Source organism: Xenopus laevis, chromosome 3L, assembly GCF_017654675.1.
Source record: "Xenopus laevis strain J_2021 chromosome 3L, Xenopus_laevis_v10.1, whole genome shotgun sequence".
Lineage (NCBI taxonomy): Eukaryota > Metazoa > Chordata > Amphibia > Anura > Pipidae > Xenopus > Xenopus laevis.
The window spans coordinates 52544491-52616579 of NC_054375.1; the positions used below are offsets into that span (position 1 = coordinate 52544491).

General features: G+C 36.2%; 1 protein-coding gene across 2 annotated transcripts; it reads left to right on the forward strand.

Annotated features, from left to right (window-relative positions):
• Positions 1 to 6813: 6813 nt before the first annotated feature.
• On the forward strand, positions 6814 to 60443 carry hrh2.L (histamine receptor H2 L homeolog). Of its 2 annotated transcripts, XR_005966273.1 has the most exons (4): positions 6814 to 7079; positions 34571 to 36207; positions 52618 to 52776; positions 58512 to 60443. XR_005966273.1 is itself a non-coding variant. In XM_041586222.1 (3 exons), exons 2-3 carry the CDS (start codon positions 35087 to 35089, stop codon positions 58555 to 58557), a joined length of 1167 nt encoding a protein of 388 aa, XP_041442156.1. In that variant the 5' UTR covers positions 6815 to 7079; positions 34571 to 35086; the 3' UTR covers positions 58558 to 60443. The 2 variants fall into 2 exon arrangements, 1 of the variants encoding a protein (XP_041442156.1); XM_041586222.1 differs by lacking the exon at positions 52618 to 52776 and having other exon boundaries at positions 6815 to 7079.
• The last annotated feature ends 11646 nt before the right edge of the window (positions 60444 to 72089 follow it).

Consider the following 72089-nt stretch of genomic DNA (forward strand, 5'->3'; position numbering starts at 1 on the left):
TTTGTTGTCCTAATGGGGCCACCACAGGTGTATGCTTGGATCCCATTAGGTGGAGACACTGCCAGAGAAGCATTCCCAGTACCCTTTCACCTCGCAAAGGGGACTCAGGACTCCAGTTGGTAAGCAGGCACGACCTTGGCACCGGGGGATTGGCCAAGTGGGCGTTACAATAGCTTACCTTAAAATACAACTTAACAAATTGTAGCAATAATAACATAATGACAACTAAGAACATTTAGATAAAATCAAGAGCATTATATCCTGGGCATTTGTATGACGCCAACTCGAAAAAGTTCTCAATTTTTATTTCAGTGGTGTCAGGAAACTTGTATGTTCTTGACATGGTCTGGCCCAGTAGTTGTGTGCTGCCCTTTCTCTATTCTTGACTGACATTCAGGATCTTTGCTTGTTTGCCAAATTGTGTATATCCTATGACCTGGCTTTGCTCGTGCCAAGTAGTATTTGGACCATAGGCAATACTCCTTATCCAGGCACTGCTACTCATGCTATCTCCCCCTGTCCCACCTGCTACTGACACTCTCACACAATTCCTGCACACTTGTGCTACTACACTCACAACTACCCCCTCCCCTCTTGCACCCTAAACTGCTGTCTGTGCTGCCTACCCCTGGTTCAGGTCCTCTTGCTTTGCTTGTGCTTACCTTTCTTTCCTGTTTTATGTGCACATCATTATTGGGACACCCACTCTTATCAAGCGTATGCAAATTAACTTGAAGAGACATGCAACCATAGTGATTCAGGCTTATTTGTCCCAAGAGTGGCAGACTTAGAAGAAACCACCAAACTGAGGAACTATGAGAGCTTCAGAGGAGGTTATCTTGCTAATATTTGGGTTTATTTTAAAAAAACAAGTTTAATTGGAAAAATGTTTCAGTTATATAGGCTGATAATATTCAGACATCAGTCTGAACGTGAACCTCCCTTTTAATATCTTAACAACTGAGGGGGCACATTTACTAAGCTCGAGTGAAGGATTCGAAGTAAAAAAACTTTGAATTTCAAAGTATTTTTTTGGGTACTTCGACCATCGAATAGGCTACTACGACCTTCGATTCGAACTAAAGATAGTTCGACTATTTGACCATTCGATAGTCGAAGTAATGTCTCTTTAAAAAATACCTTGACTACATACTTTGGTAGTTTAAACTTACCGAGGTTCAATGTTAGCCTATGGGGACCTTCCCCAGCAATTTTCTAAGTTTTTTTTTTGATCGAATAAAAATCGTTCGATGGATCGATTAAAATCCTTCGAAGGATTTTATCGTTCGATCTAACTATTTTTATTCAATCGATTGATCGATCAAAGTATTTGCGCTAAAATCCTTCGAATTCGATATTTGAATTCGAAGGATTTTACTTCGAGGGTCGAATTCGAGGGTTTATTAACCCTCGAAATTCGACCCTTGATAAATCGGCCCCTCAGTTTACAATTTACCTGCTGTTTCATTTTCAGCTCTCTGTCCACTGACTAGCTTTCTACAAGTTACTATTTACCTGTCAGGGACAAATTAGAACACAGAATCGGGGGAATGTAATTAAAGTCGCAAAGACCAAAACAATTCACACCAATAAGACTAAAAATCCACATCTCGCAATGCAATATTGTCCCTTAAACAGTTATTGCATTGTGAATTTTAATTATGCATTGAGAATTTTAATTCAAGAAGTGCTTGAAGGTGTCGTAATCTTTAAGAGCAAACATAACGACTTTTTCAGTAAGAAGTTTTATTACATTGACTGTGCATTGGAGCAAACTATAAGATTCGCAAACGGTCTTCCACTTTCGGAAGTGGTCACTAAACAGTTTCCGGGTTAGCAAAAGCTATATTAAATTTGCGCAAAGCAAAATTTATTCGTGCAAAGGCATAACTTTTCACATTGCGAATAGTTTTTCCGTCACCGACTTTTATTACAGTCCCCCGATTGTGACTTACCTTGCGGGGTCTCTCTTTGGCTGTAGATGTTTTTTGTTTGCTGATCCTATAAAGAGAATAAAGATATTCTTTCTCCAGGAGACTTAAAGGCTGATTTATTGTTAATCAGGGATTGGTATCAGGTAAAATTAGGTAGATCAGGTAAAAGTTACAAAATTACAAACAGATTATCTTTGTACTTGCCAAATTTTTCTTTGTTGATTCAAGATAGTTGTGAGCAAGCAAACATGCCAGCTCAAGATTACCCTTGTTTTTACTCCAACCGCGGGATACGTTTATTATGACATAGTCACACAGTAGTTTGGATTTGTTTTAGAAAATCTTAATTTATTTGGGCACTGCAATCATTATATTCATGTTGGCACAATACATTATTAATACAGTTTAGGGGAACTTGCGGTTTTTCAAAGAAACTGTAAATGCAGAATAGATTGACTTATTTCCAACAGGCTTCTTACCAGGCTGACAGATGCAAATGATCTATATTTGTGCATGCAGTTTAAGTGGTTCTGTAACATTTATCTTTTTTTTGTAACAAATACACAATCTCTCTATGCTAATTGTGAAGCAGCATCCATTTTCAAAGAATGGAAGGCAAAGTAGGATTGATTTAAACATTATTTCAGTACCTGGAGTAGATGGAATAGTCAGATGTTATCGACATCATATAAAAATGCATAGAATTTTGATTTTGTTAGTGTTATTCCTATGTTTGAAATCTAACTGGTCTGGACATTTAACTGTTTCTAGTGCCATGCTGTAAAGTTTTCACGTTTCTAAGTAAATGTGATGAACATCAGTCCATGGTTAGACATCTAGGGCATTGGTGTCCAACTGCCTGCCCGTGCCCCCCCTTGTGTGGCCCCCACATGAAAGTCTGCCTGTTGTGCTTGCTTACCTTGTGTAAGCTTTAAAATGTATCAGTACTGACATTAACTGGCCCATGCATTTTTTACACCTAGAATTCAGACAGTAAGCTTCACACTTGTAATATCCCTTGCATTAATCATACCTGTGACACCAGACTGAAAGTGCCTACATTTTTCATCTGTTCTCATAAAAACTGCTGAAGGGGCACCAGCATTGTGTAACTGTATGTAGCATGGTATTAAAAGTTCATCTTAGATTGGTCCTTATAAGTTTTCTTGTCTCCTGCTGTTTTCTGCCATACTCTGCCTGCCCTATGCTCACTGTGTGTGCCATACTCTGCCTGCCCTATGTTCCTTGTGTGTGATATACTCTGTCTGCCCTATGTTCCTTTTGTGTGCCATACTCTGCCTGCCTTATGCTCCCTGTGTGTGCCAGGCTCTGCCTGCCCTATGATACCTGTGTGTGCCTCATACTCTGCCTGTCCTATGCTCCATGTGTGTGACATACTCTATGTCTTAATATAACTTAATAAACATGTTTCTTGGCAGTCAGCTTGTATACATGAACAGGGACCTCACTCCCTCCTGAAGGGGGCAGCATATTCCTGGCCTCCAGCAAAGCCATTTCCATTTGGAACCCCAGCTCCACAAGTAAGTGTATCTGGTTCTATAAGCAACCTCTCTCTAAGTTTAGCATTTGTAGTTTTTTCAATAAGTTGGTCTCTAATCATTTCATCATGCAAGGAACCAAATTTGCAGGGGACTTCTAGCCGCCTCAGCTCTGCAATATAGTGACATATAAGTTCCCCTTCAGCCTGACAGTGCCTGTGAAACTGAACTCTGGCCACTAAAGCATTTGGGGCAGGTTTAAAGTAATTCTCCAGAGCCTGTAGTATGGCAGTGTATGGTGAATCTGCTCCCAGAGTTGTGAAAATGCGGTATGCTTCAGAGCCCAGGAAGTGAAGTAACAGGGCCCTTTTCCTCTCAGGGGAAGTCTCACCAGGCCAGATGCCAGTAAGTATATAGAAAACTGTTCATACCAGAGATCCCAAGACACTGCAGGCTCTCCTGGGTGCTGCAGAAACTTTTCAGGGGGATGCACAGAGGGTTCAGATGTCACCATTATTATATCCCAGTAATGCAAACAGGCTGTTATCAGTTCACCATCTTTATGATGGTGTTAGACAACACTGATCTAGGGGGTGTTTAACTAAAACTCACATTTTTCTTTTTGGGGCAAAAACTTGAATTTTTATAGATTTATTATACCCCGATGCAGCAAAAACCTGAATGCAAAAATCCAAAACCTGTCAAGGTCATGTATAAGTCAATGGCAGATGTCCCTATCCAAATTTGATAAGATTGATAGAATTTGATATCCTCAATAAGATATTGTGGTCTGTGCTGGGTTAAGCCTGAAAATCCAAAAAATATGGGGTTTTCGGGCAACAACCCGAAAAAATTAAGCGATTCGGGAGAGAAGTCCAAAAAAAAATCATACACTTCAGGTTTTATCGAGTCTTTCCACATTCTGATTTATTCTAGTTATTTAAATGATAAATAAGGCAAAATTGTGGATGGGAGTTTGGTCAAGCTTTGTTTAATAAAAAAATTAGATATAGTAAATAACCCCCCAAATGTGTGTTTTACATGAACATATGACCAAAACAAAAAAACAGACTGGCGAACACTATCACCATTTCTGTTGTACGTGTATGAAAAGTGCTGTCCAGAATGCTTGGGACCTACGGTTTTCTGGAGAAGGGATCTTTGCATAATTTGGATCTCTATATCTTAAGTCTACTAAACATTTTAAACATTACATTTAAACATTACTTAAACCCAATAGGATTGTTTTAGCTCCAATAAGGATTAATTATAACTTAGTTGGGATCACATACAAGGTACTGTTTTGTTATTACAGAAAAAGGGCAAATCGGGTTTTAAAATTTGAATTATTTGATTAAAATGGAGTCTATGGGAGATGGCCATCCCATAATTCAGAGCTTTCTGGATAATGGTTTTCCAGATAATGGATCCTATACCTGTAGATAAGTATAACAGTAAAACTGAAGTATCACATAGTGATCTGATAAATTAACTCCAAGGCCATATGGAAATATATGTGAAATGTATCGATTCACATGTTCTCAACAATAATCCTATAATGAAAACATTTTGATCTAATTTCTTTTTGGAAAGATATCTAAACTGTTTCTAAACTGTAGCTTTACTATATACTGTAAACCGTAGACTCTGGCTAATAGAGAATCCACCCGTCAGTATGACCTATGACTTCACTATGCATGTATATATGTAGTTTGGGTAGCCCCTTTTTCTAAAAAAGAAATAAAAAGTAATTTGGTGAGGCACTATCTATGTGTCACAAAGTTTTAATTTTGTTGCTGATTGTCATGAGGTTTAGGTCTTTAGGTAGTCAGGTTTTCACTATGTAGAGACCATCCTGGACAAAACATGTTGTTTTTATGTAGTTGCACTGACCGTATAACCTTTCTACTGATGTTAAACAGCTGTTAAACTACCATTAAACTTACAACAACCGCCTGACAAAATTCATGTGCAGGTTGGGCAACAGAGTGAAAAAAGTACTACTGTCTGCATTTTTACATACTTGCTATACCTAAAATTGGCTGTTCACTATACCAACGGTCACTGCTCTGTTAGGCCCCACAAATGTGCTCCTGTTTGAACCTCCTAAATAACCAATTAGTGCTTGGTCATCAGATCATGGGGAAACCAGCAGCTCCCATTGTTAATTAACTCATTCAGTTTAAATTCCTTAAAGAGTGTACTATCCCATACACTCTTGTACTGGTTGATCAAAGAGTGAATGTTACAAAGGAAAGTTCCCATAAAACTGTAGCACGTTTTTGAGGTTCTTCATAATTGGCTTCTAACCAGCAGATCCCACAAATGTTTTACTTTGTTTAGCCACTAACAATCATTGAATGCATAAGATTTATTGTAAGACCAAAAAGTCATGTAGGACCTACCAAAGTTTAGACAGAATCTTCCATATCACATCTACAGTATATACAAAAGGGAGAAGTTGGCACAAATCTGTTCGGACTCCATTACCTTTAGGTCATAATTGTTCCGCAGAAATATGTTATACTGTACTCTAGACATGTATTTTTTAATTCCTGATTTGGAATATCACCTGCTTTTAGAGCTGCTCAAGATCATTTGCTCATTCCAAAAGGTGTGTATCTAAATCCTTCCCACTTACTCAGTGATGTCTCCTTACCAAAAAGGTGGCCATCGACTTCTGATACACCAAATATATTACTGGCTGTGCCAATAAACACAGCAAAAATAATGTCATTATACTGAAGAGGAACAACACCTGCCTTTTATACATTTTGTTTGTTTTAAACTTTATAGAATAAGAAAACAACTAGTTTCTACTTTACACCTCAACACTCCAGGTCCAGTTTTTACAGCTCAATAAAGCGATAATAGCAAGTGTAAACACATATCCATCTTCAACCTTCACCCACCCACATCAACTTAAATTAATGTTTTAAGTGTTACAAAAATGTTAATGTAGAAGGTAAGCATGTAAGCATGCCAGGACCAACTCTTTAAAGCTGTCAGTGTAGATGATTTCTGTATGGATAGAAGGTAAACATTTATATTTTGTTTATAGCAATTGCTATAGCAGTATATCTACACTGCTATACAGATGTTTGCATCTCTTCTTGACCCTTAAAATGATTTTTGTTCGCAGTTATTTCTTAACTTCAGTTGAGCTTCACTCATTAACAAAAGGATCTTGTGTTTTCTGCAGCTTCCACGAAAGCTGTGAATGAAACACAGAAGGGTCACTTTTGGATCAGGATGCCAAAATTGTAATTCTTTATGAGGCTACGGCATCCGTGACAGATGCAGTGATGCATTTAAGAGAGTTAATAGATTATTAAATACAGAGCCACTGCTATGCACTTCTGTAGAGGGTTGCCGAATAATGTAGTTTGCTGTGAGATTACAGAGCATAATCCCTCCCACCTCTCTTTTCTGCCTGTGTGAGTCACTCTATATTCAGAGTAATGCTTGCATGCCTTTGTAACAGAAGGAGCTGCATTGAATGCTAGCAGTACACTAGTTCTGGGTGCAATGACAAGAGCTTGGATGTGATATTCTTGGAAGAGAACAAGAAATGGGAAGTCAAGGAGCCTGGATCATTCCAAGTACCTGCTGAAGCCACAGTTTTTATTCACTCGTTGATTCTCTGGTAGGCACTTCTCTTAACAAACCTCTATGTGTTTACTTGCTACATCATTGAAGCCAATTACAATGGCTCGTAAAAAGAATAAAAGGATAGTCTGCCTTAAAAACTTCAATTAAATTTTATATCCCTTGTAATTTTTCCAATTACAATGGCTCGCAATCATACAGGAAATTTAAGTTTTTTAATTTCATGAAATATTTATGGGTCATTCATTAAGGTTTCTGTGTTGAAACTTATAATGAATTATCTATTAAATTGCAATTTTTATAAAACTGTACCAAAGAAAGAGACATAAATTATAATCATGTAAACTCATAAAAATGAAAAATTCTTAATATTTTCCACAATTTCTTGTCTACATATTTATGGTTTGGGGAGGGGGGGTGACTCTAGTTAAGTACATTTTCACCCCTGCATGTAATTTCCTTAAGGTTTTGCACTTTAACATTTCATAAAACCATAAACACACCTCTATATTTTCATTAGCGCTGCTGTTATTATCACTATTAATATGTAGCCATTCAAATTCAATGCAGTAGGTTTTCAGACACTACATGTCTCAATCTCAAAGGGTTTATATTGTAAGTATCTAAAATACAATGCTGTTTAGTGCTCAAGTTTTGGGTTGTACCCAAATTAAACCTATACAGAATAAGCTGATTAAGAACTCATCAGTAAAATAGTTGACAAATATGGTTACATTTCAAAATCATGTGCAAACTAATTTCCGAACTCATAATAATAGTTTTAAAAATGCAGCCTTTTTCCTAGTATTTGAAAAAAATCTTTAATTCGCAAATTACATTTTCATTACATAAATATAATGGTTAGATGACTTCCAGGTTTGAATGTGTATTAAAGTGTGATGTTGTTAGTTCTTCTCTAACCAAACACCAGCCTTAAATTCTCAAATGCTACACGCAGCCAATCTATTTCATTCCATTAAACACAAACCTAGATGTGACTATGGTATTTGTTCAATAGAGTTTAATGGATTGTGACATTAACAACAACTTAGCAGAGCAAACAAAGCTTAATCATTATGGTACAGTGATGTTGTATGGTGTCTAAAATTACACCAGTATATGAAATTAATTTTTATTACTGTTTTATTTGAAGATTCTAACATTTATTTTTCCTTGTCTCTCTGTTTTTGTGATGTACATAGTTGCTACTGTAAGTTATGAATAACCTGATGTACATAGTTTAAGTTTTATTAGAGGCTACCATTGGGTGTCATTGCTATATACCAGTGATCCCCAACCAGTGTCTCACAGGCAACATGTTGCTCACCAAACCTTCGAATGTTGCTCCCAGTGGCCCCAAAGCAGGAGCTTATTTTTGAATTTCTGGCTTGGAGGCAAATTTTGGTTGCATAAAACCAGGTGCACTGACAGACAGAGCCCCTAGTAGGCTGCAAGTCCACATAGGGGCTACTAAATGGCCAATGAAAGTACTTATTTTGAAACGTTTGTCATGCTTGTGTTGCTCCCCAACTCTTTTTACCTGTACATCTGAATGTTGCTCACAGGTAAAAAATGTTGAGGACCCCTTGCTCTGTGGTATTTATGAGAGTGGATGTAGACTTGGTACAGAGTGACCTCTGTGTAAGTATACAGGAAAAATATGTAAATCAATATCAATAGAATTATTTACTTTTATTTTTGTGGTTAATGGAACTTCATTTTGGAAAGCCCTGTAATTGTCCTGACTGGAGTATATGTGTCTATCCAAATACAGTATTTGTCCTATATAAAATATGCTTTTGAATTCATTCGTGAAGGTTGAAAAGATGTGTAGCAACATTGTTTTCTTAATTTCTAGCAGATATTATCACAGTGGCATTATGAGATAATAGTGCCTTCAATCAATACATATATGGTATTTGAAGTTGCAAGCTTTCATAAATCTGAGGCCTTTTTCCATGCTTGGCTAGCCAGCCATAATGCCCATCTTCAGACATGACTACACATCCTGAAGAAAACAATGCAAAATCCTGCAAGCTTGCAAAATTTTCGGGTCAGTTTAGCTATTGAAGCCATTGGTGTAAGTCCCATTTGATATAAGAATAATGGAACACTTCCAATGGTTCTTGGGTAGTAACTAAAATTCAGAAACTTTGTTTAAAGTTTGGTATAACTGTGCTTGACTACATATGATTTATATAAGGACTTTTACAATATTTTGAGGGAATTCATTTTACAGTGTTTCTGGTGGACAAATTGCCTATTACTATCAAATGCTGAGGTCTTTTTCCCTGTCTTGTTCTTTTGACAAAATAAATTAATATATCATAAAGTCTAACTAATAACCATTAATAAAGCATTTCCTGTTTTAAAACATAGGATTTCATTATAATCTTTCAGGATTAAAGTGTGCATTATTGGTTCACTTGGGAACTTTTTTAATGTAAACTACTGCTGGCCCCTGTATATTTGAAGGAACATCCATTTTTCATATTTATGCCAATTTTCAAAATCTTCACTTGCATAATGCATGTGATCTGGTTCCCACAGCTGGGTAGCAATGCCAATGTTTGATCTCACCTAGGGTTAATAAATTATACAGTAATGATTAATATCTATCTCCCTTTATACCCAAGATCACATTGAGCTGACCTCTACAACTTCACACACACATGGAGCACCCAGTATGTTAAAGAGCACAGCTGTCAGTCATCAGAAAATCACCAGACTTCTCCAGACTTCTCTAGAGGGTGCACCCATGTAGCACATTGAAGACACAGATGAGCAATCAGCATTAATTTACACACATACATAAAGAGGTACATACAAGTAGTGAATTAGAAAGTCTAAAAGTATGTTTTTACTGAAGTATCCAAAAAGTGTAATTATAAACAACTTAAAACTGACCAATGAACACAGAAAACGATGTGGGGACAACAAGACACAACATCAGAAATAGAGATGCAGCAAATGGATACATCATATACATGAGTATAAAATACAGTTCACATGGAGCCTAGGCAGAAAACATGTTACAGTACTATAGGCTATAGGGATGGGCGAATTTTTTTGCCTTGTTTCGCCGTGGAATTGACGCCCATAGACTTGTATGGTGTAGTGCGACAAAAAAAAAGACGCACAACAAAAAATTTTTTGGCGCCCATAGTCTTTAATGGGCGTTGGCGACATTTCACTGGCGGCGAATTTTGGGTGAAACGAAACGGGGCAAATTCACCCATCCCTACTAGGCTATGACCTTAACAGGGAAAGTTCATCAACAAAACCTAGAAGGAGAAAGTTTGGATACACCACAATGGCGTACCTGTTTCAATTAACCACTTTTTAAGACAGAATCAATCAAAATTATAAATCAAGACAATACAATAATGGCTCATAGACACACTTCAAAATATGTGGTAACCCAGAAATTCCAAAATTTAGCCTTTTTAACACCAAATCTGTAATATAGAGGCAGCGCACTCCTGGGTTTCCAGATAAATCGCTCGTCTCCAGACCAAAACGTAAAATTATATACTTTATTTAAACATCGTATTAATCATATATAGAGTCTGAGGTCTGACGTGTTTCATGATAGAACATTTCCTCAGAGAAGTGATATGGTTATGTGACTGCATGTGAGTGCAACATACATCATTTATTTATCATAAAGTGTTTACTATATCAATAGTTTGGCCTTCACTGCCACCATGCAGTGGTAATGCAAAAAAAAAAAAAAACAACAATCATAGATCTTAACACTACACTGGTAAAACAATTGTCCAACCGTATCCAACCAATAAGGTTACTGGGGTGAAGTAATTTACACAGGGGAACAGTTGATAAGGGATGAGCTTCATTGACTGCTCTCCTGGCCCAGTGGTTAGGGAGAGCAGCCGACAATCAGGAGGTCCTGGGTGTAAGCCCCAGCAGATCCTTACAGCTACCAACTTTGTCAAATAACAGGAGACATCCTTGGCCATGTATAGTTCCGAATAAGACAAAGTGCCCTCTATTTTGCTCTTAAAACTTGCCCTTCACTTCACTTTGTATACAGTGCTACCTGTGCTCAGAAGTGCTGAAGGGGCAGGACTTGTGCAACACAATGGGGAGCTGGAAGGTTAAGTACAGAGTTGCCTTTAGCTGTGCTAGACATCTTACTCTTCATTAAATACCCAGTGCAAGGTTCAATATGAAATTTGCAATGGCTAGTGGAACAGATGTGCTACTTACAGTGTATTGACCCTAAGAGATTTACTTTGCATAAAAGTACTTCTAGTAAATGAGCCCTACAGTACTAATATTGTCATGTAAAAAAAGTGCTACCAAATCTTTCTTCAACAGTGATTTTCATACTTTCTTTTGTATAATAGCTAAGTGAACACCATTACACATTCCTGTGGTGTATTGCAACACACCTATTAGTTTGGCACCCTGTCTAGCAGTGACCTATGCCACCAGGGGTGCTATGTGCAACAGCTGTCATTCGGCATGGAATATGTCGATTTGACAACCCAGGAAACAGAGTTCTGTCACATTTGGCAAGAGATATCCATGGAGTGTCATATCACTTTTGTTCAGTGGAAAGGGAAATGAGAGTGGGAGGGGTAAGCAGTGCACTCACAATACATCCTGTACCGCATCACTCTTTTTTCGGAATTAGACAAAGGTTGTGCAAATAACACTGCATGCAGCAAGGGCTGTTGCTGTTAAAAAATGGAGACCTGATCTATAAAAATAGAAACAGGATTCTGGTGTTTTTCTCAAGCTGTGTCTACTGTCAGTATAAGAGGTTAACGCTGACATGTCTCCATTTGTGCTTAGATATAATAACTACCACTGATAGCATACTGAAATTGAACTGAAATAGAGATATTATACAATATTTGACTGAATTTTGCTGAATATGCTATGTTGATTTTTGGATTTCAGTCAGATTTAGTAACAGCTTCTGTAACATATAGACTTAATATTCTCAAATATTTTGCTAATCTGTTTTTTTTTTTAAATTCTCAGTGACATCCTTATTTCCTATGGATTTGCCTAATAGAAGTAAAAAAACCTGCATTTCTATTCATTTTCCTATCGCTTTATTTCTCAAAATTTTTGTGAAGGTACACTATAAGTTGCTCAGCTTGCAGTTTTAGCCTTTCTTAAGCACCATTATTCTTCTGGTAGGTTGACCATAAGCCCAATTATCACAGTATGCAGGCCTTGTATTGTGTTTATAATACAACAGTATTATATAGATATCACTGGTGGGGTGGCCAACTATACATGGCTGCAATGCATGGAAATAACAGACATGGTGGATGTTACTGTAGTATTTGAAACAAGGCCAAACCCTTACGGTGGTCCCTAACTTATTTTCCTCCAGCCATAGTATAAAAAGGCTTATACCTCTCTGTATAGTAGCATTACTTGGGATAAGTGTTTCCTGAACCTTGGTTTCAGTCTGAGGGCTAGATCTTAACCAGACTTTACTGACAACTCATGAAATAGCATCAAATTGAAAAATGAAATACAGTGGAAGTGAGAATGCGACAGTTTTACTTATCTCTAGACATGAAGTCATTGTCCTGATCTACTTGTTAATAACTTAAGATCTGTTGTTAAGCTGTCCATGTATTTACTATACTTTACTTATTATTGTCAGAAACGTTTTCTACAATTATTTGTATTTGTATGTATGGTGGCCCACCAATCCCAAACAATATCCATGTACATGTTTGAAAATATTTTTTACTCCTCATGCTCTTTGCATGAATAATTGGAACACTAGAAAAACGTGTGGCTGATTGTACACTCAGCTCAGCAACACTGTTTGTGTCTGAAACATTGTACATTGTTCAGTAACAATGGAAAAGTTGGGTTCACTTTAGTTCTGAAAAAGTTATAGACACTTATTTGTTTGCATATTTCCATTTTCATATTAGCCTAAGTTTTATTTTTAATATGGGTCTATAGTATTGTTTCTAGTCATATGATGCTCACCAAAAAAAAAGAGTCGGTGGTCTGAAATCTCTTAATTCTCATGTATTATGTGTGATTCTGAAATCAGCATTAGGCTAATTAACTAATCATTATAGGGCTTATTTATGATAGGTGAGTGTACAATTTCTGGAGTGCTAAGGGACACAAATTTGCATCTCTTAGAGCCTATTCACTTACCACTTGTGCCTCTGATCATCCTCTGTGTATGCTGTGCTGGGCTGAGAGTGCAGAGCAGATTTTGCTTGGGTGTAAGGTATAGTGTTCCATTTCTCCTAGTATCCTCTAGCTTCCTTGCCCAGCATGTTCTAAATAAAATACCAGGTAAGGGTTGTGCTAAGGGCTCCAACATACCATCCACCTCTCTCACACACACTTGAATCTGTGTTTTTGCACTTTAATTTCTTTAATGTGTAAAATAAATCCATCAGAAGATGGTGTGTCATCTAATGGGATGATAACACATTTCATTATGCAGTTTGAAACTTAAATATTACTCAAAAAAACCCAAGTCAAAAGGCAAGAAGCGTGCCTGCAATGTAGCTTGACTAATTCTTGCTGAAAAGTCATTGCAAAATCAGCAAGTTTTCATGCTCAATAAACATACAATATGAATATTAATTAGGTAAGTGCTTTGAAAGCAAGGGTCAACCGATTCTCAATTATTTTTATCAGATGACAGTTGTACAAAAATGTTGGCAGGCTTAACATACACAAACAGATCATGTAACTCATTATTGCCAACTAACTCTTAACAGAGTACTTTCAATGGACATAGAAGCAAGCACATTTTTATTAGTTCTGAAACTGTTATGAAAGTGTTGGTTCAAGCTACAGGTGAAGCACACATCAAACCTTGTTTTTACAGCACCATGGTGCAACATTAATTTAAATAGCAAAAGGGTGATAAAGATCTGTTTGACATGATGGGACATGGTCAGCCATCTGAGCCATACAGTATGTCTTAATAATGTTTTGCAAACAATTAACATTAAGGGGCACATATACTATGAGTCCAATATCGAGGGTTAATTAACCCTCGATATTCGACCATCGAAGTTAAAGGATTTACCGATATTCATTCGATCGAACGATCGAAGGAAAATTAGTTCGATCGAACGATTAAATCCTTCAAATCGAATGATTCGAAGGATTTTAATTCATCAATAGAAAGATTTTCCTTCGATCACATATTGCTAGGAAAGTCTATGGGGACCTTCCCCGTAGGCTAGCATTGGTGCTCGGTAGGTTTTAGTAGATGGTCAAAGTCTTTTTTAAAGAGACAGTACTTCGACTATCGAATGGTCGAATAGTCAAACGATTTTTAGTTCGAATCGTTCGATTCGAAGTCGAAGCCGTAGTCAAAGGTCGAAGTAGCCAATTCGATGGTCGAAGTAGCCAAAAAAAACTTCGAAATTCCAAGTTTTTTTCCTTCTAATCCTTCACTCGAGCTAAGTAAATGTGCCCCTACCTGTGTTGCTATTGCAATGACTTGCTGCATTTGCGATGAATATGGCTCACTCCTTTTATAGAGATGAATTAAAAGTGTTGAATTTACTTACTGTGGAAAATATATTGCACGCTGCATAAATAACCTGTTACCAGTATTTTTAGTTTAAATTTGCAACTACCATTACAGCAAAAATGCATACTTTGCTGCAAATAAAAAATTATAAAAGAATGGTCACACCCAACTTATTGGATTTTAATTCCACATGACCACCAATGATTAGCATGTTTCATTTTCTGTTATTTGAGGGATACAAGCCTTTCACAAGAGTGTTTACAAGATTTGGTCTTTATTCAACCCAACTTAACTATGTAACTATATAGTTTATGTGAGTGTATGGAGGGGCAGTTGTGAGTATGTGTCGGTATATGCGCTGGGTTTCATTTAAAGGAGTTGAATTTGATGGTCTTTGAGCGATAGAGCCTGGCCCACACCTTAACTCTGCTTCAAACAAAAGATTCAGATAGCCTCATAAAGACTAGTCTACTCACTGTTGTATCGCATCCTACGTGCAGGAGCACATCATGGATGTACGAGAGTATGGGAGTATGAGACACCTAAACAACAATTAATTTTGCATTTTTCTACAGAAATATTCTATCAACATGGAAAACTTTCTACTAGAGCAACTTACTGACTAGAATTTCTGACCACACGTACATACACATAAAATAGTGCCCTGGTGATAACTTTCTTATAAGCTTTTGTCATTTGGATGTATAGTAGGTATGTCTATTTCTATATGTCCTATATATATGTCCTTTCTTTGACTGTTGTTCTACACCTAAACAAGTCTTTTATTTTTAAAACAACATTTATCCAATAATTCGGTTAATTGTGGCCATCACAATTGCATCTGATGTATTAAAATTGATGCAATTGGCTTCCCAGAGGAATAGGGTGGCAGGAAGGCATGGCAAAAAAGGTGAGACAACCAATTGTTTGTGGGGTGGTGGCGGGCTTTGCTAGGAAAACTAAGGGGATTGGGAGCATGGGTGGTGGAATAAACTGCAAAATCTACTATTTAGGTGCCATTTTAATTAGCACAGCAGACCTTGAAAAACCTATATCCTGCGTCAATGGATTGAGATATAATATTCTTTGGTGTTAGGAGTGGGCAGGCCAAAGGTTTTCACAGCTAGGAAAGGGGGTGGTGGGTCATGATAACAGCTCATTTGTGAGGTTAACAATTGTTTTGTGAGCTTCATTGTGTACTGGAATACATCCAGAGTGTTAGCAGCTGTCAGTTGACTCTGTCGGTTCATGAAAAAACCAAGGAGGATCAAAATCTAACCGAAAATGGTGCTCTCCATGGGCCATCCACAGAGGGATGGAATAGTTTTATGAAGAAGTTATCTGTTAGTTAATTTGTATGTGTTAATATTTGAAGAGTTTATATTAAAAATGGTGTGGCCTATTTTGATTGAAATGCATGTGTATTTCAGTTACAAAGGGTAATTATAACATAAAAGGGACAGTTTGGGCACTATTGATGCCATGTGTTTTGATATAAATGGAGTACAAGCTTTTTCTTTGAACATAACCCTTTCCCTATGTATTTATGTCAATTAGCAACAGTAGGCATTGCTAGACAGCATATCTAGCCTTCTATGTGTCCTACTAAACTTAAATGTAGTCATTCACTGTAAAATCAAAGAGTATTTCATGTATAGCAGAACAAAGGAGAAATGTTGGTACATTGTCAATCATTTCCAAAAAAAAGTTTATATATTAAACTGATAATTTAGCATTTTAGTCAACACCAGGTACCAAATAAAAAGAAAAATAAATACACCTTGAGGGTATATGGTTTAAAGAGCTGAAATGTTTGGTGATGTATGAATGTAGTATATTACCTGCCATTGTGTAAACTTAAAAAAAACAAAACAACAAATGTACAAAAGAACAAATGTTCCAATGTGCATTCCCCATGATGAATATAATATATATATTTACAAAAGCTGAATGCAGAAATTGCCTTTTAAGTGTAAGAGTAGCTCATCCTCACTACAATTTTTAGTTCTCTTCACATTTGTAATTGTATGTTCTTTAGTCTGTGTCTGACCCCTGCAGAAGCTGCCTGTGGGACACAATTGATCTGATTCTGGCAATTATGAGTGGCATTTAATAATGAACTAGATTGTAACACCTAGTTAGATCTTAATTGACAATCAGTCTGCTCTCCTAGTGAAGTACCCTGCACTTGACATGGGGCTGGCCTAAAAATCACTGGAATTCATGGTCAAATGGTGACTGTGCAAATGTTGAAAAATAACCTTACAGTGTAATAGTATACAAGGTTATAAATCAGGATGATTTAGAGGTTTGCTCATGAGCTGCAGTTCTAGATGGAAGAGTTTTTGTTATCTGTATAATCTTTAAATGTATTCATTATCTTCTGAATAATATATATATATATATATATATATATATATATATATATATATATATATATATGTATATATATATATATATATAAGCAGGAACTTCTACTATGTTTATATTTTACAGCAGGGGGCAAATTATTTTTTATAACATACAAATTTAAGTGAGTCATGTAACACAAATTACATCTCTGAGCCCCAATTATAACCAATGGCATCTCTAAGCACAATTTATAAGAATAAACATGGTAGAATATTCATGGTTCTTGTGTTCTCTTGTGGTGGCTTTTAAAGTCATACAGCCTGTATACTTGGCACCTGGGTCTGCAAAGTATTTCTGTGCATATCTAGAATTATGATAGGGTGTTAATTGCCTAGTTCCACTTGTTCGAATGCTGGTTCCAATATATTTTCTTGCCCTTTTGATTCATTTTTATTAACATGAAAAAACTGGGGGTAAGGAACAAAATGTAAGATAATGTAATAACAGGTACAAAGTTTGTTCAGGTGTAGTCACCCATAGCATCAAATGATTTTTATACAGCCAACCAGTAAATGCTAGTTGCTTTTAAGTTGTTATGGATACCTAGACAAGTAGCAGACTTTGGTGCATATTTATTATGCGGTATAAAAAACATTAGGATAATACACCACACATCGCCAGCCTTCGCTGTGTAAAAAACAGCGTAAAATAATGGCAGCAAATCTGGCGATCGCATGGCGTAAAATTACACATACCTTGATAAATTCGCTATTTATTTTGCACAGCTTTTTTACACAGCAAATTTTGTTTTACACAGCACTTGTAAATTTTATATAATTTTGAGAGCTTTCTGGCATACTTGGGTAAAAAAAAGAATAATGTAAATAACATGGGGACTCATTTACCAACTCTGTAAAAATGTGCACCTAAGCAGTAATCATTAGCAACCAATCAGCACCATGGGTTACAATCCAGGTAACAATTTGCCCAGTGTTAATACCTGAGCCCCATTGTATTAGCCTATATCTGGTCACAAGTGCAGTTTTTTGCTTAAATACCCTGGATTGCCACATGTAAAGTGTTTTTCATGTGGCAATTCTAACGGATCAAGAGGGGAAGATATTAACAGGCTTTGTCAACTTTGGGAAAGGACATTTCCGGGATTTGACAAAGCACTTCATCTGTCTTTGCCCTAAAAAGGCAACTCTGTATGTCTTGTGAACTAAAATATCTTATGCAATATATGCAGTCACTTAAAATTAGCTTTTTTTTGCTCCTATTCTTCTGGAATGGAGCAAATTCCCATAAAGTTCAGGGGGCAAGCTAAAAATGGTGTTTGTATTTGCCTTTCAGGCTTTCTGAGAAAACTACGAGATGATGTTGCCATAGTTACATTAAAAGTTATCTCAGAACGCAAGAGTGTATGGCACATATACAGTCCAATTTACTTAAAAAAACGAAAATAATAAAATGGACACAAAGTTCTTCTCTCATCATCTGGTTTGAAAAAAAATGCTATTTGTACAGCATGAGACATACTTAATAGGGAAACCGAATCTGAAAACCCCAGGTCCCATGCATCCTGATATTAGATCCCTATATTATACAAGTATCGGACCTATTATCCAGAATTCTTGGGACCTGGAGTTTTCCGTCTTTCAATAATTTAGATCACCATACAAAAAATCATTTAAACATTAAGGATTGTTTTGCCTCCAATAAAGATTAATGTTATCTTAGTTGGGATAAAGTACAAGGTATTGGTATTATTCCAGGGAAAATAGTTTAAAAAAAATTTAATTATTTGATTAAAATTGAGGCTATGGGAGATGACCTTCATATAAATCAGAGCTTTCCTGGCTAACCAGTTTCCAGATATAGAATCCAATACTTGTATTACAGGTGTTGGGTCTACTTAGCCCTATTCACAGTACCTTACTGACTTCAATATTTCATTACTCTCCAGGGTATATACAAACATTGGTCCTACGTTGTGAAGGTTCAATTAGCCACCAAGCAGGTCTTTTCTTTCATTTTCCAAATTAAACTGACTCATCAATGCTAACTACTATTTGGTTGCAGTTGCACTTGCAGCCTGAGGTTTTTGAGTTTTCTTTATACATAATTCAATAATTATGCGAGGAATATTCCCCTTTTCTGTTTATTATTGAAACTCCACAGCTGTTGCAAGAGGCAAATCAACACATTTTGTTTTAAGAAGGCACTTACAACAAGTCTTGCTGGAATCTGAATGAAACTTTACTAAAACACACAGAAATCAAATTCAGCTAAAATTATAAAATCTTAGACAAAAGCTAATAAAAACACCCATTGCACCCAGTCTGGAATGATGTATCTTTTTCAGGCTGGGAAAACAACTTGGTATGTAATTAAATTGTCAAGCTTTGTATAGAAATGAATTGCTTCTGAGATTTAAAATAAATGCAGATAATGCTGTGCATCAGAAAAATTCCATGTTTTCTTATAGTTGTGGTTGTTTTGTGGTGACTATCATAAAATGTAGGAGGTTCTAGTGCCATTTAGCAAGTTGCATTTTGTACCCAAGTTAGAATAATAGTGTTGGTACCTTAAGTTGAGGCCTGGGATATTCCTTTTGACTATTATTCAGTTTCCTAAATATTGAGGATTAGGTTATCTTTAACTCCCTAGATTACAAATCATAGTGGTGTACTTTCAACTTTACATTAAATTCTTATAACGCCTCCACAGAAAAGGGATAATTTGAACCACTGGGGTGCAGTCTATTAATGCTACAAAGCTAGACACCCCCAAATAGGGCCTTAGTACCAAACAGTGATACAAACTGCCTCAATATCACTTAAGGGATGATGATATTTCCCAGAGATTAGGCATTTCTCTTGGTGATCAAGTACTTTGAAAGAGTCAGTTTGCCAAATAATCATTCAAAGTTCAACCGTATCATTTTGTAAATCTGTGAGGTTGGGGGGGAAGGAAATTGATAAGGCTTCCTTGTGCCACAACTGTATATTGGATTTCTGGACCCTGGCAATGACAGTACCCTACAGCTATCTATCCTGTATCCATCTGATGCAATAAGCAATTGTATTATTCACTTTGGGGTGCACAGGGTACAATTCACAATTGTACCCTGTGCACCCCAAAGTGAATAATACAATTGCTTATTGCATGAAATCACTGCCAGCAACCAACTTGCTCCTGTATTTCATCTGGATCTCCATGTCAGAGCAAAGACTTATTGCTTCTTTGCTTCTTGAAAAAAACATTTGCCCCATCATCCGATCTTCTATAATGGAAAAGTTCAGTGTAATAGCTGTAAATGTTTAGGTAGTGAAAATGAATAATGAAGTAGAAATGTTGCGCTATAAACCAAAATTTGTCATGTAAAATTTTTATGGTATTGACTTACGAATAGGTATATAAATATCCTTAACGGCATTTTCTGTTAAACACAATCCAAAACACAGGAAAGATATTAAGCTTATAATGCAATGTGTTGGGCTAAGCCATGCATCAAATCCTGTGCATAAATGTAGTTTCCTTCCTCTAAATTCTTTTTATCTTTTTTATCCCTAATTGTGCCACCATGTAACAGTGCTGGTCTGAACTATACTTTTTTTTTATTGTAATAGAAGCAGTACAATAACATGGTTAAAATTTTAACTATAGGTTTTGCCAAAATATCAGATAAATCACACGCCTGTGACATCTTTTCTCCATCTTCATGTATAAGTTTTATATATATATTGCTTAATCAAAAACATATATTTTTATGTTATCATGTGCTTGATTGTAATGTATGTTACAAATGTTGTATTTACAATATATTTACAAACATTCTGTAATTTGAACAGTATAGGTACCATACACTGCCTAAATGTTGCTTATTATTATTTCTGTCTTATCCAAGGATATTATTATAGCTAAAAGCATGCTGGGAGCTACACTCCTGCAGCAACAGACATGTATTCTTCAAAGTAGCAATGTTTGATACACATTTTTGTGCAGGTCCAGAAGCACTTTTAATTCTAAAGGATTGTGTTATGGTAATTCTCCCTGCTATTTGTGTACTTTATTTGTGTAAAGTGGCTATAAAGTCCCCCCCCCCTCTGTCCTCTTGCTGTTTGATTAATTGTTTTCTCACCCATATTATAGATATTAGCAGTTTTATGCTGGTTACATGATGGTAATATCTGCTGGTTGGCTCAGCAATTCAGTCTCAGAGCTGTTGTTCAGAGGCAGCAGACTGTAATATGGAGGCAACTTGACCAATCAGGCGACATTCTGTATATCTTCTTCCAATGACTTTGGCATTATGCTGGCAGCTAGAGAAAAGCACCTGGTTCTCTTCAGCTCAGCATAGGTTTCTAATTCTGACACAAGCTTAATATCGGGTCCTGTCAGCAATATGACATGGTCCCGATGCATGTTTATTATAATTTTTTGGTGGGCCTTCAAATGTTTATTCTCTAGCATCACCACCCCTTAACAGCTTTCTATTCATTTGCAGTTTAATACTGGCAAACCCAATCTACATTTTATGTTGAATATGGGCAAGATTACTGATTTGCTTCTAAAGTTCAAGCTTACTCCTCTGGATAGCTTGAGGATGCAATAACACACCCATTTAATGTGTTTAGGCTGCCCATGTCATACTGCTATATGTACTCATCCTGGGATATAAACTAGTCTGATGTTATTTGATAGTTTCCATTTCCCTTTTTTTTGTATTTTTGAAGCAGACACTTTATATAGCTCCACAGTTGCACATAGCCGTGAAATGCAAACAGTGTGAAGACTGAGCTTTTCAAGCCTCACTTGCCACAATATACAGATCCCTTCAGGCGTTATCCTGTGAGGGGGAAAAACAATTTTCGGATTTCTCTCTCAAATCCCATTGCTATCATGGTGACTAGAATAAAATGCACAATCTGCTCTTGCCCTTATATTGGAGCATGAGTTTGAAGGAGTGTTCTTGGGGGATTTTCAAATGGCAGAAGCCTTTACTGCTGGCAAGATCAAAAAAGTTCCAGCTGCCCAGAAATAAATGGCATGTTGAAAAACAGCATGAGAGGAGTGCGCAGGACAGATATGTTTCACTACATGACTAGAAATAAGCACCTGAGTCCTTAGCATTTACATATTGCCAGAACCGTGTTAAAGAACAGCAAACTTTAATTATAAAGGGGAAACATAGAGCCCTTAATCATGCAACAGTCTTCTCCACCATATCCCTGTGCTGAATAAGCCACATACTACACAATTAGGCTTTGCCCTATATAAGAGAATGTGAGAGGTTCTCAATTTCATCCCTCTAGATTATTTTCATTTCCAGTTTTATAAAAAAACCCTGAGATTCAACATGATTTAACAAGGGTTACTTTGTTTTATTCAACCCCTAGCAATATAAGTGATGGATATATTCCTGAGTGCTCTGCACTAGCTCTAAAATGAATTATTACCAAAAACATATGCATTTCAAATGCTGATAAAAGGTGATCACTTATGGGGCATTAAAATTCCATTTCCAGACTATGTTTGAATATACAGTACAGTACAATACAGTATCTGCTATTCCAAGCAGAGTTTTTATGTGCATTGATGATTTTAACCTGTAACTTGTATTTCTCTTTTTACTGCAGCTCTTTCCGCAGGGTAGCTCAGGTCAAGTGTACATCATTGTTTATTGAGCCCAAAAGATTTAAAGCCATTCTGCAGCAAGAAAACACAGACACAGTAACTGACAGCTAGCAATGTTTAGGAACAGGAGGCAGAGCACTCATCCTGGGAGACAATGTGGCTGTAAATCAGTAGGATTCCAGCAGTCACAACAGGTTTTTCCCATGCAGACAAACATGTTAGAACTTAATGCTTGCTCAAAAATAACAAATTGAGAATAAACAGATACTAGCAATTTATCAATATATTCTAGAGGCTTCTCATTACTTTAAAGCCATAATAGCATATGATGCTCTATATGTACAGCCCTTTCCTTACAATACAACAGCAAGCAAAACTCTTTCTCAAGTCCATAATAAGCAGACAGAAACAAAACACAGTTTTATAGGTAACACGTTTGTTCGTGTTTTTTTAGTTTCTCAAATGAAAATATGTGCACAGGAGATATCAATCATTTTCTAGGTTACCAATCAATCTCTTGCTGTGTTCTCAAAACTTCTTGGAATAAACACTACAAGGTGAAATATAAGGTGAAGCCCCCCCCTGCTGATAAGCAAATAAATGACAAGCTTAGATGCTAATGTTTCCATTAGTGTTTTGGATGACAGATGGTTTGCTGAATGCTAATCAAAATAAATAAAGCAATATTATATCATCTGGGCATGCCATATAACAAACAAAACACTTGGATTTCAAATTTCTCTGAAACGTTTCTGATCACTGTAAACAATATTGGCTTTGTGTATAGTTTGCATTTATCAGAAAGACCAAAATGTTTTCCCTGGTGCTGTTTAAAACATCAATTGGTATGTGTACTTAGCTGACTGAAATAAAGCCTGAAAATTTCTAATTCCTTAATTTGGTCATTGTATTTTTTTTTTGTCTACTGCATGTAAATATAGCTGCTAGGTATATTTGGCATTGTAAGTCTTAAGTTTTGCAATACTTAACACATTCAATGTCCATTCAATTAAATGCATTCAGAAGGCAATCAACCTTCCAGTATACTGTATTTTGAAGTATTGGAGGAGACCAGAATACCCAAAGGAAACCCATGCAGGCATCATATAAACTCATTGCAGTGTCCAAGCCAGAATCAAACTCAGGACCTCAGAGCTGCCCTTCTGAACTCCTAAGTGAAGGTAAGAGGATGTCATCTAGAGACACAGGAGGGACTGAATCAGGATGCCTCAGTGTGTGAGGTGCTGCTTGGGCTCAAACCCAGGACTAGGTTCTTGGTTGTTGGCTGCTCTCTCTAACCAATAGGCCAGATGGCACACACTCATCTCCCTTACACCTATTTCCCTAGTTTCATTGTATCATCGCAGCAGCGTTATTGGTTGGGTGGGGTCAGCCAATTATTCTTATAAAAGCCCAGCACTCCTCAAAGCCAGTGTCTGAGCATTGGCTTTTGTACAGTGGCATGTCCCTAGCTCTGTTCCTTGCTGTAGCTCCTGTCACAACCTTGTCTTATTCCTGTTCTGTTCTTTTTCCCTGTACCTAGTCTCGTTCTTAGTCCAGCTCTTGTTCTATCGTTGCTCCGATCTTCCCCTGTTCCAGTCCTGTTCCAGTTGTGTCTCTACCAGTCACTGGTTGCCCAACTGTTTTGTCTAGTCCTGTTCCCATTGTCTACTTCGTCCTTGTTCTGCCAGACCCTGACTTTACACCCTTGTCACCCTGATCCTATGTCTCCTTAGTGCACAATACCAGTTCTCACCTGAAGGCCTCATGCTCTATAGAATCCCTTGGAGGAGGTCTTTGAAAGCAAGGGAACATTATGCACAAGGACTTGCAAAGAGTAGTGTCTTGTTCAGACACTCTAAGAGCACAAGATAACAAAGGCTTGTTTAGTGAATAACCTATAGCTCCATATAGATGTGTTAGTGTAAGTTCCCTGAGTAAATAACCCACAGCAAGCATAGGGACTCAAGCATGTAGGATGAGGGTAGTCATCTAAAGAGCAACACTGAAGTTTTTATTGGAACCCTTGTGTTATTTATCTACTTTTTTAAAGTTTTTCTAAAGATTGATTGTGGATTTGCATTTCCTATTATTATAGCATATTGTTTTTCTATGCACAAATCTGTAAAAGAATATCAAGCCCTCTAGGAAAATTGACTGCCCTGCACTTTCACAGTTTATTATTTAGACTTTGTATAAGCTAATTGGATTTTTTGCCACAATAAATTCTTCACAAGTTGACGCTCTGTAAAAAGTCAATGGTCTATAACCTATTCCTCAATAAAGGAGCAATTGTTAATATTCCTTCAAAGTGTGCTTACTGGTCTAATTTCCTGTGCACTTGTTCTGCTTTCAGATTTTAGTAGTGTTATTGACTTTACCCCAGTCCTCTTGCATTTATTCAGAAATTAGTCTGTAAATATTTTGAATTGTGAACTGTCAATTGTCATTTGGAAATATCAACATCTTTTTATGGCCATATGCAGTGTGAAGATATTAAATATATACTAACCACTGTATACTGTACTCTAATATGAGTTTTAAACAAAATGGTTTTGCCCAAATACAAACCTTTTCCTAACTTAATCATTTTTAATAATTTTTACTCAATGTAATATCATTTGTAACATTACATTTGACGGGTTGTGGGACTTAAAGTAAGATGGAGTAATATTACATAGTGGCAATGCACAGCACATCAAGCTCTTGCCCAAGTGAACAGAGTACTAGCAATACTAGTATAACATCTCTAAAGGTAGAGATGTTGCTGAAATTAACACGCCCTACTTCTATCTGGCCTAGATTAAAGTGCTAAAAACCCCTTTGGAATCAATCTCTTTTACTGTATGTCTCATAAGGAGAAAATGTGCAATCGGGCCAACTTTGTAAAATTTATGTAAAACAGAGGGTTATTTACCGTGTTGTGCAACTAATATAAGGTTTATCAGTCTACAATTTCCTAGTGATGATCCTGGAGTTTTTTCTTCTTTTTGGTGCAAAGTGCCTCTGAGTCCAATAAAAATTAATTGATCAATAAATAGTTACAACCTTGTATATGTGAGCAAAAACAAGCTGGGTCATGTTATATAATGGCACATTAAATCATTTCATTGACATTGATTTACAGATAATATTCCTCCACCGCCAGTACTGGCACTCTCCAGCCTAAAATGCTTAGTATTTCAGTAAAAGCACCACTGCTAGAACAGTCAAAATAATTAGTTCCTTGAATTGCCACCAATAAACTAATTCATTGTCTTAATCACTCTAAGTTATGAATTGTTTAGTGGCACTTGAACTTAATGGGATTGTCCTTAACTAGTAGCTGTATCCTTTAATTCACATTGATCCCTTTCTTTTTTTATGAATTGGAACTGTCACTGTCATATATTATAACTAACTTTTCCCAGGTTTCTCCAGCTAATCTTTCAAAAACAGAATACTATATATCAAACTATGTAGTATTCTTGTTGGAATGATAGAGAGAGTTCAACAGTTCTTCCCTTTACTGAGCTAACTGTCTTTTAAGTTAATTAAAATGTCAGCATTTGGAACTCAATGATTCGTAAGGTTTCATTTTTAACAGTCAATTTCATCTAGGATCCCACTAAATAGCAAGTACTGATTCCTGCATAAGCAATTCCAGGCCTGAAAATTTTAACTTTTGCACTGCTTTGTCCAATGACCTGTTAAAGACACAGACACTGTTTTTAGGGGGAAGAAGAGCATTTAAAATAGATAAGATGAAAAATAATACAGAAACATATTCTTCATTAAAAACATGATTTAGCCACAATATTTTAGTGTGTGCAAAGGGTGGGGGTGTTACTTTAACAAGGCCTGCCAGTAAGGCAGTACGAAGAACAAGGATGGTAAGGCTATGTCATTGCAATTAGAAACATGCAAATTAATCCTTGGGTGAGGGAGGTTGACTTTATTTTAAAATCTGAACTATAGAATTCAGATAAATTCCAAGTCATGATTTACATTTTTATTTTTAAATAATACCCATACTGTAAGCCTTCTTGAACTTTTTGCCACTTTGGAGCTTAAAGATTAAGTTTTAAAAGCACACAAATCCCTTTTCCCACTTTTAAGCTACGGGGATATGGTCTGTGTGCATCTAATGTATCTATTCTCTACAATCAAGCTACTATTATCCCCTACCCCTCCTCCAATATGTGCTGTGCAGTAACAAAGGATTTAGTTTGGAGCCTGTAGCAGATTTGGGCAGGATGGCACATTTATTAGAATGATTTAATGCCTTTTCCATACAGATGAGCCTTCTGCTTTGCATCAGTTTTAACAGAAAAGAGTTCAAGTTATATTGTGGAAATGTTTCATTACCATCAATTTAAACTGAAACGTGTATTTCTTTGCCTCAGTGTTATTTAATTAAACTAACCATAATATTAACCCCAAGTGCGGATGTTGTCCTCATATCTAACAAGAAATTGTGCATGGATTAGTTCCCAGACACGTCTACTTTGATACTGCACTTGCTGTACAGAACATTCTGATAGAAGTCTACTGTGAATTATCCCAGTCTAGTTTACAAAGGTGAAGGTAGCAGATTCCTAAAATCTTATTAGAGCTGCTTTTTAAGTGTATCTTAAGTTATTGATGAAGAAGAGTGCAGGAGCATTAATTGCAATGAATATTGTATTTAGTCTCTTGTTGAGTCAACATTTTCTGCATGCTACATTTAATGCGGAATAACACTATTTTCTACTTTCCCACAAAAAAAAAAAAGTTATACCTATTCTGCATTCACTCCTAATTTTGCAGCACTCTTGCTTTTTGCTAGACTTATGTTGGTTATTACTAAACAGCCAGCTGGTGTTATCCTCCCATGTTACAGGAAAGTGTGCCGCTACTTTTAGGATTTGTGTCTGATCCAAATCAGCCATTGGCATACATACATCTGCCAGTAAAGAAGGATGCAAGTTCATTATAATGAGTTGTTTAAAGACTAATGTTTGTTGGATTGTTTTTTTTGGTCTGGTCATCTGGGATTCATAGCAGGTGCCTGTGAAACCAGGGTAGTCAAGGGCTGGTAGATCATGGTTCAGAGTTTTGTCTAAAATGTATAACCTTTGCTAAAGCCACATCTAACTGCCATGTCTTATTTTTAGATGGAGGGAAGGAAGAAAGTAAGAAGGAAAGGAAGGAACTATTTGACTTCCTTCAATTTGCAGTTTTACAATGAAGCCAATTGCTTATTTGTCTCATCCTTTGGCACATCATTATTAACCTCTGAGTGAGAAATCAATCAGTAAACTATTCTTGAATTTATAGGATCGGTCATCATTTTGCCAATATATATATATATATATATATATATATATATATATATATATATATATATATATATATATATATATATATATATATATATCTACATTTATTTATTTATTTATTTATTTATTTATATCCTGATTTATATTATTATGCATGTAAATGAATGAGAGGAAACCCAACTTGAATGTTGTGTTTGTGACTATACATCCCAGTGCTACCCAACCAAGGAGAGCTGACTATTTTACAGTAGCTCATAGCTGCAATAGCTCATTGTTATTAATGCTGACATTGTGTTCCAGTCCAGACACTCATGATTAAAGAGATCAGTTTCAACTGTGTAAAGACTGGAAATGAGCTAATTATAACAGCTCATTTGCATTTGTTTTAACTTTGTGATTGATTCTGTTTTAAATACTGAACTCTATTATGGTAGTCCTTCGAGAAAACACAACAAATCTAAGGTGAAAGTGGTACATTTGAATTACAACTAAGTCATACCAGGAAAGTCAATGCTCCAGTGTTATTCATGAGTTATCCAGTACTTAAAAAGTGGAAAAAAAAGGAGAAGAATAAAAAGGCATTATTTTCTGTTTTAAGAAACGTTTTAAGACATTTTTGTAATAAAAGACACTGGGGCTCATTTATAAACAGTGGGCAAAATTTCAAATAGACAGTAACTCATGCTTCATGCTTCAGGTCCACCAAAAATGTTCTTATACATGCAAGTAATCAATATCAAACTATTTATACTGTAGTTAGTAATATTCAGGGATGTACAAAAAGGGAAATGAATGAATAAAAACATGCTGTCCTCATTTTTTAGCCTCTTCGCTATGCCTTCTTCTAATAAATATGCCAAGAATTTGTCTTTTTTTCTCCAGCAAATTGCTTCTAGCATCCTATTAAATATAAACTATCAACACATACACTTGGCGATAAATAACTAAATAAATAACTAGGTGTTATATTTTTTAAATAACCTTCAGCTGTAAGATTGTATCTGGTTGTTGTTGAGCTAAAACTCTACCAGTGGAAATAAAATATAGAAAAAGGATCCTGCAGAAACTAAAAAAGTATTTTGTTATGAATCAGAACAGATTTTACAACACACAAGTTATGGTAACAAAGTTTATTCATTTCTCTATAAATGTTCAACATTTTTCACAGAGTTCATTGTTTATTTGCGTTTATTTGTGTTTATGTATACCTCCCTAAAAAGCAATGATTGCTCTGAAGAGTTAGCCTCAACTTATTACTCTGAGGAAGCATTGCTTCAAGTAGCCAGATGCTTATGAAATATATGGGGATGATTGTTTGGGTTTAGCAAAAAATGATAGAGTCTCTCCTACATATGTGCCCCTTTGTTTTACTCAGAAAAAAAGAGCCTGGTAAAAAATATCAAAATATTTGCAAAATTTCAGAAACATTTTCCTGCTAGTCAGGAGCATTTTAAACTAAAGGAAATCTTTAACTACCTGATATCTGTGTCAAATGTCAGAATGCATGCAACTGCTTTGATATATGGGGTGATAGTCTTCAGCGCTGATCAGTAGCAATATCTAAATCTGATCTCAGTCTACAAGTTGTTCACCCAAATGTTTTGGTATTAAATTACTTAGAGCAAGTGTGCCCTGCAAGTGGGAGAGCACAAGGAATTAAATATATGAGGAAAATTCCAAGGCAGAGGCAATTCAGTGACAAAGTTGTTAGCTCTGATCCTTTGCAAGATGTTCTTCTGTTCTCATAACTTTTGTACAATTGTTATATGTCAATGAACAATTATTTTTCCTAATTTAATCCTACAATTTAAATCTGAATGGTTAGTTTAAATGTTGCATTAAAACTAACAATCATTATCTGACTATTTGCAATACAACAAATTACAATCTGAATGTATATGGCCAGCTTTAGATTGTAAGCTCCACTGGTAGAGGGATGTAAATCAAGAATAATTTCTGCAGGATATGTTATTACTATATAAATAACAATACTATCATCTGTCCAAATCTTTGCTCCTTTTTGTATGTGAAAAGTAATGATTTGGATATACATATTTGTAAAAGTGAAACAGATCATTTCAACATGGAAAAAAAAATTGGCACATCCAAAAGGAATGGAAATTTTTTAGTTTACCAATAATGATCAATCGATTTCTATGCATTTGTTTTCAGTTACCAATCAAGCACCAGCATGTTTCCCATAATTAATTGATAATTATTTAGATTTATTTTTATTTTATTGTTGGTGCTAGTCATATATTTATAATCCTTTACGATTGCTTCATATTTGTTGCAGCTTTCTACTGCACTTGTTATTTAAGTTCATGTAGCAAAACCAACAATTGTCTTGAAAACTGTAAACCTTCCCAAAATTCCATTTAACTTTCACATGGAACATCAAATCATTCTGAAGTTACCTATTTAATTACAGTCACAAAAGCTGTCCTTATTCTGTACTGGGTACATTTTATATAAGAACCATGGCACAGAAAACTTCTGATATGGCCTTTACTATGCTTGTTCTTTAATAGAAACATTGATGGAGCATAATTTTCTATTAGGGCTCTTACAGACGAACGTTTGAAGCTGCGCTCCCCTGAATTCCGTTTTTATGCGTTGGTTATTACTAAACAGCCAGCTGGTGTTATCCTCCCATGTTACAGGAAAGTGTGCCGCTACTTTTAGGATTTGTGTCTGATCCAAATCAGCCATTGGCATACATACATCTGCCAGTAAAGAAGGATGCAAGTTCATTATAATGAGTTGTTTGAAGACTAATGTTTGTTGTATTGTTTTTTTTTGGTCTGGTCATCTGGGATTCATAGCAGGTGCCTGTGAAACCAGGGTAGTCAAGGGCTGGTAAATCATGGTTCAGAGTTTTGTCTAAAATGTATAACCTTTGCTAAAGCCACATCTAACTGCCATGTCTTATTTTTAGATGGAGGGAAGGAAGAAAGTAAGAAGGGAAGGAAGGAACTATTTGACTTCCTTCAATTTGCAGTTTTACAATGAAGCCAATTGCTTATTTGTCTCATCCTTTGGCACATCATTATTAACCTCTGAGTGAGAAATCAATCAGTAAACTATTCTTGAATTTATAGGATCGGTCATCATTTTGCCTATATATATATATATATATATATATATATATATATATATATATATATATATATATATATATATATATATATATATATATATATATATATATATATACTGTATATATATATATATATATATATATTTATTTATTTATATCCTGATTTATATTATTATGCATGTAAATGAATGAGAGGAAACCCAACTTGAATGTTGTGTTTGTGACTATACATCTCAGTGCTCAGTGCTGGTGGCGTGTTGTTGTGTACTGGTATCAGCCTTATATACATAGACAATGGTAATCCACCATGCATAGCATCTTATACATTTAATTTGATATTACCGCAGCATATAACTTCTAAAGTATTAATATCATAGCATACTGCTGCATTTAGACCGAAAGAGGCACTATCTAGGTGTGACTCTTAGATTTTTTTGCAGCGGTAGCAGAAGTAGGTTCCGTTTCCCAACCATTCCGAACCAACCCCTTCACCCACAGTATAAACCCTCCCAGGTACTGAAAGAGGTAATAAATAAGTGCAGCTGTAAGCTTGCTGCGGCGATGAACTTATGATTCCATTTACCCACTGTTGCCAAGCCAACCCCTTCTCCCGCAGTGAACACCCTCCCGGTCGTTAAATAGGAGCAAGAAATGTACTCGATGGTAAAAACATTAATTGTGTTGTAGGATATAAAAGAAGCCGGTCCCAGCATCACAGCAACACCGACCCCTTCACCCACAGTGTAACAACCTCCCAGTGGTGATAATTATCCCATTTCTTTCAGGTATCTTGCGACACCCTGCCTAGCGAAATTAAAATCGTGAAAGAGTATGCGCATACTCTTTCACGATTTTAATTTCGTTAGGCCGGGCATGCATGGTGGATTACCATTGTCTATGTATATAAGGCTGATACCAGTACACAACAACATTGCCACCATATTATTTTGTGGGATTGTTTGGCATATATATTGCCGCAGAGATTTGTTTTAAACCCACTATCCTGTGTTATCTCACCTCCCTGTACCTAACGTATTTTTAACGGTGTTAATCTGGACTTCTTTCTCTTTCTTAATGATATTTATTAAACGTTATGTTTTAACACATGTTGTGGGGTATACATATGACTGTGTTTTTGGACTAAGAGGGATGGGAAGGTGCAAAGCAATAGGTCAATTCTTTTTCTTTTCTATATTGGTTTAATTATTTGACCTTGTACACCATCGGTTGTTTTCTATTTGATGGGAGGTGCTCCCCAATACTCCTTACTATATTGTACATCTGCTGCATTGACCTTTCAATATTGGTGGTGACATGTTGGATTTCAACATTTTTAAGATCTGATAAAATCAGCAGAAAAGAAAGACAATTCATACGTTCATCGATATCATCAAACTAATACCTTTACTATAAATTACAAGATAGATGTAGTATAATAATCTTAGTCTGTGGGAAGCAAAATCCTGGTTATTCTAGCGCATATCTTGGGCACCTGTGATAGTAGAGTCTTCATATACACTCATCTATGTCTCCAATTTCATCTGATGATAAGCACACAGGGGGGCCTACTTCAGTACCTGTTAAATTATAAGGTCTGTTTCAAATCAATTAAATGAGGGGTGTAGTGAGTATTCCAGGCATTGCTTGATGTAAGACAAACAATTTAACCTCTCAAAGGTGCCAGGGAAAAATACAATGCAGAATGACTTTTTTTTAAATCTGATGTTCTTTCTTAATTTGAAAATACATATTGCTAAGTACTTTCTCAATACTTTTCAGTTTTGCCTGTAATAATTGCAAAACGTTCATTTTAGCATTCCTGTTACATCGTTTATGTTTAAATTTCTGTCATTTTCTGTAAAATTGGAGATGCATTTTCACATAATAATATACAATGTACATATTGAGACCTTGGACACAAGTCTCTCATTTTATAAAATTACAAAGCCTACCCTAGAAATGTTGTTCTCTTTTATATTTTTATTTTAAAGCTCTGAAGCTCCAAGTTAGTTTTTTTTCTATGTAACCTTTTTATCAAAAGAAATGCAAACAGCTTTTGGAGTAAGAATGTACTATTATGGCCCATTTTACAGGACATAATGCCACAGATTGTCACTGAAAACAGCATTTTAACTGGGCCATTGTAGAGCATTTTTTGCTTTTTGTTCAATGTTACTTTGGCCTTGTGTTTAGGATCATTTCCCTCCACTGGTAGATTCATTCTTTGTTGATGTATTCATTAGCAATCTGAATTTTAAATCTTTAAAAACTGATTGTTGTGAGAGAGCTCATCTTTCAGCAGGACAATGATCTGGCTGAAGCCTTGACCTCAATCCAATTTAGAAAACATGGCACTATTTGGAGCACAATGGTCACAATGGTCATTGTTTTGGTGAAGCAAAAAGGGTCAGATTCGCCCATCACAAGAGACAAGGAAGAAATACACATGTACAATCGATTTAAGGTGCAAAGTTAACTAGTCATATAAGAGGGAGGAGTGATCTATGTCTTAATAAATAAATGGTTGTTTGAAACCCTTCATTGTAGACTGTGTTTTAAGGCTAGGCTGGAAACTAAAAATATACATTACATGGCAGATTTTTCAAGGGTCAGATTTCAAAGTAATGGGAGTATTTTTTGAACTACCATAACTTCGAAATTCGAATAAAAAAGACCACCTGAAATGTAAAAAAATCAAAGTTGTTTTGTGGGTGAATAGACTGTATTTGATTGTTCGAATCGAAGTAAGATTGACTTCGATCAAATTCCACCAATTGACTCCATATAGGTTCTAGAAGGTCCCCCATAGGCTAAAACAGCATTTCGGCAGGTTTTAGATAGTGAATGGTCTAAGTCAAAGTTTTAAAGAGACAGTACATGATAAATTTGCATTGAATTTGGACTATTCCCTAGTCGAAGTACACAAAAATAGCTTGAGATTATATAATAATTTTTTTTACTTCGAATTTTCACTTCGACCCTTGCCCTGTTACGAGTATGAAGTACGAGTATGAAGTGAATTTTCGAATTCAAAAACTTCGAATTTCGAAGTAATTTTTGGGTACTTCGACCATCGAATAGGCCAAAATTCGATTCAAATTGAAAAAACTTCGAATATTCGACCATTCGAAAATCAAAGTACTGTCTCTTTAAAAAATGTTGACTTCAACACTTCGCCACCTTAAACCTGCCGAATTGCTATGTTAGCCTATGGGGACCTCCTAGAACCTAAAGTTATTTTTTTAAAAAAAATTGATCGTTCGATTAAATCGTTCAAATCGTTTGATTCGAACGATTTCTACGATCGATCGAATGTTTTGAATTCGATCGAAAACAGCTAAATTCACTCAAAGAAAACCTTCGACTATCAAATTTCTACAATTCGATGGTCGAATTTCGATGTTTTACCACTTTGAAATTCGACCCTTAGTAAATGTGCCCCTAATTGTCTGATTTATTAAATGAACTAATTACTCATAAAAATGAACAGGGGCTATCTTATGAATAAAAGACAAAAAATGTGACCTACTGGAACAACATCATACTACATGAATAACATTATATGCTCTGCTTCACTCTTTTATCTTAATATAACAATTACTTTTTTGTATCTGTTTTTACAGATATTCTCAGCAAAGGGGTCTTAAAAGAGTCTCCTGGCAGGAAGTCATTCTGCAAGATTCAAGCTCTGTCATGCACATGCACAACATTGATGCTACCAGCTATGGAAAATCTATTACAAAGCAGTATATGCTTCAAGAATGACAGGATAATGAAAACGCTTCATAGAAGGAGGACAGTGACTTAAAGGAGTTTATTTCTCTAGACTCCATCTTTGAGCAAAAGAGAAAACAGAAACTTAAGAGGAAATATTCACTGAAGTGTGTTTCTGGATGCAGTGCTGCCTGCTTTATACTCACATCAGAAGTCTAAATAATAATAACAGAGACGCCGTAAGATTATCCTTCAATTGTTTCAGGGGTCCAGCAATGTAGAGCAAAATTGTGCATTGCTGGACCCCTCCTTGCATTTATTCTTGTCATATTCCAACCCCTTGAAATGGTCTACATTTAAAAAGAAGATTATTAGAAAATTAAATAATTTTGGAATCTTCAGAGTGGAACTGAATATCTAGAGCCATGTGCTCTTCTGACATAGGTGATGGCATTAAGGATTCTGTAGTTACATGTTGGAAGAGCGTTCTCTACAATGTGCTTATCGGTGCAGTGCTTGTTCTGATCATCATCATCACCATATGTGGTAATGTGGTGGTATGTCTAGCTGTGGGCCTGGACCGCAAGCTGCGCAGCATGACAAATTGTTTTATTGTGTCATTGGCTATAACAGACCTTTTGTTGGGTATTTTGGTACTACCATTTTCTGCCTTAAACCTCTTACACGAAGAATGGCCTTTTGGGGCTACTTTTTGCAACATTTACACAAGCCTGGATGTCATGCTGTGTACAGCCTCAATTCTTAACCTTTTCATGATCAGTTTAGATCGATACTATGGGGTCACTGCCCCACTTCGTTATTCCATGCACGTGACACCCTTTCGTGTGGCCATAGCTATGTGTGTGATATGGGTGGTTTCCCTCATGGTATCTTTTCTCCCCATTCACCTAGGCTGGAATACAAAAGATAAATCTATCCAGAACTACAGAGACAGCAATGACAAGGAATGTAAATTGGAACTGAACAAAGAGTATGTCTTAGTTGATGGTCTGCTAACATTCTACCTCCCATTAAGCATCATGTGTCTCATGTACTACAGAATCTTCAAAATCGCTAGGGAGCAAGCCAAAAGGATTAATCATGCCAACTGTTGCAATGCACTAAGCCCCACATTACCTACTGTTCGAGAACATAAAGCTACTGTTACTTTGGCAGCTGTCATGGGGGCTTTTATCATTTGTTGGTTTCCTTATTTTACTGTCTTCACTTATCAAGGGGTGAACGAAACTGATGTAGATGAGACAGCTTCCTTAATAGTATTGTGGTTGGGTTATGCTAACTCAGCACTCAATCCAATATTATATGCTGCTCTGAATAGGGATTTTCGCACTGCATACCAGCGATTATTACACTGTCGGAGAGTTGGGCCTCAAAACCATGAAACCCAACTGACATTACTTCACATTCGTCGTTCTGAGGACAGGACACATCAAATTATGCAAAATACACAAGAAGAAAAACTAAACATGGTCCATGATACGAATGGAAAAGATGGAAGGCTATTTATCACGAACACAATGGAAAGGTAACCATGACTTCTAAAATGACTTCTTTATGGGAAGCGCTCTTTATGTCGTTAAGTCAGTGTAAGTGCCCATCGCATCTATTAAAAATTTTGTCTACAATGTTGCCATGATTGATCATCCATGACAACCATTGAGATAATTGCCTTCATAATTCATCGGGGTATATTTATCAAAGAGTGAAGTTAAAGATCGCCACAGTCTGCTAGAAATTCCACCACTCTCCATTCATTTCAATGGGATTTTGAACGTTGTATTTATCAAAGTATGAACTTTCCCTTTACCCATTGATAAATACTCATTTAAGAATCCTATAGAAATAAATGGAGAGTAGCAGAATTTCACTCTAGAGGACTGTGGTGATCTCTAACTTCACTCTTTGATAAATACCCCTAAATGTACTATACAAGTTGAAACTAAATGCTGATTGTTTCCTATGGTTTAATCAACTAGAGCAATTGTTCCCCCATTGTACTGAAACTTTATATAGTATAATAACCTCAGTATATTCTGAAAGAGTTTTTTGAGTATGAGTTCTGAGTCCTGCCACCCACAATTAAATAAGGATTTTTGACAGGAATTTCACACCTGTTGGTTTGAAAGAGTATTGGTTTCCTCACCATTATGATCTAAATCATAGCCTTAATTTGCTTCCTAGAAACATTACAGGATGTTTATTCAATTCTGATAGATCACTTGCTTGTGTATACAGTAGTAGCTAGTTTATCATTCATTCTGTAATTATACTGCTCCTGCTGTGAAATCAGCATATATTTCTCTGAATTTCAAATGCCTGATAATATGTAGATGGATATCCTGCAATTCTATCCAATCGCACTTCCTATTATCAGAGTGTGAGCTCTCGTGAAAAAAGTGAGCAGTGTGCAGTGCAGGTAGGTTTGACAACTAAGTAGAAAAGAAAAGCAATAGAGAAGAAAAAGGAAGATATAATGAAAGAGTAAAAAAAGCTGAAGAAAATGCACATGGAGGGGAGATACAGAATAGGAATGTGGAAAATAGAGAGAATAGGAAAGAGGGTTGGACAGAAAGAGGAAACAGAAGATACATGGAAAAGAATATAAACATAGAAGAGGAATGGGAGAGAAAAGGGGCATAACAGATTATAAAGTACTTAAAGGCCACCCGTCACCCAAAACATATAATTAAAAATCCTATTTTATCACATTAGTCAAGCAAAATGAACTTTAATTACACAATATAAATTATTTGAATGTTGTTTCCTTCAGTCTGAGAATTCATAATTATAACAAGCAGGCAGGAGCCATTTTGTGGACACTGTTATTAAGGCAAGACTTGCCTCATCTCAGAATCTTGTTGGTGCACCAGAATGGGGGACCCAATGTCCATCCCCATGCACTGGCTACACAATTAAACATTGAAGAGAACAGGGGAATGTGTGGAGAGCAGTGACATCTGGGAAGTAATTCCCTGCCCGCCTCTATGCCTAAGGCATAGAGGAGATGCAGCTGAGACAGCTAAGATTTTTAAATGAGCTTACAACAGCTATGAATGGTGTAATAAAAAATAGAAACTGGATTTCATGTTTAATTTGAAAAGGACTTTTATTATACAGATTTGGGTGAGAGGTCCACTTTAAGAAAAAGAAATCAGATAAAGGAAAACCAGAAGGAATAGAAATGAGTATTCAAGGGAAAGTAATTAATGAAAGTGGTAAGAAAATAGAAGATCAAACACAATTGGGAATGGCAGTATAGAATAGGAAAAAAGTCTTGTCAACGTAATGGGAAAACACATTAAAACGAAATGGTAAAAGAAAAAAAGTTTGCAAGAGAAGGGATGGAAGTGTGGGATCGAAATTGGAAAAATGCAAGGCACAAAAGCAGAATCAGATGTTAATATAAAATAGTGATGGCCAGGCTGAAAGTTAATAAATTATTGCAAATGTATTGTCAGATAAAAACAGGTAATAACAATAGCATATATAAGGCAAAATGTAAAACAGTGTATCTGTGTGTTGGCTGTGGGGTGGGAGTGGGGGAGCAAAATTATGTGCATCAAATTGGGGCCTGAGCAGAAAAGTTTAAAAACCTTTAGTCTACACTTTCCTCCTTCTTTATCCTCTGTTATTCTTTAGCCACTAACCAGGAAGTTAAAAGAATCTGCTAAATTCATAGCGTGAACACTTTGCTTTTCAGGCAGACTGTTTACTTTACTAGTGTGTTCAAAATATGAAAAAGCATTCCTTAGATAGGGTTATGATAAAGACGTCAGGGAAGGTGATCTCAAGAACACCGAGGACACAAAGCAGCAAATGAAACGACATATGAGCTTACGTTTACACAGCATGTTGATAGAAGGACTACAAAGTGTTATCTGACAGTTAACATTTTTATTTTTAATTAAAATGGCTTTAACTAAATCTTGTCACTTGGAAACTATTCTAAGGGCAGAGACACACGATGCTATTTCGGGAGATTAGTCTCCCAGCAACAAATCACTTTTTTTTCAGGCGACTAATCTCCCGAATTGCCTTCCCGCTGGCTAGAATGTAAATCACTGGCGGGATGGCACTTGGATAGTTTCTGAGTGCCAATCTTGCTGGCGATTTACATTCTAGCCGGTGGGAAAGCAGTTTGAGGAGATTAGTTGCCTGAAGAAGAAGCAGCATGTGTCTCTGCCCTGAGAGGTACAATCTGAACATTTGCTTAAAGGGGTACCACTGTGGTGGGATTGTTGTGAGCCTAGTTGTCATATAGAACATGTTAACAAAGAGAAAAATCAAGTTCAAGCTTTTGCCACTGTACCTTGAGCCTGTAGAATGAAGGTAGATACAAAAGCAATGCAGATAACTTACTGACCCACCAGTGTGTGATATTTGTTGGTGGAGACGGGTTGGACTGGCTGGTTAGAGCACCAGAGCATCTCCAGTGTGACTCCAGTTGAGGGCCATTCCTATCAGTTCTTATTTTATATCTACCATGGGCCTATATGACATTTATTTATTTTAGCTCTGTCTACAGCTCATTGTTAGAATGGGCCTCAATTTCAGGTTCTCTGTGAGAGGACCGGTCTGAAAATGAATAAGGAAAAATTACCAGTTTGTTTAATTAATCTTTCACTGCACCTGGTAACAAGTTAAAAAGTAGCTTACTTTGTGCACATAACATATTTTTGTAAGCGTTTAAACTCCCATAATATTTGTCTTGTCTGAAACCAATTGTAACCATAGCTTAAGCAATGCTCTATTACAGTTCCAAATCAAATATGTGCATACAAATGCATAGAGTAAATATTCTCTACACAAACATGCACTAAAATGGTATTATTCCATAGTATAAAAAACTTTTATAAACAGCGTATTTACTCTTTCATGCACATCAAGATATGTACATTTTCGCATACATGCATGTTAATGTATGTAAGTACAAAGAGTTTCTTTATCTTAAGAAGAACAGGCAGCTGAAATTGATAAGAACATCAAACAAAGAATGTTATGAAGAGAAACTTCAACAATTAAAGCTATACAAGTTTATGTAAACTGACAACAAACAACACATAATACAAGTGCATAAAATAAATCTAATAGTTATATGAGACATTTTTGCTATACATTTTTCTTTAGGTTAATATGAATGCACCTAGGAAATCAGTAGGAACAAATCTGAGAAAACAGTCAGCAGACATTCTGTCGGTAGAATTAAGATACCCAATATCTACAATCCTGATAAGGTCCAATCGGAATTTCCATTTGATAGCATGTCCTTCTGTAGATTCAAAGGCACAACAAAATATTCATTCTTTCTGACCACTGAGCTGAAGTTTTATAACTCTATTTAAGTATATTTGAGAATTCTCAGGGGTTTGCCTCGAGTCTTGGGGCCTTACATTCAAATAAATTATTAATATTAATGTATGTTTTTTCCTCAAAGGTTTATAGATACTAGAGTTCCTTAGACTTTGTTAATTATAACTTAAATAGAATAAAAGTTTTTGTTATTTCAATCATTGTATGTTTGTATGAATTAGAAGGTCACTTTCTTTTCTTAAAAAAGAAAAAAGTGTTTAAGTGGTACAGGTACTTGTATAGTGGTACAGCCATTTAATGTATAGGCAAAATGGGCTTCCAAATGTCTGTCCACTGCCTATGACAATTAGTCAAGACATTTTGTTCTGATAGGATATGGGTAAAATATACTAGAATGTATCAATATCTTAATTGGTTGTCTAAAAACAGCAGGTAGAAATAGTTTTGCATCCGTTATATTTAATACAACAAAAAAATAGCAACTGCACCTAAATAGCAATTTGCTACAAAAATGACTAGTGTGTATTGGTGTGCTTCTTCCCTATACAAGGTATAAATTATGCTGTTCTTGCACATCAAGATATCTAAATTGATTTAATAAATACAGTATTCAGATATTGTTCATATATTTTCCCCTGACTGTTCATCATGAAGCTGGTAGACTGACCCTTTTAACCCTCAAACTATTCGCTAGCATCCACAGACAATGAGGACAACCTGTTTGGAATGTAACATGCCACAGCTTTATTAACAAAATTGTTATTAAACATTACATTTTAACAAAATAATAATTTTAGATTAACAGTAATCTAATATATAGAGCATTATACAAGAACATTATGTACATACCACATGGAATGCTTGCCCTCCAGAAAACACCACCAACTGGGCTACCTGCCACACTGGCCACCTGTCTTATGAGTGATAGGCGGGCAAGTGGGAGCAGGCAACCATAAAACCACTGTCCTGGGACCCTTGTCAGAGGAGACCATAATCACCTTGGCACGCTTGTGCGTAAAACTCTGGTAAGCATTCCTCAAAGAATTTGACCCCTAATGAACTTCATCCCTCCCCATAACTTACAGGGTTGGTGGATGGGATTTTGCTTGTCCCTTGCTGTCCCGGAAAAGGCAGGTACTTCCTTTCCTGCTCTCCCTTGTATCTCACTACCCCCCCGCTCCAGCTCTTCCTCTCCAGCTGCCTAACCTCAACCCTTCATTGTTCCCACCTTTGGTTTCCTGCCAACCTCTCCTCAAACAGTCAGGGCCCTTGCTTTTCAATAAGTTTGAGCCCCAATACAAGGAAAAATAATTTGTGGCATGGAGTCAGCAGCTGTTGGCTTCAGAATTCATTATTAGCATGGCCATACCAAGCTCAAGCTAGCACGCAAGAAAATCTTCTTCTTTGCCCATCTGTTTGTAAATACAGTATCTACTAAGGGCAGATTTCCTAAACAAATAATGCAAAAAAGTGAATTCACCTTCCTTAAGCATAATGCAGCATTATCTCTCAGAATTCCTACTTAATTGCATGTCACAAAAACACTCAAAGAAAGCACTGTACTTACCATAAGCTCATGGCAAATTCCATGGAAAGGCTCTCTTGTGCTTTATTCTGCATCAGCATATTGTGCACTGTGCAAGTATAATAAAGACACACTTTACTGAAAGGCACTCAACTCAGTGCCATGTTGAGCATTTGGGAGAGCTGCATTCACTGGAAGTAGGTAGTGGATGGCAAGTGGGCATCCCAGTGAATGCAACCTAACATGTGTCATTCAGATGCACATACCAAGAGTTATAGGTGCCACAATGCACATGAGAACCCTATTCTTAATAATTGACAATGGATTCCTTGATCCTGCACAAGGTACAAAGTACAGCTTGCAAAAATACTGCCCCAGGCTCATGTGCTTTGTGCATGGGACTTGGGCGTCCCTTAGAGCTCTTGCACTTACAACCAGGGCATTAGTAAATGAGACTCATTTTTACTGTCACATTACAGTGATGCTGATATCCTTTAACTTTTTGGTTACACTTAGGCTTTTTCTTTCTAACTTGCCCCCTCAGCATAATATGTTCTGACCTAGTCAATCTTGTTGGTCAAATAGAATGAGGCAGCTTAGTGTAATCATCAGTATTTGCCTTTTTGCCGCATTCCAATAGGTCAGGGTGCACTATTATGCCAACATCAGCAGCTGTCTTTTGATCTATTCCTATAGGTCAGCATGTGCTGAGTGCCAACATGCACAGCTCACTTCTCTTCATCTTCCCTTAAATGTCATTATCACCTCAAGAGAATATAAATGGGCTATATTCCAATCCCTTTTTCAATACAGTTCAAGCTATAACCAGCCTGAATTAGCCCTAGATATCACAATGCTGGAAACACACCATATGGAAACCCCGTGTAACTGTTTGATCTTTTTTCCTTGTAGAGCTGTTGCTGCTTCAGTACAATTTTCAATGTTCATCTTAAAATATTCATAATATTAAAAGGTGTCCTTCAAATGCTATCTTATAGAAAATTACCTTTTGGCTCCCAGAAGGCACAAGCAATTTATCAGTATTAAAAATGTTCTCTATATATTGAACCTGACAAGACTGCATTGGATTTATCAAAGAAAATCAATTCTGAACAAAAACTCAATTATGGAGCAAATGATGCTGATAAAACTCTTCTATCCATCAAGTTTAACCAATTTGAAAGGAATTGAATACAATAATCATTCTTTCTCTGTGTAATTTCAATCCAGAGGAAAGAAAACCAAATAACAAATAAATAAATCCAAGTAATCCTACCTTCTGTAATTTCTCTAGCATGATTTAGTTTCAATTATTTCTTTTTTTCACTATGTAGATTTACTTAGAGCTGGTAAGTTAAATGAAGGGCTCTCCAGCTGCTGTAAATGACCACTCTTAGAATTCTTTAATTATTCTGGGAGCTGAAGTTGCCAATAAGTTCTTGGCTGTAAGTTTTGCCCCATATGGTGTTTTTACTTTTATATTTCTTTCTTATGACACTCTATTTAGCTCATTCATACCATTCATGTGTGTGTCTGTATGTGCTCCATACTATGTACATTTCTCCTATACCATTTCAGTTGATATTCAATTCCAAAGCATGTTTTTCATTTCCACAGGTTTCTAAAACTAGCATTATATATCCAAAGTTGGAGTCCATTCAATCATGAAGTGCATTATTTCCAACAATAAAAGCAGGAACATTTCAATCCCATTCACATTTAAATCATTAAACAACATTTAGTAGTAGAAAGAGTTACAACTGTAAGTGGGCTCAGACTCTTGAGGGAGGGTTTTATATTACAAATTTATTATTTTTAAATTTGTACTAGTGTATCATTAAGAGCAGGGGTGATGGGTACTGCCGCATAGGACTGTTGGTGCCATCGGAATGCACCATGACATTGCTAAGGTTGGTGACTACCTAATGAACAGGGCATAGAGCCTGACAACCATTAGAAATGAAATGGGAACATGGTATATGCTCAATCAAGAGGGTAAACTATTGGGAATTAATTAAATTTTTATAATTTGAGCCCAAATGAGATGCTACAATGTGATGACTTGGAAGGCCTGACCAGTTACAGTACATTTTGGCATCCACTGCTGCAATAAAGCAATGCCGGATTTTCTGAGATGTACTGTGAAGTAAATCTGTAAAAACATTTGTGCCTTGAAAACCGCAAGACTGTAAGGAAGTTAATACATAATATAAAAGCAAAAGAATCTAAATGGATATTACAAAGTCCATGACTTCAGGTCAAGGGGAAAGATTCAAAGATAACACTGGGTGATTTGTCTGTGTTTTGCTCAAGCCTATTCAGCAGCAAACGACAACAAAAAAATTTGGATGAACAACAAAACAATAGATATTTCTCTCTTATCCTGTAACTCAATATTGATAAAGCTCCAAATTGGTCCATCTTCCATAGATTCCATTATAAGCAAATAACTCATTTTTTTCAATAATTTCCACATGAATCCACATTGGGTGCAAACAATCCTATTGGGTTTAAATGTTTTTTAGTAGACGTATAGCATGGTGATCCAAGCATTTTGGATAATAGGTTCCATAACATTATTAAAAAAAATTCTAGTAGGACTCCGGAAACTAGATGTAATCTATGCTTTTCTGTCTAGTGAAACTACTTAGAAATGTTTTACATGTAATTACTGATTGGACAACGTACAAAAATGCCTATTATATGCATAGTTGCACTTTAATGTGCTTGATAAGCACAAAAGGCTCAAGTTTGTTGAACCAGTAAAAGATAAACTTTAAACCCCCAGACTCATGTTCTATCAAGCAAGCAGGATAAATGCCATTTGTATTTACTAATCATTGCAAAAAAATACATTTCTTCAAGAAAGTGCATGAAGTATAATAATATAAAAACACTTTTGCTATTGGCTCTGTAAGGCCAATTCAAAAATTCACGGATGAAAAAAACCATCTTCCTGTCTCCAACAATAGGGCAATAGGGCCGCTACTTAGATTAACATTGTCCTAAGGATTTTATTATCAGTAGCTCTGTGTTTTCTCATTTGCTCTTTTTAATGTCTGTCAATAGAACCACTTCAGGAAAACAATTACATCACCTCACTGTTCCCATTTTAAAAAACCCTTTTGTAGTTTAAAGGGGACCTGTCACCCTAAGAAATAATTCCAAATTCTTATCTATTGTGCTTGTTAATCAAAATAAACTTTACTTACACTATATAAATTATTTAAATCTTGGTTGCAGTCAGCCTTGGAATTCACCACCACAGCAAGCTGGCAGCAGCCATTTTGTGGGCACTGTTATTAAGACAAGCATTGTAACACCTCAAAATCTTGTTTATGCACCAGAATGGGGGTCCTGGTGCCCATGCCATTGCATTGGTTGCACAATTATAGGCTGTGAACCTGTGAACAGGGAGAGTCGATGTGGGAAGTGCAGCAACATGTAGGAAATGCTGAAAGAAAAGTAAAAGTAATTGCCTGCCCGCCTCTATGCCTAAGGCCTTCTAAAACCTCTTTAAATATTTTTTTATTGCATGTCTATCCTCTATACTTTGTGAGCTCACATTTATAGGGTGTCTTCACCCGCTTCCTTTGGAGGTACTTTCACTTGCAAACATCAGTTCCAAAGCTGTTCTTCTTATGTATATCCGTAGCAAAAAGGTGGCAGCTAAGAGTGGACAATAAAAATAAAATATTTGGATACAGTTAAATAAATTTAACATAGTTGAATTATTTTCATTTACGTATACAACAAAGTAGCCACTGTTACAGGTCTCACAGTATAGTAGTACAGAAGCAGAGCCCAAACAAAGTTTGATTTATAGTAGTGGTATTCTGTTCAATTTGTGTCTGGCCTTCATTTATTAATTTTTTTTTTAATTTGCATTTTTTTATTTTATTTTCTTATATTCATTTTTTTAGGTTTCTATTTCACATAACACACAGCATTTGATATGTTTTTAAAGAATAATTCAAAAGAGTTTTTTTTCAATCTAGTTCAAACCCAGCCGTTTTTTTTTTTATAGCAATGTGTATCTATATGTAAAGTGAATTCATGTATTAAGTAGAATATTTTCCTATTACTTACCCATTCATCTGCAACATTTCCAAGAAATGTGTTTACTAAGACAAAAACATGCTGATCATTGTTGTTCAAATCCATGTTTTGCACTAATAATTAACTGACAATATTGCATGTCCTTTATTTTTTGTAGTTATTTGCTTTAGGGCTTTTTTGCAATTTAGTGCTGAGAAGGTAAAAAAAGCTATTTGTAGAATTATTCAGTTAATCATTGTAAGGTCAGCACTTTAATTTCGATGAAATAATAAGATTAATGATTAATATTCAATTATAGACATTTTGAAAGAATCAAATGTGATACTTATATAAATCTATTACCCTTCTTAATTTTTTTGTTCTCTAAAACAGTGTCTTGTAACTTTTTTTATAGCAGAAATTCCCTTTTGTGTAAATAAAGGCATGCAGTTTGCCCAGGTGCAGTCACCCATAGCAATCAAAAATATGTTTGCTTTTAAACAGGTGACCCGTAAATGCAACCTGTTGATTGGTTGCTGACTAAACTTGTAGCAGACTTTGCACCTTATTGCATAACTCTGTTAGTCTATAATAATTACCTTCAAAAGAAATGTAAACTCTAATTTATAGAGATTGTTACTGGCTTTCTTACCAACCCACCAGTACTAAACCTGTACATCCTGACTATCTCAGAACAGGACCTACAGTAGCTCACCCAAACATCCAAAAAAGTTTCAAATGATGCTTCAGGTTAAACCTTCTTTCCACAACTGCAAAGAACGTTAGCTTGTTACTTGTAACAGATAGTCTACTAATCTTTTTTATGTGACTTTATAGTAAAACTCTATTCTATTCTAAACCCCTCACATGTAATACAGCAGTGGAGGGAGCAACCTTAAAAGGAAATTCGGGAATAAATATACAATAGGGACAGGCAGTAAGAATAGGACTGGGGCTGCCAGCTTTGAACTCAGCAAAAAACAAAAAAAAAAAAACAAAAGGGTGGGATGATGACATTGGGACAGAGCATGGACATATGGGGGTGGGGTCATGATATCTTAGGGCAGATATGTGCTTTATGGGGGCCATGACATCAAAGGTGGTTATTGGAAAGATTATTATTTGGGTTTACAAGGCTGAACAGACAGTTGTGATATGAACAACACTAAGAAAAAACTAAACAAAATAATGCTAAAAATAATTTAAACATTAAATTTAAACATTACTTTTTTCACAGAGAAAAAGGAAATCATTTAGAAAAAGCTGAATTACTGTATATGCTATAAATGTGACTCTGCAGCCTACAAGTTATTTGGATATCAGACTTGTGTGTACTAGAAGCTAAACTTTGCCATTCTTCAATTATTTTGCCAAGGCACCTCTACCACAACACCTTTTTTTGGGTCACCTATAATGTTGTTTTAGACTAAAGTTTTGATTTTCAGATTATTTATTTCTTTATGTAATCTACCCTTTACATGTTGCCTCCTTTTTTAACCCCATGTTATAAACATATTATAACTTTGGTAGAGCATTGCTGGATCGCTCCTACCCAGCCTCCTATCCTATTTATCCACACATCTTATTAGATAATAACGATAACAGAAGTGTTTAGGGGATTTTGTTATTTTTTTTTTAAATACATATATTTCATTTGTACAATTCTGTAAATGAGCTTATAGGTTTAAAACTTAACTATAAATGGACAAAGTAAAGAACCTCTTACCTAATCACTACTAGCAAGATAAATCATATGGACTGCATAAGATTAGCATTTTCTATTCTGTTACCAAATGACAAATGACCTTCAGAGCCTCTAGCAGCATTTGTTGTTTAAACAACGCAGTTATATACATTTGCAGAAAGAAATTCTTTAAAATCACAACTGATATGCTGTTTTTTTTGTTAGCTTTGTACTTAGCGGGTCATGTACTTTGTAAACCTCTGTATCACTGCAAATTGTTCGTCTTTAGCATTTGTCATTTTATGACATTTCCCTTGAGTAGAAGATTTTGCTTTAAAGAATCTTTTAATACACTTTTATTGTACAAGGCTGGAGTGGTTATAATGACACATAAGGCCAGATAAAGTGCAGACTGGCAGAATGAATGGAGAGTGCTCGCTTTCTCATCAAACCACTCATCTTAAGATATACACAACAAGGTTCTGGAATTGATTTCTTTAAATAGTATGTTTTTTAACAGGATTTTTTTCTTTAAAATAAAAAGGGAGAGTTAAATAAAGCATAACATCTCTCAGATACATCTCTCAGATAAGATAAAATCAGCAGGAAATGGATGAGTTTTCCAACCAATTAAACGGACTCTTCAGATTCCTCCATTGATTTTGGAGTAGTACAAACATGCAACTGAACATGTTAGCCAGGCAGTTACAGAAGGCAGTACGTGTCCAATCTTTCAAAGAATAAAAATGTCCTTTCCCATTTTTAAAGCTGAGAAAATAGTCTACCAAGGCATTGTATATTTTAGGTTAGAAAATAAAAAAAAAACACAAATAATTTTGGAAGCAGGTAGAAACATTGTGTTATATAAATTGTCTACTGATCCAAAAAAATGACATACAAACTAAAATGCAAAAAAAAAAAAAAGACTCCCTTTATAGAAACTTTGTGCAAAACAGGTTATTCTTCATAACTGCTTTTTGCTGTGTTTATTTCCAATAATACAAATGCTTTGAGTCTAAATATGGTTATCAGCATACAAAATATGAAAACAGTACTTTTTCTTATACATATACAAAATAGGGTCATTTATTATCTGCAGGGCAAAGAGCAATGAGTGCAATACACTCTTTTTTTAACTTTGGTTTTAGGAGATTAAAGTCTTAAAGCTATGGTTTTGGTATCTTGCAGCTTAAAAGTCTTCAATCAAATGGAATATATTCGATTATGCTTAAAGCTTGGAATCAGCAACCATGTGTTGCCTACAGTGTAATGCATTGACTTAAAGGCTTAGGAATACACTTACTGGGAGGGCAGCAGCCAAGCTAACTTATTCTGCTCTCCATTGCTGTAGTTCTGAAGTCTAGTAGACAGCTGCAGGCAAATTAAATGTGCTCCACTGTGTCTTGCAATGGCTCAGTGGGTTGGCAACAAACTTGCTTAAAAAGCAGCAACTTAAAAAGAAGCTACCAAACTGAATTTATTATGCATTTGCTGTGATGTTGGCTTAATGATCTGACACTTTTATGTTTCTTGAAATGCTATAAGCCAAACGGAATTACAGGTATATTTTAAGATCAACCCCTGTGTTATTCAGCCAATATGCCTGCTCTGTTGCAGCTAGCAGTTAGATCTTATTCTAAGCAGTATTGGCATATGTAATTTTTTCCTCATTTGGGTCCTATTCTGCTTCATATTTAACAATTACCTCTGCTGAATGCAGTCATTTGGCCTTTGTGATAAATTGAAGCCATTTAGTAGATATCCTTTTAAAATGGACTGAATGTCATTTCCTCATTTTCCACATTACCTTAACGGTTTAGCGACATAGTATTTACTTTGCAAATATGACATTTACTCCTTGTTACTTCTGCAGAGGAAAGTGGAGTTTGGACCCAGCAATTAAAGTTGTAGGCTTAAACAGGAGACTGAAGCCATTTAGAATATATCATACATAATATTCTCCACTTATTACATATTTGGACATTTTATATTCGGTTTGCATTTACAGCTACCAAGATTCGATCTGTCTTTTATGGGTGTTTCTCTGTATTTCACATAAATTAGATATTGTACAGTAAAAAATTTGAGTGGTTTGTGTTTGTTGGTTTGAAGAGACTAAATATATACTTTCCAGGGTTTCCATATCTTCTGATTAATCCATATGGCAGACAGTAAGTATTGAGCTCATTTGTACCTTGTGCATTCCATTAGGGGAGTGGTACGGAACAGTATGTGGAACATCCATGTACTTCCTTCAGGCCACTCCCTATGAATATAACACAAACTAATGCTGACATTGCAGAAAGTGCAGGTCCTTATACTCCATTCTGAAGCTGCTAATGACAAGGGATGTGCAAAGTGTGGACACCATGGCAGTTTGCACCTGTTTTTTGCACTTTTCACCCTATAGATTTTTCATGTACTTCTCAGTAGATGCCTCAGATTCTACAGAAGTACTTTCATATACAGTATTTACCTTGTTCTCTCTCCAGATTAGTAAATCTCATGATCTACTGAGATTTGAGTGTCACCACCTGTTTTACTCTCTTGGCTTGCTCTCTTCTCATTAATCTTTCATTCTGAATCCATAAGAGTTTGGTGCTGCTATTTCTCTTGCTACATTTCGATTGCTCCACGCTAAGTCTGCATTTTGTCATCTGCGTCCAATGAGGCTTTTACTACATTTGTGCTAGTATCTTATTTACTCTCTGAGGCAGTTTTGAGTTTTCTCATGAATCTTTTATTCATAACCCATATAAGTTATGTGCTGGCATTTCTCCTGAGACTCTATGATAACATAAACTCTAAGTGCTTTGCATCTACCTTACACCCTCGTTGTACACATGGTTAAGCTTATTTTCTCTTTCTAATTGTATATATCTTGTGTTCTGAGTATTTATGGATAAGATTCTTATATAAACTATGTTTTACATTCTCCTCTTTTGTTTTGTTAATATTTCTAATTTGTTACATATTTAGGCACGTTCTACATTGGTAAGGGTTGGGGGGCATGTGTCCCTTTTGTGTCGTGTAGGGCTATTCAACTGAAGGCTGTGGGCTTAACATTGCCCACAAATAGATTGTAATGGCCCCCAGTCTACTCAGGTGCTCTACAGAATTCTTTGTGTCATACTGTAGTTTTAGTTATATATTTGGCCCTTTTGAATATAACGTATGGCAAATAATCATCCCATTACGTGTAAAATATTGGACCACTGTCCATCACATGCTCAGTGGACTCTGAGCAGCTGTTGAGAAGCTAAGCTTAGGGGCTTTTGCAAATTTTCAAGCAGAAAATGAGGTTGGCCCGTAATATAAGATGAAACGTACAAGGCTGATTATTATATTCTGACGCAAGTTGAACTGGTTTCTGTGCTGCCATGTAGTAATTATCAGTATTAATTACAAATTAGCTTTATATTGTGACATTTATATTCTATGGGGCACATTTACTAAGCTCGAGTGAAGGATTCGAATGAAAAAAACTTCGAATTTCGAAGTATTTTTTTGGGTACTTCGACCATCGAATAGGCTACTACGACCTTCGACTTCAATTCGAACGATTCGAACTAAAAATCGTTCGACTATTCGACCATTTGATAGTCGAAGTACTGTCTCTTTAAAAAATACTTTGACTACCTACTTCGCCAGTTTAAACCTGTCGAGGTACAATGTTAGCCTATGGGGACCTTCCCCAGCACTTTTCTAAGCTTTTTTTGATCGAAGAAAAATCCTTTGATCGATCGCTTAAAATCGATCGTTCGATCGAAGGATTTTACTTCGAGGGTCGAATTCGAGGTTTTATTAACCCTTGATATTCGACCCTTAGTAAATATGCCCCTATGTGTACTGTATAGTTGTCGGTTCATAAGCTCAGTAAGTGACAGCAGCACAGAGCATGTGCAGTAAATCAGCAGAAAAGAAGATGAGAAGCTACTGGGGCATCTTTGGAGACACAGATCTTTACTGCTAAAGGGCTATGGTTGCCGTAGGTTGGCACAGAATACCGAAACATAATGTGCACCATTTCTAGCTACTTCTTTAGTTAAACCTAAGTTCTCCTTTAACAGATAAAATATAGAATAAAAATGTATTGGTACTTAAAGGGTTAAATGCAGTTTTGTTTTTATTTACACACATAGACATAAAAACTTTGCCTTGTAAAATAAAAGTATTGCCAAGAAAAAAATTTTTTTTTGTAACTGTTGTAGCACTAGACGGTGCTCAATGGGTAAGGGACTTAAAATTTCTGTCATATGCTAAGCACTGTGTTCCGTACATTGCACCAGATGGAATATACTCTATTCTAGAATACAATTCACTGCCAGAGGTGCAAAGATTTGTGCACCTGTTTATTGCCTTTGTGTTCCTTGATGCAATTGGTAATTGAGCCCAGTAATTAACAAATCCTGAGGGTTTTCCTGTACTCCTCTTTTTAGTGGTTCGGTCTGTGTTGTATGAGGTTACACAACTTTCTCTTTATTTCTTTTTAACTTTGTAGGAATATTGACAAAAAAGATCAAATTATCCACTCAGTTCAATCAAATCAATAGAACAATTGGATCAAAAAAACATGTTTTAGGATTATATGAGCCTTCCAGGGAATCAATACCTTTGTGCATTGACTGTGATACACTGGCAGGCAGGAAATTGACAGGCTGCGCAGTTATTCTCAGAAGAACAATGTACAGTGCGCCTGGCCTTGAGTTGGAAATTTATGAGACATACACAAGCAATTCATCCAAATCGTTTTCAAAGTGCTCATTTACTGCTGAAACTCTAGGCAAAGAAGTATTGATTTCTTGTAATGTTGCTATCACAGGTTACTGTTATGTCCATTCTTATAAAGCCAAAGGGTTATGTAGTCAGCCGTGAGATTTAATATAACAATATACAACCTGTACTTTTGGTTTTATATTATAACTGGCAGTGTCCCTGATAGCAGAAGGGTTGTAATGACTTGGGTAAAGGCAGGCTGATTCTCCTTTCCGTTGACTCGTGCATGCTCACTTTATCCCTGGCCTGACTCCATACTTCTTATAGTTATAGTGACTTGTATTCATCTGCCAGAGACATCAAAATACCAAAAAAATCCAATTTGAGCACTTACTCTATATTGATGATCTCCCAATTTGCAGTTTTTTATGTGTCTTCAGTAATATAAACAGCTTTTTTGCTGTATAACTTTGCTGTGGAGCCATAGAAAACTCATAATGTAGCAGTGTTATCTCCTCAGCACAGGTTATATTCATTATTTCTCTGTATTTCTCCTGCTTAGTGTGCACAACAAATTAAACTCAAATCTACCTCTAATTTACATGAATGAATAAACATGATTGCACGTTTATTATTTTTTTATATAATTTAACCCTTTCCAGCTGAAGATCATAGGTCTCCTGATGTCCATGATCTGTAGCCCGGTTCAGGGTCCTCTTCCACAAACTTTTACTCCTGGCTGCCCTCTGCTGAGCCCACCAGCACCAAGAGACTAGGTCAGGTTTCCCTGGAGACAAGCAAAGTGTATCAAAAACAATTGGGTGAGTATAGAATTTGCCATTTACTTTTCATGTATCAAGCAAGCCTGGAAAGGGTTAACTTATGCAATGTTATCGGTTACCCTTTATTGCTGCAGAGATCAGTGCAATTAAGGGTGTTATATGCTGGCGGTTACGAAAATTATTGATATATTTACATTCTCGTGTTACATGTAGAACTTGTTTTCTGCTGTAGGATTCTCTCCAATGCGGTTCAGAAATCATATTATAATCTCTGCTGTGTGCCTGGTAGATTCAGAATCTTAAATAAACAGCCTCATGCCTCAAATCCTGCAAACCTGTAATCTTTTACACAAAATGAGCAGAAAAACATGTTCTCTGCTGATGGTTGATTTTAAATATTTTGCAGACTCAATGTTGCTGCATTTTCTCTAAAATTGTATTGAGAGTATTTATATTGAGAGGGTGTGCTATGTATCCACTTCACCTTTTGTTTGCTGAGATGAGGAAATGTGACTGGTGACTGAATAAAATGTTCCTGAGTCCTTTTGCAACAACATGTGAACCTCCAGTTTATTAATTTCTAAAATGTGTACTAGAAGTCCTCTGTGTGATAATGGTTGTTTAGACACAATAAGTCTTCCAAGAAGTTACTGGGTACCTCATTAAACCTGGGGTGGGTCATCATAAATAATATAAAGCCCCTTAAATGCTTAAATTCCAGGCTCATCAACACCCCTACTAAGGCAGATGGCACATTGGGTAGAAGCACCCAAGAACCCTCTTTTTGAAATCCTAATAACTTTAATAGAAACCACCTGACACCAATAAAATATGCAAACAAACAAAAATGAGCATTAGAAGGAGGATATACTCACAGTTCACCCCAGTCCACAGGTGCATATCCATGAAAACTCTCCAAAAATCAGTTAAAAGTACAAAAATATTTATTAGGACATAGTAGACAACGGCATAATGCGTTTTGTGTCTGTTGGGGCACTTACTCATAGGCATAGATCAGCCTATGAGTAAGTGCCCCAACAGGCACAAAATTCTTTATGCCGTTGTCTACTGTGTCCTAATAAGGTGTTTAATAAGTATGTTTGTACTTTTAACTACATTTAATGATTTTTAGAGGGACTCACAACTATTGTTGTTTTTGCAAAAAAGACACCCTTTGTCCTATAGCCCAAAGGCAGTTTTTTTATTCAGTCCTACACAAAAAAAGCTCTAAAGCAGGCCTACAGCATTTATATCAAAGAAAACTGGACTACATTAGGCAAATAACAGTGTGACCTGAGTGTACCAAGTTAGACTTAAGGTGGCCATACATGGATAGATCCGCTCGTTTGGCGATGTCGCCAAACGAGCGGATCTCCCTCCGATATGCCCACCTTGAGGTGGGCAATATCGGGCATATCCGATCGTGGGCCCTAGGGCCCAACGATCGGATCCTAGCATTCGGCAAACGGGCGGTCGGATCGCGGGACCGCATCAACGAACAGATGCGGCCGCGATCCAACGGGATTTTCTGTCCCATCCGATCGAGATCTGGCCGACTTTCGGCCAGATCTCGATCAGGGAAGACCGTCGGGGGCCCCCATACACGGGCCAATAAGCTGCCGACACAGTCTGTCGGCATCTTTTATCGGCCCGTGTATGGCCACCTTAAGTCTTAAAAATCTAAACAGTACATTGCTAAATACCTTGGCCTTATGTGTCCTTTATTATGCTAATCACACACGGCTACATTCCACATTCCATTATCTCATTAACATGAGAATTGTCAGTAAATTACGTTATCTGCATTTTTAGCATCGTTCCACTTTTAATATGCAAAGAATTAGCATATGGCCTTTTTGCCATTCTGTCTTCCTTCTAAATTGTGTTTGCTACCAATGCAGTGTATATGTTGTTGAAACATTTTTACATTGTTGCACAAGCTGCTGTAAAATGATAAGGGGGGTCAGAAAATGATGAAAGCCTACAATGTTGCATTAATATGTACCTTTAGATGACAGGCTGCATGACACGACTCAGCCCTACAACACGTGCTATAGGTTTGTTTGATTGTGATGCTGGGGATAATATTGGGGGTTGGAGTTTTTTATATTTAGAGTTACATTAGGAGAGCATCAGAAGGCTACCTTTTTATAGAGACCAGCAGAAAGTAAGGTCCCAACCTCCCATCCCTCGAAAAGGAGGTGGGTTTATTGTATTAGTAGATGTTACTTATGTGGTCTGGTTTTAGTAAAATGTATAGGGCATTCAAGTGACTTCCTAGTTGTCACAGTTGGAGTGGGTCCTTGTCATCCCTAAATTGGGTCACCATTTATGGACAGGCTGGTGTCAACTTCCTAAACGTGTTGGTGGTCCTCTTGTAAATGGTCACTCTGTACTAGTGAAGGTTGCACACAGGGGGTATATCTCCTAAGGAGGGGTAGAGCTAGAGGATATTGATGGTTAGCATATGGAAGGGTACATATTTTCTGTATGTTTGTTTTTGTACAATACAGCATTGTAATGTGACATGTAAATGTGTATATTTTCTCACTGATTTAATTTGTTAATGTTTTCACATTTAATCTCAATAATGCTTCATTCCTATCATTCCACATAATATTTTTCACACTTATCTTGGAAGTTATCTTTACAAAAAAAAAAGATTCTGACCTGTTACCTGTGATGGACATTATAATCATTGCCCTGTTTGTCTCTTTGACTTTAAGGCTGGATACATGGAGGTGTTATTTGTTCTATTGTTCACTTATATATGCGTACCATCAACCTCACACTCCAACCTGTCCTTTACTTCCTGATTGTCTCATGTACATAATTGAAGCTGCAGGACATGCCCTCAAGGCATAATGAGACGGGCACCCTCCCAAATTTGGACCTTAGAGTTAAAATATATTATGTACAATCAAGAGCAGACACCATATGATGCACCTATTGTTTGGTATATGCTTCTTCTATAAAAAGCTCTATTTGACTTGATTCTGATTATTGAAAAAGTGGTTTATTTTTCTCTGAGGCTTCCCTGTCTGGCAATAATGGAGCTCAACAACCATTGAGGACATTCTTTTCCAGATAGTTGAACTCTCTAAGACACAATCCACAAATGTAGTTACCTTACAATAAGACAATATAGGTGATACCCGCACTCCGTCACATGATCCACTTTCCAGGTGCTTGGTCAAAACGATATATATAAACAAATTTGCAAAGGACCAGCACACTGTTTTTCAAATATCAAAAGTGTTTTATTTTTCACATCACAGTGCCTCCAACGTTTCGGCCCACCCATTGATCACTATATTTCCAGGGCAGGCCGAAACGTTGGAGGCACTGTGATGTGAAAAATAAAACACTTTTAAAAAACAGTGTGCTGGTCCTTTGCAAATTCTAGCTGGATACTTTAGCACATCTTTACACATAAAAGACACAAACACAGAGTTGAAGGAACTTACATTACACAAAATAAATTAGGGTTTATTGATACAAGGTAATGCATCAGGTGCATATCTGACTTTTGTCACTAGATGGCATCATAACAAAATCTATATATGCACAATAACAAACATGTATTAAACATGTGATATCACAAATTTCTTGAGCAGCACAACTAAAATTATATGTGAATGTAAAAAATAAACTTTACTTACACAATATAAATTAAGGTTACCATCTGTTCGGTTTTGACCTGGACAGTCTCACCCCCTGATGTTACCCACTTGGCCCCTGCTGAATTTATATATATAAAAAGTTGGCAACCTTAATATAAATGATATAAATCTTGTTTCCTTCATGCTTTGGGAATACACAGTTAGAGCGTACAGGCAGGCACCATTTTGTGGAAACTGTTATCAAGTCAAGCTATGTATCATCCCAAAATTAAATGTATGTATAAGATCGGAAGCCCTGGTGCCCATGTCCATGTGCAGGCTATGCAATTATAGACAGTGAGGAGGACAGGGGCATGTGAGGAGTTCTGAAATAAAGTAAAGTGATTGATGTGTCTTAGGCATAAAGACAGGGAAAAGCAAATATGATTGAAAGCTGTGATTTTTAAATGTGTTTAAAACTGGTATAAATTTATAATTGAACAGGTATTTATATAGCGCCAATATATTTAGCAGCGCTACATATAAGGCTCAGTTTCAACTTGAGAACAAATATTTAACCAACAAATCTTAGCAAGTTGACATATATTGCCATTTTAATCTCTGACCTTGAGCCACCATTTTGTGATTACCTGTGTATCACTCAGTGGTCACCTGACAGGAAATGATGCAGATTCCAATTATAACAGACAGAGGTGTGAGAGTAAAAGGTCCATTCATTGGCTATGCATGCTCTTGGTTTGTGTTTAGGCAGAATGCCTCATACGAGCCAGAGAAAAATTGACTTTATTTCTTTAAATGCTGTTTTCTACTATATGGGATAATCCAGTGGCAAATACTGCTACTCAAGTATTTATCATGCAATTAGCTTTAATTATTTGCATCAGTTTACATACAGTATGGGTTGTTTAACTTGATATATGGCTATAGAGACCTGAAATGTTCAGGAGCATAGTTCCCTTTAAATGTGGAAGAGTAATGTTGACTTTGCAGGGCAGCACAGAAAGCGAAAGAAAGTAATAAAACTAAAACGCTTTCCAAAGTTTGCCACATAACCACTCTGCTGTTATCCTTTTTTTCTAGTGATTCATAAGGGCTGTTTGTGCTACAATAACTCGCTTTTACATCACTGACTAAGGCTAAGAGATCTATGACAAATGCAGATGCTTAGATAAAGAGATTTACAATCATATTGAACACAGTGTTATGCCAAGGGTTCAGACAATGGCAAACTTTTGCAATATGTTAATGAATCTTTGTTGAATGGGTTACACAGATGCTTTTATATATATATATATATATATATATATATATATATATATATATATATATATATTGTAACCAAAAGCAAACCCTACAAGCAACCAGTGAAATGATCTAAGGAGCAGCCTGCTTCCTAATGACTACCAATCTATGTTCCTAGACCAATAATTCCCTTTCTAAGGATGAAAGATATCTGTCTGGATAACAGCTTTCAAAGTAAAGGATGATCTAAGAATCATGGCACAATATGCAGTTTTTTAAGGAAAACCAATTCCATTTGCTCAGCCACCTGAGTTACTTAATAAATAGCACCGCTGCCCCAGTCTGAAGATCATAGTGCTAACAGAGTAAGGGAAGTTTCTCTCCAACTTGGCATATTATTCCTTTAATTCCCAAACCAATTGCAAAAGCTAAATTAGGTGCTGTTATGCTTCTCAGAAAACATATTAATCCTCCAAAGCATAACATTTTCTTTTCTTCCTCTATAAAGAAAATAAGTAGGCTGGATTATAATTTTATTCTTTATTCATTTTTTTTACAGTAAAAGAAATAAGTTATAATTTACTAGACATAGCTTTCTGTTGTTAGAAAACACTATACTTAAAGTAGTTCTGAACTGATATAAAACTAATGAATGTAAATTCACTGACAGGCATTTCAACTCTACTTCTATATTTCATATTTAGTCCTCTTTGAGGTGCCAGGCTTCTAATAAAACAATTTCTGGTCAATCTTTTGTTATACAAAAAAATAGAACCCATTACACTGGAGGAGAAGATCAAGGTATTAGTATTTATGTGACTGCCCTGTACAGTATAGCATACTCTAATGGAATTTATGCTGTTTATTAAAATATCTTTTTTTTTACCCCCCGCCCTCCTATTTTTGCAGAGAACAATCCAGACTGTGCAGTAAATGTGTGGATTTTCTGACCTAGATGAGAGCGCTGATTGTGATTGTCTTCAGATTGTCTTCACATGGAACACAAATGACAGACCCTGGAACCTTTTACCTTCACAGCTTAAGGACACAATGTTTATTCTAAAGCAGAAGTTCACCTTTAAAAAGGTTTTAATCTGTTATAGAAGAATGGTTGTTGGACCTTTTTCAGTTCATGCCCATGTTAGAAGTTTAACCTTTGGTCAGGATGCCTCTTAGCTCATAACACTGGTTCATTTTTCCTTCCTATTATGGCTCTTTTTGACCTGCAAATGGAAATACCATCACTGACCCTTAGAACTTATATTTGCTCATATTTTTGATTCAGTCCTATACTATTCATCTTCCATTTATTTCTTTCCAATTGTTGCCTGGTTGCTGGAGTAATTATTAAGCCCAATGTTCAAATCACAAACCTGACATATGTACAGAAACGATTGCCAATTGCCCTTATGAACTGTTGATTTGAAAGTGAACTACCCCTTTAATACACACAATTTTGTAAGTATTTGTGCAGTTGCACAAGAAAAATCTTAGTCCAAGGACATCTATTTTAAGACTTGTATCTAAGTCAATGGAACCTATGACAATCATCAGGGGAAGAAATGTTTATACAGGATTTTTATCTATGGCAGTCCCGGAATATGAACACAGGACAACTCCCACCTCCAGGTACCTCAGCTTAAGATGCTGCAGGATGGGCATTCTTGGGAACAGTTACTGGGATGATGCTTAATACAGAAACATCTTGTACAAACTGGTTTTCTTTTGATGGAAATTTGCTCATCACTGTGAATGGTAATCATCAAATAGACACAAATGGAGTGATTGTAACCTTTTTTTTTTAAACTTGCTAAAAAAAAAAAAAAAGGCAACGTAAAATAAAGCAATTTACTATGGGAAACACAAGCTTCATATTAGGCAATATTGTAATACATTGACCTGGTATGGCACTTTATATCTGTCATTATGATTACGCTCAGGTGGTATACATGTAGTCACAGTCATGTGACGTGTCAGATCGCACACAGCCATTTGCCCCCTGGTGGCAGTCTCAGTACCTTCCGCATAGGAGCTCATTTACTAAACTAGGTGACTGCCTCAGTAGTTCATATAGATCCATCTACTACAAGTTATACAACAATAAAAGAAAATATCCGATAGAACTAGGGTCATTTATGGGAAGGAATCCACAATTTTTTCCACTTTACACACTGCATTTCTGCTTTAAAAAAATGCTGCCCATCTCTATGTTCCATTTCAAAGCACAGAAACCTGCAACCAGGTTATATTTATCTGCCATTGGGTGCAGAGCACAACCAGACTTGGGAAAGAGCTTGGCCCCTCTTGGCTCTTGCACTTCTTCCCAAGGTTTGAGTAAATGAGCCATTTTGTCTTTACAGTACTGGGGCAACACCTATGTTAGCACCTATCAACACATTCTTTTGGCAATAAAGAGCTTAGTGTATGCCATCTCTAGCATTGTGCCAAAAACAACTGCCTATCTGCACTGGACATCTGTTCCTGCTTAAGTCACTCACTTGCAACATAATTATTTCCAGTCAGCCAGTGAGATGCTACCCATTTTGCAATCAAAGGAAATGTAAGTTGGTTTTATCTTACATTCATTTCCCCATAGTCAGTTGTGATGCTGTATCATTTTTCATTCACTGACTTGTTCTTTGAAGCACATTTGCTTTTATATACATTAGATGAGCAGGAACTGCCATATTGAAATGTGTCAATTAAGGAATAACTAATTATGACAGTAATAAAAGTATGATCTAGCAGCGTTCTGCATACAGTGGAGCCTCAATTTTACATCCCCTGATTTTAAGTTTCCCTCATACATTGTTGTTTTTGGTCCCATCTATATATTATGCATAATACTTTTCCCTGATTTTACATTTTCCTGGATTTTACGCCATTTTTTTCTGGGTAAAATGGGGGTTCTACTGTTTGTTATTTTGAAATACTTTACAGCTTACCTCAGGTAAACAAGCACCATCAAAGCTGACACACATATTACAACCAGTTTTTAAGAGAAGGAATGTCCTGTGCTCACAGTAATTTAAAGCCTTATGATTAGAGTAACTGCCTGTTTAAAGGAGGAATGCACAAGAACAGATGTCATTTTATATTGCAAAAACGGGGGTGTTTGCTTCAGAAACACAACTATAGTTTATATAAACAAGCTGCTGTGTAGTCATGGGGGCATCCATTCAAGCATAGGCTATAAAGTAGGTAACTTCTGAAGAATCCTATTGTATACTGAAGAGCTTATCTGCTATCTGCTGTGTGTCCTGTGCCTTTTCTCCTTTTTCAGCTTTGAATGGCTGCCCCCATGTCTACTCAGCAGCTCTTTATATAAACTATAGTTGTGTTTCTGAAGCAAACAGCCAACTTTTACCAGTGCAACGCAACAGTACATTATACAATATTTTCACTACTTTAAGCCACTTTCATTTTTTGGTGTTACTGTTCCTTTAATGTCAGACATCTTTCTAAATAACTTGCTCTTGAGCATGCTTTTCCAATGCCAATGTTACTTAACATCCACTACCCTAAAGCATGTTAAATTTGCATTTTCCTTGCATCCATGCATCAATTGCTTTACATTTTGAACATTCAGGTACAACCAGTTGTATGAGTAGGGGCAACACACGAAGATAACCTTCCAGGTGACATCTTCTCAAGGCTGCTGTTAATCCAGGGACCCCTTCCTGTGTGTATCCTGTACTTTGTATCTGGTACTTTGTTTAAAAAAAAATAAGGCACAAAGAAGCACCCACAATTTTTCTCAAACAGCTCAGAGTGGCAAACTGTAGATTGTGGTTTATAGCTTATGCATGTATCTGAACATATAAGGGGGTTATACAGACATTCTGCTTGGCAGTTCACCTCTTGTCATCTGGAAACGGAAGCAATACACTTGACTAAATAGACAACATGTTTTTTAAAATTTTAAAACTTCAAGTCTTGCTGAATAAATTGCTCATAGGATACAATAAAAGGTAAAGTTTAAATAAAGTGGAAACCAAATGTATGAACCTAATGGTAAGAATAGATTTTGTACCAGGATTATACAGGGAGAAGTGTTTCCTTTTCAAGAATAAAATAAATGAATTATTTAAGAAAAAAAAACTCATTGATGTCAATGATTTTGGGTCAGGCTGTTCTTTTAAATGTGACATAAAGGCCTTATTTTCTAACATAGGTGCTAAGTTGCCCATGAACTGTTGCCAGTAGTAACTAATCAGGACTTGTTTTAATTTTCCTATTTGTTCTAGCGTTGTTTGGTTGCTAATGGAAACTGCACTTGTACAAGTTACTACCTATGTCTGTAAATCAGCTAATGTGATTGGTTGGACGAAGAATAAAATTCTGTGTATGCAGATTCTCCCATGATTCCCTGTATCTTGGATAAAGTCTGTTCTTAAGATAGCCTTGGTCACTAGTACCCTGGCCTTCAGGGCAGAACTACCTGTTTGACAGTAAGAGCAGTTCTTTGTTTTTCTGTGCTGTGGAGCAACATCTCCATGCTGTCCCACAGTAGCTCCCTTTTTACAAGTCTATAAAAACTCTGTGATTCCTTTGTTCAGGGTTCTGACTCTTTGTGAGAATTCATGGAGCTCTTGTTAAATAAACTTTGTTTCACCTTAAGCGGTCTGTGGTAACTGATTTTCCCCAACAGGACATTACTCACTGGTGGTTAGCATATTAACCCATTACACCTATCATATTAATCTATTATGCCTAAAAATCGCATATACTTATTCTCTTAATGGATTTGCCTGCATATCCATTCTGGGAAGATTCCAATTAGAAATCATTCCTCTGAACCTAAATGAATGTCTAAATGCAAGTCGGGTTTGTAGAAATTAGTATGTAATAGCCAAGTGGACTGACATTATCGCCCTGTTTAAATTCAGCTTATGGATCAGTTAAAATATAGCTGTGATCATTTTCAGAATTTCAGAACTCAAATGACATTCAAACTGTTATAGGGGAATGTAATTTAAAATTGCAAGCATTAAAATGTCTTTTTGCAATATAAAATCATTCACTGGTGAATATTACATCACTCATTATCGCTGTACAAAGGTTAGCGTCACCACCTGCTCTGGAGGTTAAAAAAATTTTGTTCCAAATTATGATATGAGATTGCTTAATTTTATTACATACACTGTGCATGTTCGCAAAAGCCATTTGGTCTGACACTTTGCAAAGAAGGTGCAGGAAATCTGTAATTGGTCATAAAAGATGCAAACATGGTCGCTAACATTTGCAATCGTCATTTTTTGCTCTAACGAAACATATTCCCCATTAGATCCTAATGCAAGAGCCAAAGAAAAAACAGCAAAATTTATATTTTTTGTTTTTATTTTGTAAAAAAATAAAGAATATATTGCATGTTTTTCCTAGTAGGAATTTAAAGACAACATGACAAAACAACTGCCATACAAAGAGGTCTATGTAGATCTTGAGCTTGCTCGGCCAATAAAAATCCACAGTGAGAATCTGGTTGGACAGGCCAGGCCTATATGCTTCTTGACTTCACCTTCTTGAATCTGAGTAATTTTTAAAAAAATGTATTTTAAAGTGTAACATGTATTATATACGACCCCGTCAGCCTACTTGAAGATGAATGGAGATGGTGGAACCCCAATACACATTAGAAATGGTACGAGACAGGGCTGCCCTCTTTCTCCCCTGCTTTACGCTCTCAGCATAGAGCCTTTAGCTGCTAAAATTAGAGCACACCCAGATATTTCAGGTATAACCGTTGGCAGGGAGGAATATAAAATTTCACTTTTCGCAGACGACATTTTGTTGACTCTTAGTAACCCTTTTATTTCCCTGCCCAACTTACATGGTCTTCTACGACTTTATAGTACAGTGGCTGGATATAAAATTAATTGGGCAAAGTCTGAGGCCCTCTCCTTTCACTTAGAAGGGTCTTCTAAAACAGCCCTGCAAGCCGATTTTCATTATAAATGGCAGACTTCTCACATACAATATCTGGGAATTAAACTAACTCCGCACTATCATCAACTTTACCGAACAAATTTTACCCCTGTAGTGAAACAGATCACGTCAGATATGTCAGATTGGAAACAATATAACATCTCATGGTTGGGCCGTATAACTGCGGTTAAGATGTCTGTTCTTCCCAAACTGCTGTATCTCTTTGAAACTATTCCAGTTCAAATTCCCTCTTCCACTCTAGGCCAGATTCAAAAAACGATATTTAGTTATATCTGGGGATCCACTAAGGCTAGATTACCTCGCTCCGTGCTGTTAGCGGGAAGAAACCAGGGGGGCCTAGCAGTGCCGAACATTCGGAAATATTATGAGGCATCTCATTTACGCCAAACGCTAGCTTGGCTGCAACCGAATCCTCCCACTAGGTGGGCCACGCTAGAATCTGAATGGTTGGCTCCTTTCCATATCAGTAATCTGATTTTGAGCACTAAACCTAATCTACAAATACCGGCCATGGCGCCGAAACCAATACAATTCACTCAATTTATTTGGAGACGTTGTCTTAAACTATATCGGATTTGTAAATTCCCTTCTATTTTAACTATACTTTCCGCTAATCCGGATTTTCCCCCGGGACAACGTAAAGCTTTCCATAAAGATTGGAATTCTTATTCTCTAATTAGAGTTAAAGATTTTTTTAGCCCTGTGGGGAAAAAACTGTATACGTATGACGAACTTCAATCGAGATGTAACTGGGGCCTAGATAAAACGATGGCCTATCTGCAAGTTAAACATTACATAACGACGCTACTTGGGCAGACACCAAACCTTCAGTTGACCCCATTTGAGAGGGTGTTAGGGGGGGATTTCCCCTGTAAAGGTCTCATCTCTCAATTATACGGATTAATGAATATGCTGCCGGAGGACCCTTTTCCCAAACATTCTTATATGCGGTACTGGGAATCTGAATGGGTTAGGGAACTGTCCCTGAATCAATGGGGTAAAATTTGGGAGAATGCACGTAAAATAGTAGTTTGCACTCAACAAAAAGAGAGTGTATACAAGACTATGATGAAGTGGTATCTTACACCTGACAGACTCTCCAGAATCTATCCACAATCCAGTCCTATGTGCTGGAGAGATTGTCAATTTAGGGGCACACTTCACCATATTATGTGGACTTGCCCGAAACTGTCTGAATTTTGGGTGGCGGTTTCCGGGTTAATATCCTCGGTCTTGAGAACTCCCATTACTATTGAGATGCCCAATTTATTGTTAGCACTCCCAGTTCCGAAATTGTCGAATGCGGTCCAAAAATGGATCAACCAAGTAGCCACTGTAGCACGGTTGGCTATTACTTCCAAATGGAAATCGCCAACGGTCCCTACGATTCAGGAGGTCATCTCCAGACTCGATATAAATAGGAAGTTCGAGGAAATGACAGCTCGAATAACCGATACCCTGCAACAACACAATGATGTCTGGGGGAACTGGGAGTACTACAAAACCACAATAGCTGATGTGACCTAGTTTCCCCGCTCTTGGTTTTTTCCACTGGGCATGGTTATTCCATTACTGGTCTCCATATTTTATTTTATTTTATTTTATTTTGTTTTGTTTCCTTTCCTTTTCTCTTCTTTTTTCTTTTTCCTTTGATCTCTTTATGGTTCTTTCCTATCTTTTCTCTCATTACTGTTACAGTATTGTGATAATAGTCTCCGGCTGTATTGTTTTAATAACTGCTGTGACTGTTGTACGAAGACAAGCAACATAATGTATCGATTACTTTACTTGTACTGTACTGAGGAAAACAATAAAAATTTTAAGTTACAAAAAAAAAAAAAAAAAAAGTGTAACATGGAACTTAAAACATTCCAAATATCCTATTCTATGAATAGGCTTCAGAGTTAAATTTGTTGTATCCAATAATTGTTTTGATTGGGGTAAATTACTCCAAAAATATGACTGAGGTTGTGTAAAAGATCATTACAAGTATTAGCTTCAAAATAAAGAACCAGTTGTATAATTACTTCCCTGTTTCTTTGTTTCTCTAGCTTCCTTGTAGGAAATAATGGCCCGGCTTATAGTTTTAGTTTTGACCTAGTCTACATTAATCTCAAACTGGCTGGCCACAACCTTCCTTATCACTGTAATTACCAGCATAATCCGCATATTTACTCTATGGAGCTGATCTGATTTTATGGGGTGATCTGTCAGGACAAAAATGGCTGATATTATTTTACCCCAGGCATATCATTTGCAGGAAAAATATTACATGCTCACAATATATAAACATAACTATTAGCCCATATAAAGCATACTTTCTCCCTAGAAACAATACAGAGCAATCACGTGATGGAAGGATGATCAATGACAAAAAGAGAAGTTTATGAATCCTACTAAAACAGACCCAGGGTAAAAAGCAAACAGATAATATTAGGCAATTAAGCTGGTTGTCAGAAGGATGCAATGTTGTTTAGATAATATATAAACAACCGGAAAACATACTACTCTCTAGCTTACTATCACTCCTCTTAAGAAGAGTGAAATGCATTATGTAAAGCTAAATAGAATTTTGTATATACATCCTGCCTGATGCATCTTTCTGTAAGAGATCTGGATACTTTTCTTGGTTACTGTGGCCAATGTTGGAGATCTTGGGGTACATAAGCAAAAGCATAAATATTAGTTTTACACAAGAGGAATGTGCCAAACCTCTACACCATCTGTGAGACTACAGTGTGGGAATACTCTCAGCATAATCCAATTCCTGCTTTCCATTAATTGATGTATGGATGCATCTGCTTCCCTGATTAGTGTTTTATACAATGTATAGTAGTTTCTGGTCACCAAAGCCTTATTCAATTCAGCTGAATCAGAGCTGTCCTTGAGTTGCATACTTCACATATAGATTAGTTTCATCCAGAACACAGCAGAGTAAACTTTCTTAAAAATTTGAGATTTTGTCATAAATGTAGTTAAAATATATTTTTTAGAATGTTTCACAAAGTACTGTGTGGCCTCATATCCCATTTGACACACCCTAAATTATTGTCAGTTTACCATGTAGAATCATTAGCAATAATTCAGCCATAAATACTGGGGCAATTAAATAAACTTGATGGAAGCACACATTGATGCAATTCGTTAATCTGCATCAATATGTGCTCCTGCACTTTTATTTGTTTGCCAAAACTTCCATCCTGCCTCTTCTGTGCCTCTCGATGTGGGGGAACCCCTGGAGCTATTGGTAGCTCCATTGTTCCAAAAGTGGGTTGTGTCAATAGACGCACCAGACTTGCATTTGGTGAATCAGATGCAAATGACATTTTAAATGCTCACTCCAGAAGTGACACAACACCCACATTTATATTCATAAATGATGTGCCAAATATTGTTAATCTCTGCTGTTTCATTCTGTATATGATATTATTGTAAAGCAATGCATAACATGCTAATCAGGAACAAATGATGCCACAGGCAGGAATTGAGTGCTTTTTTCACACCGTACTGTGCATGTTGTGTTGGAAATATGTTCTTCTTGTTCTTTTAATTTACAGTACAGTATATCTTAATATTTATGTATTTATGTATTTATGTAAAAGTGGAGATGGGCAATAACATATATATAGCGCTTCTTTCCCATCCCCCCCCCATTTTAAAAGTAACTGTGGGAGGAGATGTCATATTTAAATGCAAATTTCATCCTCAGTGCAATTGTGTCCATCCATTATGTATAATATAACTAATAATATAATAATAATAATATAATATAAATATAATATAAATATAAATAAATGCTGTATTTCTCAAAGTTGCTCTGCCAAGTCCATGAGGACTGTCTTCCAGAACAGAAATAATAAGAGAAAGCAAATAAATATAATTAAAAAAATGTCCTTTCTATTGTAGCTGGTGCTGATGTCATTCTACCTTGTCAGTTCTTCAGCCAAGGCAATTAATTGCCCTGTTTCCAAGGCACCAGACACAGACTGAAAGCTCTGTAGAACAGGGACTCACTGTGTTGGAAAAATTCTGTGTACCATATATAAACAGTAGAAAAAAAAAAAAAAGACAAAATAGGATAATAAATTATAATGATACTTATACTTTCCATGTGCATAGGAAGTTTATATTATTTTGTTTTTGTTGATGTTGATGTTTTTTAAATAATGCATTCCGGCTGAGTGTATCTTCTACATCAATTTGCCATGGACTTAAGAGGCTTTCCAGGAAGTTTGGAGACTGTTTCAGATGAACTGTATATATTGTTTGTTTACTTTACTTTCTTAATTCCAGGATCCTCTCCTGAGGATGATTTGGTGGTCTACATTGCAAGAACAATGACACAATAAAAATACTTATTACTTAAAATCCTGTCTTCCATGGATATGTGTTACATAAATACTTTATGCAGCCTCTAATGACTTCTCACATTAACATCTATAGCCAATTTCACTTCTGTGAAATCTGCCCTACAAACAGGAGTCAGTGCTCATGAGCTTGTGCTAGAAAATGTCACAAAGAAACCAAGCTGTCATATTTTAGACAGTGAAATCCATATTTCTCATTTGGGTCTTCAGACACTTGTAATTCCCCCAGAATTTTCATATCAGATTGTAAGAGATTTTCAGCACAACTGCCTGTTCTCTCTGAATAGGTTGTCTCTGGTGTTTAGCAGTAGGAGGATGGCACACCCAACAGATACACGAAGACTGTAAAAATGCCAACACATGGGTATAAATGCCAAGAGATGGTTTGAAACGAGTGAGACCTAATCATGAATTGTTACTGTACCACTAAAGAGTGTATCTTAAGCAGTGATTTTTATTCTATGCAGCACTCACATTGTGGTGGTACTAAAGATTGGTCTCCAGGATCTCCCTTAATATACTACAACTTAATGCTACAATTAAACTTAAACTTAATTCTAAACCACGTTTTGAAAGTTGATTTCTTGGTCCCTGGAGATAAATGCTAAGAAACCCTGATCTAAAGTGATACTGCAAGAGATTTAGTAGTACCTGATAAACTGCCAGCATCTGCTATTAGAGGCAGCACATATCTTCAGTAGACTATACATGGGTTCTACAAATCAATCTGATAACCAGCATCTAGTCAGGCTACAAGCGAATAATTACATTCTATGGGGCAATTAAATTGTGAATGATCATTTTCCTGACGACATCTTAATTTACAGTGAAAATCTGTGCAGGAGGCTAAAACCAATAAAAGAAAGTGTGTCTACAAAAAGACTGCATGAGAAGCACAAATTAAGGGTAAATGGAGCATGTAGCGATTTCATGCATTTTCTCACTTGCACCATTAATAACTCAGTAGGCAAAATGCCTATAATCTTTTCCCTTTTAAAGGTCTACTATACCCTTTATGAATCTGTCTGGAATCGCATCAGGCAACTCTAGATCACAATCGCTGACTGCCATATCAACAAGGTTGAGTTGTGTTTTCCATGAAAAATTCCAGTTTTTGAGGTTATTTTTTGATCAAAAATTGATTTTTCAGGTTTAAAAAAAACCCTCAAATATTTCGGATTGTTTTTTTTAAACTTGAATTTTTCAAGATTCCATTTTCTCCCAAACTGTCAAGGTTATGTAGAATGTCCGTTGAGACATTTGAAGATGTTAATAGCCCTTGATGATGTTCGAGTTTTTTCTGTGGGTTTAGCTCGAAAACGACTGAAAATTCTATCAATTCGAGTTTTTGGGTTATTAACCCTGAACTTGCTGATTTGAGTTTTTTATTAAATTAGAAACCATCCAAATTGTGAGTTCATTGGAGTTAATTAATTTGCACCAGGAAGGTAAACCCCATTTATTTTTTCCTTTTTTATTGACTCTCTTGGCATAGGGTTAGCGGAGGGGTTCTATGAATAACATATCCAAGATTCTGTCTTTGTCACTCAATATTCCCTCCACCTAATCTTTTAAATGCAAAAGGTATCTTAATCAACTCTTATTAGAATTGGGTAATGACATTTTGCACTTGAAACTTACTTTGAACCAATGTATTTAAAAATTCAAATGTCTTCTAATTAAAATGTTGAAAAAAGCTAAATGTTGCAGTTTCCTCTCTTGCGAAATGTAGATTGTATGGAGAAAGCCCCTAAAGTGCTTCTTGCTGATCTGGGATTATTCTGCAATAATTGTTTAAATGCAGTAAAGACAAAGGACAGGTGGATATTTCACAGTCTAATGACCTTTTTTCAAATTACAATGAATGTTGTTTAACTAAAGAAAGCTCAAATTATGTTTTATATTATCATATTTGCACAGCTATGACTTTTTATAATAGTTTCCTTTACACAGCATAAACCAGAAACGATGCAGATTGAACTGCTTTGTTTTCATGTAAATTATGAGAAGTAATTTTTGGTTATATAATTTAGAAGTCTATACAAATGTGTTCATTTGATATTTTTTTTAAATTTTCTACATTTCTAGTTAGCAGCAGAATTCTAATTATGCCCACCAAGCAAAAGTGATTTTCTGATGAATACTAAACTCAAACTCAAAAAAATGCAGATTTGCTTAGGGGAACTATAATAATATCTGATTAAATAAAACCATTTGCATAAGTTCAAGATTCTTGAAGTCTCCAATTTTTTTCAACTGGTGGCCCTAATTGTGAAAGGAAAGAGGTAGAGTAGGGTTGCCACCTTTGACTTTTGTTAGAACAAGGGGGTACGGCGATGGCACCAGGGGGGGGCAGTGACATAAGAGGGTGGGATTATGACATTTGGGGGCATGTTTGTGCCTCACGTAGGTGGGATTTTTATATCAGAGGTGGTTATCGGCAAGATTATTGTTTGGATTTCATGAGGCTGAAACCCAAACAGTCAGTTGTGACCCAACCAGCCCTAAGAAAAACCAAAATATTTGGGTCAAAACCAAACAGATGGCAACCCTAAGGTAGAGATATCATGCTCACCATTTATATACTTATAATTTAACTAGATAATCACAACCTATATTCTTTATATGACAGCATTAATTGTAGCACCTTAAGGCACTTTGTTGCCTGCAGGGAACATGAATTCCGATGGTTGACACAAAGCACTCCAAAATACCTTTCCACGTCACGGTACAGGAATCCCCACAGGCAAAACATTTCAATTGCAGGATTCAAATCTTTTACTTGTGGAGTTTCTCATTCAATGCCATGGAAAGGTATCTGAAGGGGGAGTGTGATTTCTTGCAAACAATAAAAGTTCCCCTCATTCTATTACCCTTAAGCCTATGACTATAGACAATGGCAATCTGGGTGCCTGAGCTGCCTTAAATGACTCTGTCTATCCTTTTAAATCACTTCACTTATAGCTAATATTCTTGGGAAGCAGTAGGCTGCAACTAATATACATTATTGTAACATGTTTTCTGTGTCACTTGGAAAATCATCCCTGGATCAGTCACCAGTTACTCAGTTGACAGTTGGAGGAAATCAAGTGGAAATCTGTTCAGCTTTATTACCTTAAGCACATGGAGATTAAATAACCTTGTCGGAAGCCTCCCCAGCCTCTTTACAGACACCAAGAAGCTGGTACAACACACTCCACAAGTTTATTTCAAAACAAAATGAAAGATATAAATTAGACCTGGTGTATATAAGTAATACCAATGAAGAACAGAACAAAAGTCAGTTTTATGTTACATTTTATATGTGCAGTCAGCTATTTTGTCTTTGTTTCGGCAATATATTGTGTGCTGTCTTATAAGAATATTGACTTCTGACCCCGCTGTATGTTTGTAAAAGAATACACAGACAAATACAACGGGTTATATTGTTATTGCACTATATATGGTTTCCCTCTGCTGACAAATGTACAGTTCTTTAGAAAGAAAAAAGCCAGAGAGTGGAAAATAAGACTTGTTAATGCATTTTTGCTAGGATTGTCATATAATAAAATATACATATGTATGTGCAGATGGCAGTTATTAGTACAGAGAACAAGAGGACAGAGAATCCAAGTGCAGGAAATGTTAAATCACCCTTTAAATTCATTAATCCTAGTGGGCCTTCTGGCAAAAATGCTAGTGCAAAAATGTAAGATCCAATTTTTTAAAACCAGCATAAAATTCAGTTTTATTTATTTAATTGATCCCTAAAAATGTCTTAGGACACCTGCTCAAGCCACAGCCATTTTGTCCATGTCTTTGTGCATGGTGTTCATGTTTCCCAAGGAACTATTTCACTTGCAAGTGATATACCATTTCCAGTTCTCCTGTCCTTTTTTATTATCAATTGTTCCATAGTTTCAGTCATTTAATGTAATAGTTTGCTCATGACTTATTTGTACAGTTTATGCTCAGAGAATGCTGTTCTTTTCTGATTTCCTGGGAATAGTGAACCAATCGCCTTCCAGCTGTTGTCTGTTATGGCTTTTGCTGATATCCCTAATCTATATAGGACTTGGTTACTAGTGTTCTTTCCAGAGCTCATGCAACAAAATCAGCCAGAAGACAATCATGCAAACTATCATTGAAATGAATAATATGAGGGAATATGTAGGCATGATAAAAGTTAAAAGGC

Coding starts and splice junctions, on each gene's coding strand:
- hrh2.L (XM_041586222.1), top strand. CDS start 35,087: ATGTGCTCTTCTGACATAGGTGATGGCATTAAGGATTCTGTAGTTACA. Junction 36,208..58,511: donor ATCACGAACACAATGGAAAG/GTAACCATGACT, acceptor CTATTTTTGCAG/AGAACAATCCAGACTGTGCA.